At 43.5% G+C, this 72,089-nt stretch overlaps 1 protein-coding gene across 1 annotated transcript; it reads left to right on the top strand.

The window, feature by feature from the left end:
• The first annotated feature begins 12,152 nt into the window (after window positions 1–12,152).
• Window positions 12,153–52,516, top strand: LOC138359667 (mucin-12-like). The gene is made up of 5 exons (XM_069319086.1): window positions 12,153–13,685; window positions 13,960–14,763; window positions 39,876–40,754; window positions 47,431–47,636; window positions 47,989–52,516. Exons 1-5 carry the CDS (start codon window positions 12,153–12,155, stop codon window positions 51,554–51,556), a joined length of 6,990 nt encoding a protein of 2,329 aa, XP_069175187.1. The 3' UTR covers window positions 51,557–52,516.
• The last annotated feature ends 19,573 nt before the right edge of the window (window positions 52,517–72,089 follow it).

Below are 72,089 nucleotides of genomic sequence, written 5' to 3'. Positions count from 1 at the left end.
AGTGGAGCGTGCCGCCTCCTGCGAGGTGGCTGCTTTCATGGTCACCTCCATCACTGCAGTCATTACTTCAGAGTTATTTTTTTTTAGTATTTCCACAAATGTTGCTTTTATTGTGGCATTCTCATCCAGAAAACTATTACCACCTTCTCCCTGGGTGGTTTTCTGATTCTCAGCCTCGATACCATTCTCTTTGAGGGCTCTAATCTCCTCCTTTGCTGCTGTCAGCTCTTTTTTCAGGTTGCTTATTTCGTTCTTCATTTCCTGCATCATTTCTTGCATCTCACTCTTGATGTCCTCCAGAAACTGGGCGAACATTTCCTTCATCTCGTCACCTTGGCTCTTTCCTGTTCCCCTGGGACCTCTGGCTGCCATGTTTGACCCTGTTGGGATGGGGGAGGGAGAGAGAGTGAGAGAGGAAGAGAGAGAGAAAGAGAGAGAGAGAAAGGGAGTGATAAAGGGAGAGATAAATGGGTGGGTGGGGGGGGGATCCGACCCTTCCACTGAAGTGAGAAGAAAGTAGAAGGGGAGGGGGGGGAGGAGATGGAGAGAGAGGCGGGAGGGAGAGGAGAGGGAGAGAGTGGGTGAGGGAGAGAGCGGGTGAGGGAGAGAGGGGGGGAGGTGTGTGTGTGTGTGTGGGCAGAGAGGGAGGGGGAAGGAAAGAGAGGGAGGGAGAGGGGGAGGGAGGGGGAAGGAAAGAGAGGGAGGGAGAGGGGGAGGGAGGGAGGGAGAGAGAGAGAGAGAGAGAGAGAGAGAGAGAGAGAGAGAGAGAGAGAGAGAGAGAGAGAGAGAGAGAGAGAGAGAGAGAGAGAGAGAGAGAGAGAGAGAGAGCAGGAGAGAGAGAGAGCAGGAGAGAGAGAGAGCAGGAGAGAGATAGTGGGAGAGAGGGAGTGGGAGAGAGGGAGAGTGGGGAGGGGAAGAGTGTGTGTATGGGCGATGCGGGGGACTGGGGGTGGGGGGTTGGTTGATTGGTTGATTGGCTGGGGGGGGCGGAGATGGCGACTAAGTCAGGTCAGGTCAGATGGTGGGGTCAAGAGGGGGGGGGAGGGATAGTAAGGTCCTATCCCAGATGTTAATGCCTTTTCCCCTGACTGAACAATTGTGTGTGTGTGTGTGTGCACGTGTGTGTGTGTCTGTTTTAGCGTGTGCACACTTGTGTGCGTGGATACGTACGTGGGCGGGCGTGCTTGTATGTGTCAAGATATCCCTTATGTGTGTGTGTGTGTGTGTGTGTGTGTGTGTGTGTGTGTGTGTGTGTGTGTGTGTGTGTGTGTGTGTGTGTGTATGTGTGTGTGTGTGTGTGTGTGTGTGTGTGTGTGTGTGTGTGTGTGTGTGTGTGTGTGTGTGTGTGTGTGTGTGTGTGTTTCTGATTAGTTGTAGGGGGGAGTGGGAGTGGGGGGGGAGAATTTTGTCAGAGTGAGTTGGGCGTGCATGCGGAGTATGTGTATGGGGAGGTTAGGGGAAGAGATATTGGGGGAATGAGGGAGAGGCACAGAAGAGAACTATTTGTGTATGCTTAGGGGGAAGGAGGGGTTAGGAGGAGGAGTTTTTTTTTTTTCTACCACAGACGTGGCCACACATTTACAATGCTAACCAGCATATATACATTTTCTTCTGTCCTCCATGGACAGGGTTAGAGAAGTGTTAAACATATAGTTCAAGGGTTTATTGAACACTCAACCACAGAAGGTGACTCGGTGCTTTTAAAATGCTAAGCTAACCTACATACGTAAATACATAGATACACAGATTTACGTATGCCCTACATAAAGTGTTAGATGTGTCTTTTACATAGTGTCATTAATGTACATTCCCAAAGGTGAAATGTAATTCTGATCAGCTTCCATATATACTTTATACCCATACATATACATACACACACACACACATATACATACATATATACACACACACACATGCATTCACATACATGTCTCATTTACTCTGATAGGGTGAGGTAGCTGATAAAGAAGCTAGTGTGCAATTAAGCACTTAATCACTGAAGGTGATGAAGGTGCTTTTACAAGCTCAAGGAGGAGGGTGATAGATAGGAGGTCTGGTCAGTCGTCCAACAGTTGTCAACTAAGTGTCAAAGGCCACTATCTAGCCGGTTCCCATGCATGGGGGAGGGGGGGGGGTGTATCGGGAAAGATGGGGTGGGAAAGAGGGGGTGGGAAAGATGGGGTGGGAAAGAGGGGGTGGGAAAGATGGGGTGATGGGGGGTTATCCCGTGACTGGAGTGATGTTTCACATAAGTAAGAACGTCCGTATTTTTATTTACTCCATCCCTTTACTGTGTGTATGTGTTTGTTTGTGTGTGTCTGCTTGTGTATGTGTTTGTTAGTGAGTGTGCGTGTCACGAGGGTCTCCAATGTGTTACACTTCTACCCGGAATGAGCTACTTTGAGAGTCTAAATATATATGATAAACTGAACAAGATTTCTCTTATAATTGACCTCACTGTACATGAGTTAACTGACCGAAGCAGACAGTACTCACCGACCAAAACCGTCCAGCTCACACTACCAGGTGAGTTTATAATGATGTCCTTATGTCGAGGTCCTCGGTGGAGTCGTCGTCTCTCCACGTGGTTGTGTTACCATTCACTAATTTACTGTATCACTGTTCACTATAGCCCAAGTACACTTTGATACCAATATGTAAACATCGGCCTCGTGGCCCTGTGATCCCCACGTGGCTTGGAGCTGTGATTATTCAGTTTAACACAAAAGTTCTAGTGATATCACTGTGTTTTTTTTCTATGTGCGGTTATACACTTTGTGATATCCCAGATCCGTGATCATTAACCGTAAACCTAAGATGCCCGATTTTATGGACGATTATTGCGGGGCCTCAAGCCCTTGACCCTCCTACGCGGACTGCCTCGGCTTGTGTGTTCCTCATGTGTTCTCGTGTGTGTTCTCGCGTGTTCTCACGTGTTGTCACGTGTTCTCTTGTGTGTTCTCACGTGTTCTCATGTGTTCTCTTGTGTTCTCATGTGTTCTCTTGAGTTCTCACGTGTTCTCGTGTGTGTTCTCACGTGGTCTTGTGTGTGTTCTCACGTGTTCTCTTGTGTGTTCTCACGTATTCTCGTGTGTGTTCTCACGAGTTCTCGTGTGTGTTCTCACGTGGTCTTGTGTGTGTTCTCATGTGTCCTCATGTGTTCTCATGTGTTCTTGTGTGTGTTCTCGTGTGTGTTCTCACGTGTTCTCGTGTGTGTTCTTACGTGTTCTCGTGTGTATTCTCATGCGTGTTCTCATGTATGTTTATCATCCGGTTGTGTTCTGGTCGTGAACTCACTCCTATCTTGATCGGTCTTGTCTCCTAAGTATCGTGTATGTGTTTAACATGTCCTCACTGCCCTTACCTCTCTTTAACATTGTAAGAGTCTCCGTGTTTGTAGTCTCCGTGGTGTAGTGGTAAGACACTCGCCTGGCGTTCCGCGAGCGCTATGTCATGGGTTCGTATCCTGGCCGGGGAGGATTTACTGGGCGCAATTCCTTAACTGTAGCCTCTGTTTAACGCAACAGTAAAATGTGTACTTGGATGAAAAAACGATTCTTCGCGGCAGGGGATCGTATTCCAGGGACCATAGGATTAAGGACTTGTCCGAAACGCTACGCGTACTAGTGGCTGTACAAGAATGTAACAACTCTTGTATATATCTCAAAAAAAAAAAAAGTTGGTTATTTCACCCTAAACTAGTCTTGTTGTTGTTTGGTATGGAAGGCGTGCGGCCGGCGCTGCTCGGGTCGCTCTACGCCCCCCCCCTCCCTCCCCGTAACTATCTCCGTCCACCACACTGTGTTAAGGGCCATAAGCAACTACGCTTTAACAAGCGTTCTGAAGTAAAGGTAACAAGGACGTCCAATCCAATCTTACGCAGTTAATACTCAGACAAGTCACTTGAGAGGCCGGACCCAAGAACTAGACCTCACTCCAACCATTCACAAACACAGTTAATTAGGCACAAAGACATCCGCTAGGATATCTGTATTAACTATATGTAAGAACAGGTGTACTGACAAGACTATATGTAAGAACACATGTACTGACAAGACTATATGTAAGAACACGTGTACTGACAAGACTATATGTAAGAACACGTGTACTGACAAGACTATATGTAAGAACACGTGTACTGACAAGACTATATGTAAGAACACATGTACTGACAAGACTATATGTAAGAACACGTGTACTGACAAGACTATATGTAAGAACACATGTACTGACAAGACTATATGTAAGAACACATGTACTGACCAGACTATATGTAAGAACACATGTACTGAGAAGACTATATGTAAGAACACGTGTACTGACAAGACTATATGTAAGAACACGTGTACTGACAAGACTATATGTAAGAACACGTGTACTGACAAGAGGCGGCGCCACGCTCAGGTGTTAATAACTTTACCAAGCTTACCAGAGGGAACTACGGCCACACACACCAAGCTTACCAGAGGGAACTACGGCCACACACACCAAGCTTACCAGAGGGAACTACACCCACACACACCAAGCTTACCAGAGGGAACTACAGCCACACACACCAAGCTTACCAGAGGGAACTACGGCCACACACACCAAGCTTACCAGAGGGAACTACGGCCACACACACCAAGCTTACCAGAGGAAACTACGGCCACACACACCAAGCTTACCAGAGGAAACTACGGCCACACACACCAAGCTTACCAGAGGAAACTACGGCCACACACACCAAGCTTACCAGAGGAAACTACGGCCACACACACCAAGCTTACCAGAGGAAACTACGGCCACACACACCAAGCTTACCAGAGGAAACTACGGCCACACACACTAAGCTTACCAGAGGGAACTACGGCCACACACACCAAGCTTACCAGAGGAAACTACGGCCACACACACCAAGCTTACCAGAGGGAACTACACCCACACACACCAAGCTTACCAGAGGGAACTACACCCACACACACCAAGCTTACTATAGAGAACTACGGCCACACAACATCAGACTACTACCGTCACGTCAGGTATAAGTGTTGTCAGAGCGCAGTGTTAAGGTGGGTCTCACCGCGGTCACTGGCCACGCCGCACATTATCTACGGAGAGTGTATAGAAAATGGGATGATAACGTCTGCCAACTTGGGGAAAAAAGGTTACAAAACCTGCCTGTGTGTCCGTGACAGACTGTCACGGACACACATGTACCATGTGGTGGCGTAGTCGACCAGAGCGAGCATCTGGGAACACCAGCGCATTGGTTCGAGCCCCCATCAAGGCGTCTGTGGATATGTTCCTCTCCTAGTATTGTGACGCAGAAGAAGGTGGTGAGAGTGTTAGGCAACCCGTCCCCGCGCCAGACCTCAGTGTCCCCATGGTCTTGGCAGGATTTAATTTTGTGTTCACCAAGTGGTGCTGCGGGGGATGAGCTCTGGCTCTGTGGACCCGCCTCTCAACTCTCAATTAACTTATTTTTTTACTTACACACACACACACACACACACACACACACACACACACACACACACACACACACACACACACACACACGCACACACGCACACACACACACACATACACACACACACACACACAACACACATACACACACACACACACACACAACACACACACAACACACACACCCAGAAAGCAGCCCGTAGCAGCTGTCTAACTCCTAGGTACCCATTTACTGCTAAGTGAACAGGGCCATCAGGGTGAAAGAAACTCTGCCCATTTGTTTGGGCAGAGTTGGTAGAACCCGGGACCTTAGGACTACGAATCCCGAGCGCTGTCGACTCAGCCGTCAGGCCCACCATTTGAAGTTGGTTGTGAGGGAGTGTGTGTGTGATTTAGGGTAGGAGGGGGGCCTTAAACACTTCATGTTAGTTATATATATTATATACTTATATAGGTACTTGGTCATTCATCTTCCTGCAGTACATGTACAGAGCCATGAAATGTTTACCTGAATTTTGCTGAGGGTCATTCACACTCTGGTGTGAGAGTTGCAGGGCAACTCAGCAGGGCAAGATGCTGCCCTGCTGCCACAGGGCAGCATCTTAGGACCTCTTCTATTTCTTATGTATATCAATGATCTGCCTAATGTCTTTAATATTCTTAAACCTATATTGTTTGCTGATGATACTACCCTCATCTATTCAGATCCCCAACCCACATACACTAAATAATGTTGTGAATAATGAATTTAAAAAAGTTCACTTATGGATGTCTACTAACAAACTAACACTAAACATAAAAAACCTACTACATCTTATTTGGAAGCAAATCATCGAATGCAAATCAGCTACAGATAGACAACATTAACATCAGTAATAAAAATGATGGCAAGTTTCTTGGCCTATTCCTTGACAAGAGACTCAACTTCAGCACCCACATTCAACACATAACTAAGAAAGTCTCTAAGACAGTTGGTATACTCTCCAAATTAAGATATTATGTTTCTAACTCTGTTCTCCTCTCACTATATTATGCACTAATCTATCCCTATCTTACTTATGGTATCTGTGCATGGGGGTCTACCACTGCAAACCACCTTAAGCCCATCATCACCCAGCAAAAATCTGCTATCAGAATAATAACTAAATCTGCTTTCAGACAACACTCAGCTCCCTTTTTTAAATCCCTTAACATGCTAAATATTAACTCCCTCCACACATTCTCTTGTGTCAACTACATTTACAAAGCCCTGTTCTTAAATGCAAACCATGCTCTGAAACTCTCCCTGGACAGATGTAATAGGACCCATTATCACCACACCAGAAATAAATATCTCTTTGATATCCCCAGGGTCAAACTTAATCTGTGTAAACACTCTATGCAAATTAAGGAACCTAGTCTATGGAACTCACTCCCTAGTGAATTGAAAAACTGTAAAACTTTTGCTTCATTCAAAAACAAAAACAAAAATACCTAATTTCATCTTCATAGTTTCCTTCACTGAGCTTTAAATTTGCTCTGTATCTAGTGTTACCCAATCTCCCAACCTTTATGTACTTAACCCAAACAACTTTATCATTGTGTTCATTGCTGTCTTCTTTTATGTGCTAGCTATATGCTGTATTGTGCCTGCTAAGTTTTGTCAACTACCATTCAAGCTGTCATTGCAATAATTCTGAGCTACCTATGTGCTTTAATATACCTACAATTTTCTCTCATCTTTTATTTTTTTCTTGCTATGTAACTGTTATCATTTTTATAAATTTTACAAGTATTTACCTACTTAAAATTTTCTTAGATTAAGGACCTGCCCGAAACGCTGCGCGTACTAGTGGCTTTACAAGAATGTAATTACTGTGCTATGTATCCTCACAATCCCAATGTACCTTCTTGTATATATATCAATAAATAAATAAATAAATAATAAATAGTGGCCTCGACGAGGACAGGAAGCAGGCGGTTTGTCAAAGGTCCCCCATTTTGTCCTGATGATCTTCTAGCTACATTTTAATATTCAAGAGTGTTTTGATCTATACGGCTTGGACGGGTAGGCGGTTCCATAGGTTAACCCTGTAACAAGAGAGCAGTACATAGTAGTACACCATGAACATCATAACAGCATGAACAAGCCACAGGCGCGGCGCCAGTCAGGCGGCGGCAGACAATGGAAAAAGTTACACCTCTGTACAAGTTAACCAGGAGGACAGGTCAACGGTCACCGGGTCACGAGGAGGTCAGAGTTGATGCCGTCATGATAATCTTCAGGGATTAACTCCTCCACATCAAATGCAAACCCTCATGTTTAGCTAGGGAGCAGGAGATCATGGAAGAGAAACAGTAGAGTGGGTGAAGTAGGAGAGACGGTGTGAGTGGATTCAGGGAGAGAACATCATCTCCAGAACAGTGGAATATCATACGAGTAAGTACGGTTCTCTTGAACTAAAGCACCTCATTTTGCCTCAGCACTCTTTGCCTCTGGTAGGAAATAGTTAGGGAAGTGTCTAGTTAATTATTTTCAATAAAGTCATATATTGTCAAGTGTTATTAAACATGTATATAAACATTATACATGTATTATATTATACATGTATTAAACATATAGCAGTCTCCGTGGCGCAGTGGTAAGATACTCGCCTGGCGTTTCGTAAGCGCCTTGCCTTGGGTTCGAATCCTTGCCGGGGAAGATTGACCAGGTGCCAATCCTTAACTGTAGCCTCTGTTCACCCAGCAGTGAATGGGTACCTGGTTGTTAAACGATTCGCCGGGGTCGTATTCCGGGGGAATTAGGGTTAAGGACCTGCCCGAAACGCTACGCGTACTAGTGGCTTTACAAGAATGTAAACTCTTGTATGTATAAATGGTTCCTTGTCTTAGTGATATTGGGCCTATCGTCCTTTTTGCCTTAGTGACCTAGTGTCCGTAATTATCCAGAACTCCTCCCCCCGTCCGTCCCTTGTTGAGGTGTTAGTATTGGGTGTGTCCCGCCTTATTCTTGTGTACTCTATAGTTCCCAAGTGGTCAGGATTATTCGAGTGACGAGCCAGGATCCTTCAGTTGTCCCCTACACCTGTCCTGGTAGGTTTATACCATCTGCAAGCCCTACGAATCTCTCTCCGGTCACCTGTCCGGTAACTCAGGGTGGTGGCAGCGTTACTCGGTAACTCATACGAAGGCTGTGACTACGAATGTTTCTATCTTTCTATCTCACTCTCCCTCGTCCTCACTAGTTTCCCACTCTCCCTCGTCCTCACTAGTTTCCCACTCTCCCTCGTCCTCACTAGTTTCCCACTCTTCCTCGTCCTCACTAGTTTCCCACTCTCCCTCGTCCTCACTAGTTTCCCACTCTCCCTCGTCCTCACTAGTTTCCCACTCTTCCTCGTCCTCACTAGTTTCCCACTCTCCCTCGTCCTCACTAGTTTCCCACTCTTCCTCGTCCTCACTAGTTTCCCACTCTCCCTCCTCCTCACTAGTTTCCCACTCTCCCTCGTCCTCACTCGCTCTTGTTCTCCCTCCCTTGCTCTCGTTCTCGCTCTGCCTCACTCTTCCTCACTCTCTCTCTCTCTCTCTCTCTCTCTCTCTCTCTCTCTCTCTCTCTCTCTCTCTCTCTCTCTCTCTCTCTCTCTCTGTCTCTCTCTCTCTCTCTCTGTCTCTCTCTCTGTCTCTGTCTCTGTCTCTCTCTCTGTCTCTCTCTCTCTCTCTCTCTCTGTCTCTGTCTCTGTCTCTGTCTCTGTCTCTGTCTCTGTCTCTCTCTCGCTCTGTCTCTGTCTCTCTCTATGTCTCTCTCTCTGTCTCTCTCTCTCTCTCTCTCTCTCTCTCTCTCTCTCTCTCTCTCTCTCTCTCTCTCTCTCTCTCTCTATCTATCTATCTCTGTCTCTGTCTCTGTCTCTGTCTCTCTCTCTCTCTCTCTCTCTCTCTCTCTCTCTCTCTCTCTCTCTCTCTCTCTCTCTCTCTCTCTCTCTCTCTCTCTCTCTCTCTCTCGCTCTGTCTCTGTCTCTCTCTATGTCTCTCTCTCTGTCTGTCTGTCTGTCTCTCTCTCTCTCTCTCTCTCTCTCTCTCTCTCTCTCTCTCTCTCTCTCTCTCTCTCTCTCTCTCTCTCTCTCTCTCTCTCTCTCTCTCTCTGTTCTCTGTTCTCTGTTCTCTGTTCTCTGTTTACTGGTTTACGTCCTCGTATAACGGCCAGAGTGTTAACATCTTACATGATCGGTAGAGCATCCGTTATTACCATAGAAAGAGCAGAGATTGGACGGTTATTTCAGTGGCAGTAGCGGGGTGCGAGGTCGAGATATTACAACCCTGTGGGTGAAAAATCATCTGCTGTTCTCAGTCCAACATTGTGGCTTGTTGAGTCTGAACCCGTTGCTCCTTGTTTGTGTTACATCTGACCTTTTGAAGAACTTGTCTGGGTCAACAAGTGTTGAACTTTCTCCAAAGCAATTATGTCTTTCTGAAGATGAGGTCTCCATGCTGGGAGAGGAGCCACCAGAGGACCCACAACAGAAAACGAGACAGAAGGTCAAATACGCGGTACGCTACCATTTTTCTAGTACGACAATTTTAAACCTTAAGTAAAGTATACGTCAAAATGCGGTGTTCTATAAAGAGGTCAGGTTGGATATATACAGTTGAATAACTAGCTGTTAGTCTTTACTATCAGAGGTACGCTTGATTATTGCTAAGGCTTAGCTAGCGTTACTTACTGCTGCTCCCATCTCTTGTGCAACTTGCAGTTAGTGATGGACCGTGACTACAAGCTCCTTTTCTTTATCAGTATGTTGCAAGGTTAATGCCAATATTTGGCCAGTTGTGGCGTGGGTGGTAATGCCCCACAGGTAGGGTCTTGCCTTCGTCAACATTGAGAAGCATTTACCAGTCTTCTGACCGCTTGCGGAGTTCCTGCAGATCTCTTTGTAAAGCTTCAGTATACACAAACTGGCTACCTGTCCCAATGCTCTATGAATTATAAACAAATATTGGCACTCAGGTAAATTCAAGTAAAATTGCTTTAAGGATGGTCAATAAGCTTTAGTAAACACGTTAAGGTTGTGGATTATACGGTCATGATTGTGGGACACCTTGTGATGAGTTGAGCTTAGTGTCACACCAGCACCCGTCTCCCACAGGTCACTAACCTCCCATATTAACACAGGTCACTAACCTCCTACATTAACACAGGTCCTTAACCTCCCACATTAACACAGGTCCTTAACCTCCCACATTGTGGGAACCGACCTGTGAGATTTATATTTATTTAATTTATATGAATTTATATTTACGTTAATTTACATACTTCGATAGCAATTTGTATAATGATAAGTGGACTGTATTTCTGCAATAATCTCACAAATCGATCCTCTACACATTAGGGGGGTTTATATTAATTGAATTTATAGATATGCAGCCAATCAAACTACAGTATTAGACTACATACATTGAAGAGGTTCCTTATCTTATAGTACAGCAGGCCTTAGTCCACCAGGTATAACTAGGGTGTAGACACCACATTTTCCCTCTTTGAGGTAGCTTCCATCACCCTGGTAACTGATGCACAAAGCATGCTTCCTCGTCTTGACCTGTCAAAAGGGCGCTAGTTGTAAAGCCAGAATCCTATATATGACAGGTATATCAGAGAAACACTGTACATGGAACAATGAAGACCTGGCTAATTACCTTTAGTTTGAGGCTACCACGTGCTCTAACCGAGTCACCCTATATAATGACATTAATGGCCATAAATGAAAGATACATGGGTTTCGGAAGAACACTTAACTTGATTTGTTGACAGCGTATTGATAATGGTACACCTTTGGTTTCCATAACACTTCGTCCAAGTAAAATTAACAGGAGCCGTATTTGCTCCCGTGAGCCTCTGTGGTCTTGTATCAACAATGGCTGCCCCTCCTTCCTCACTCACGCCTGGCTTACATTGTCCAGATGACAGAAAGTGATAGAAGGGTCACATTTACTCTACTTTAATTCTGATAATTAAGTTAATTTATATGAGATGTTTTATGATGGTAAGTCCAAAGACTAATGTATTTAAGAATAATTCCCACCATAATAGGTGGTGAATATAATAGTATGTGGTGATGATATCCCGTTTTCTATAGACGGTAATTCCACTACAAGTCACGTTTTCTATGGGTAACTTGTTTATACAATACAGCTATTATCTGTCTGTATGATATTAAATGGTGTCGGATTTTCCGACACACATTAACACAGGTCCTTAACCTCCCACATTAACACAGGTCCTTAACCTCCCACATTAACACAGGTCCTTAACCTCCCACATTAACACAGGTCCTTAACCTCCCACATTAACACAGGTCCTTAACCTCCCACATTAACACAGGTCCTTAACCTCCCACATTAACACAGGTCCTTAACCTCCCACATTAACACAGGTCCTTAACCTCCCACATTAACACAGGTCCTTAACCTCCCACATTAACACAGGTCCTTAACCTCCCACATTAACACAGGTCCTTAACCTCCCACATTAACACAGGTCCTTAACCTCCCACATTAACACAGGTCCTTAACCTCCCACATTAACACAGGTCCTTAACCTCCCACATTAACACAGGTCCTTAACCTCCCACATTAACACAGGTCACTAACCTCCCACATTAACACAGGTCCTTAACCTCCCACATTAACACAAGGTTAATAGGACATGGTACTGTGTGAGTAGATAACACATGACACAGATAGTGCCACAGTATGACACACTGGCACAGATAGTGCCACAATATGACACACTGGCACAGATAGTGTCACAGTATGACACACTGGCACAGATAGTGCCACAATATGACACACTGGCACAGATAGTGCCGCAGTATGACACACTGGCACAGATAGTGCCACAATATGACACACTGGCACAGATAGTGCCACAATATGACACACTGGCACAGATAGTGCCACAATATGACACACTGGCACAGATAGTGCCACAGTATGACACACTGGCACAGATAGTGCCACAATATGACACACTGGCACAGATAGTGCCACAATATGACACACTGGCACAGATAGTGCCACAGTATGACACACTGGCACAGATAGTGCCACAGTATGACACACTGGCACAGATAGTGCCACAATATGACACACTGGCACAGATAGTGCCACAGTATGACACACTGGCACAGATAGTGCCACAGTATGACACACTGGCACAGATAGTGCCACAATATGACACACTGGCACAGATAGTGCCGCAGTATGACACACTGGCACAGATAGTGCCACAATATGACACACTGGCACAGATAGTGCCGCAGTATGACACACTGGCACAGATAGTGCCGCAGTATGACACACTGGCACAGATAGTGCCACAATATGACACACTGGCACAGATAGTGCCACAATATGACACACTGGCACAGATAGTGCCACAGTATGACACACTGGCACAGATAGTGCCACAGTATGACACACTGGCACAGATAGTGCCACAATATGACACACTGGCACAGATAGTGCCACAATATGACACACTGGCACAGATAGTGCCACAGTATGACACACTGGCACAGATAGTGCCACATTATGACACACTGGCACAGATAGTGCCACAATATGACACACTGGCACAGATAGTGCCACAATATGACACACTGGCACAGATAGTGCCACAGTATGACACACTGGCACAGATAGTGCCACAATATGACACACTGGCACAGATAGTGCCACAATATGACACACTGGCACAGATAGTGCCACAATATGACACACTGGCACAGATAGTGCCACAATATGACACACTGGCACAGATAGTGCCACAATATGACACACTGGTACAGATAGTGCCACAATATGACACACTGGCACAGATAGTGCCACAATATGACACACTGGCACAGATATTGCCACAGTATGACACACTGGCACATATAGTGCCACAATATGACACACTGGCACAGATAGTGCCACAATATGACACACTGGCACAGATAGTGCCACAGTATGACACACTGGCACAGATAGTGCCACAATATGACACACTGGCACAGATATTGCCACAATATGACACACTGGCACAGATAGTGCCGCAGAATGACACACTGGCACAGATAGTGCTACAGTATGACACACTGGCACAGATAGTGCCACAATATGACACACTGGCACAGATAGTGCCGCAGTATGACACACTGGCACAGATAGTGCTACAGTATGACACACTGGCACAGATAGTGCCGCAGTATGACACACTGGTACAGATAGTGCCGCAGTATGACACACTGGCACAGATAGTGTCACAATATGACACACTGGCACATATGGTGCTACAGTATGACACACCGGCACATATAGTGCCACTGTATGACACACCGGCACATATAGGGCCACAATATGACACACTGGCACAGATAGGGCCACAATATGACACACTGGCACGGATAGTGCTACAGTATGACACTAACACACATAGTGCCACATTATGACACACTGGCACATATAGTGCCACAATATGACACACTGGCACAGATAGTGCCACAATATGACACACTGGCACAGATAGTGCCACAGTATGACACACTGGCACAGATAGTGCCACAATATGACACACTGGCACAGATATTGCCACAATATGACACACTGGCACAGATAGTGCCACAGTATGACACACTGGTACAGATAGTGCCGCAGTATGACACACTGGTACAGATAGTGCCACAGTATGACACACTGGTACAGATAGTGCCGCAGTATGACACACTGGCACAGATAGTGCCGCAGTATGACACACTGGTACAGATAGTGCCGCAGTATGACACACTGGCACAGATAGCGCCGCAGTATGACACACTGGTACAGATAGCGCCGCAGTATGACACACTGGTACAGATAGCGCCGCATTATGACACACTGGTACAGATAGTGCCGCAGTATGACACACTGGCACAGATAGCGCCGCAGTATAACACACTGGTACAGATAGCGCCGCAGTATGACACACTGGTACAGATAGCGCCGCAGTATGACACACTGGTACAGATAGTGCCGCAGTATGACACACTAGCACAGATAGCGCCGCAGTATGACACACTGGTACAGATAGCGCCGCAGTATGACACACTGGTACAGATAGTGCCGCAGTATGACACACTGGTACAGATAGTGCCGCAGTATGACACACTGGTACAGATAGCGCCGCAGTATGACACACTGGTACAGATAGTGCCGCAGTATGACACACTGGTACAGATAGTGCCGCAGTATGACACACTGGTACAGATAGCGCCGCAGTATGACACACTGGTACAGATAGCGCCGCAGTATGACACACTGGTACAGATAGTGCCACAGTATGACACACATTTCTCATATTGTCCCTAAGTCTTCACTCAAGTGTTAGCTTAGGAATATTTGATTGCACATACGACAACAGATCACTCATGTTGTAATTGTGTTCACGACGCAATTCTACATCGAACGAAGTAGCAGTAGATCGATTCGGTAATGGCATTTCCAATTGATTTAGAACTTTGTTCGCGATTTCTAAGCACAAATCCTCAATCATTATCATCGCTTTGTTGTAGATTTTTGCTGTGTAATCCATGTTCATATTTGATTTTTCCCTCGTATTCGACGGATAATATCTTCAGCCATGTGCGATTTATATTTCTCCCATAACTCTGTTGGAGATGAAGGAGAGCAGGCGGTCAATATGACTGCAAACAATGCACGAATTTAATTTGGATGTGACGTGTTGGACGCGTAATTAATGCATACATTCCAGTGTTGGTCGTTCTTCAACAAATTCCGAGCTTGACATGCACTACGGAAAGTGGCATTTGTGCCACAGTATGACACACTAGCACAGATAGTGCCACAGTATGACACACTAGCACAGATAGTGCCACAGTATGACACACTAGCACAGATAGTGCCACAGTATGACACACTAGCACAGATAGTGCCACAGTATGACACACTGGCACATATGGTGCTACAGTATGACACACTGGCACATATGGTGCTACAGTATGAAACACTGGCACATATAGTGCCAGTGTTTCATACACCGTTGACAAATCTCAATGGCTGGAAAGACGTTGGACCGAGCACATTTACCAACAGCGTGCGAAGAAAGAAGCATTCATCTTGATTGGGATGCACGATGTACAGTCTGCCTATCGTAGTTAATTTGAATATGCCAAGTTGTCCGTCGGCTCCGTCTCCTCGTTTGCGTTGTTCAAATTATATTCTACTGGTATCCCTTGTGTAATACATAGACACTCCCGGATACAGCAGTGTTTTAGCAAACACGTCATTCTGACAAATCGTTAAGAAAGCAGTTAACGTCGTAGCCGGTGGATTCATGGTTGTTGTACAGTTGCAGCTGTGAAATAAACGTATTGTTCATTTTCTTGTTTTCAAAACAAAAACATAAAATACTTATGATATATTTAAATTCAAACGCAGATCAATCGACACAGCTCAGTTTCACCACCAATTGCACTAAAAAATAAGAACAGTTTAAAAAACGAAAAGAAAAGCAATGAAAAAAGAAACAAATAAGCAATACTCACGAAATGAACGGTATGGTAAACAACACAGCTCACTTCCAACGCAACGTCACACTATATAATTAAATCAAAATGAAAGTAAATAAAAATCTATGAAAATTCAATTTATCAATGCGATCAGAAACATTGAAATGGAATCGTAACATATTTTGTATATTATGTGTTGCTCTTACGTGCAACAGATGGCGCAGTTTAAAAAAAAAAACGCATCTGTTACAGGTGTGGCATCTAAATAGAACGTATATAAAAACACGCAGGTATTCGAATGGAACGTTGTGTCAAAATTTCAAAGCAATCGGTAAAGAGGTTTCGAAGATTTCCCTCACATGAAAAACACCCGAAAAACACAAGAGTTTCAAAAAAAGAGAAGTATGTTGACCAGACCACACACTAGAAATTGAAGGGACGACGACGTTTCGGTCCGTCCTGGACCATTCTCAAGTCGATTGAGAGTCAAGTTTAGTATGTATATAAAAACCCGTTCGGATGCGAAAGGAACTTTGTGTGAAAATTTCAAGGCAATCGGTGAAGAACTTTCGGAGATTAGCGATTTTCAACAAATAAACATTTCCATTTTTATTTATATATATATATATATATATATATATATATATATGTTGTACCTAGTAGCCAGAACGTCGTACTCGGCCTACTATGCAAGGCCCGATTTGCCTAATAAGCCAAGTTTTCCCGAATTAATATATTTTCTCTAATTTTTTTCTCATGAAATGATAAAACTACCCATTTCATTATGAATGAGGTCAATTTTTTTTATTGGAGTTAAAATTAACGTAGATATATGACCGAACCTAACCAACCCAACCTAACCTATCTTTATAGGTTAGGTTAGGTTAGGTAACCGAAAAAGTTAGGTTAGGTTAGGTAGTCGAAAAACAATTAATTCATGAAAACTTGGCTTATTAGGCAAATCGGGCCTTGCATAGTAGGCTGACAAGTGCGTTCTGGCTACTAGGTACGACATGTATATATATATATATATATATATATATATATATATATATATATATATATATATATATATATATATATATATATATATATATATATATATATATATATATATATACACATTAGTGGAGGCCGTACCCATGAGCAGCACGACATGGCCTGCACACCGACGCTCCCTGCTCTGCCAAGGCCGACACTCTGTGGTCTCAACTGACTGTCTCCACCGGCAGGAGGAAATGCAAAAGATGACAACTACTGCTTCCTCCACCACCATACCTCGACCCGCAAACCCACTCCCGTCGGAATTACCGGTCTTACCCGGGGACACACATGTGATTCCGCCAGACACCGGAATTTCGTAAGAATTCGGAATTCCGCCGGGGACGAGGCCACTAGAGACAGTGACCCTGGGGCACTCCTGACCCCGACGAGGCCACTAGAGACAGTCACCCTGGGGCACTCCTGACCCCGACGAGGCCACTAGAGACAGTGACCCTGGAGCACTCCTGTCCCCGACGAGGCCACTAGAGACAGTGGCCCTAGGGCACTCCTGACCCCGACGAGGCCACTAGAGACAGTCACCCTGGGGCACTCCTGACCCCGACGAGGCCACTAGAGACAGTCACCCTGGGGCACTCCTGACCCCGACGAGGCCACTAGAGACAGTGACCCTGGGGCACTCCTGTCCCCGACGAGGCCACTAGAGACAGTGACCCTGGGGCACTCCTGTCCCCGACGAGGCCACTAGAGACAGTGGCCCTGGGGCACTCCTGACCCCGACGAGGCCACTAGAGACAGTCACCCTGGGGCACTCCTGACCCCGACGAGGCCACTAGAGACAGTCACCCTAGGGCACTCCTGACCCCGACGAGGCCACTAGAGACAGTGGCCCTGGGGCACTCCTGTCCCCGACGAGGCCACTAGAGACAGTGACCCTGGGGCACTCCTGTCCCCGACGAGGCCACTAGAGACAGTGACCCTGGGGCACTCCTGTCCCCGACGAGGCTACTAGAGACAGTCACCCTGGGGCACTCCTGTCCCCGACGAGGCCACTAGAGACAGTGACCCTGGGGCACTCCTGTCCCCGACGAGGCCACTAGAGACAGTGACCCTGGGGCACTCCTGTCCCCGACGAGGCTACTAGAGACAGTGACCCTGGGGCACTCCTGTCCCCGACGAGGCCACTAGAGACAGTGACCCTGGGGCACTCCTGTCCCCGACGAGGCTACTAGAGACAGTGACCCTGGGGGCACTCCTGTCCCCGACGAGGCTACTAGAGACAGTGACCCTGGGGCACTCCTGTCCCCGACGAGGCCACTAGAGACAGTGGTCGATATGCATGTACATATAAATGATCATATTTCAATAACAACATTGCAGACAGCTGGCTACTCATGGTACTACAACCCATCGTATGTAAGGACCACTCTGAGGACCTACTCACCGGGGTCGTCGACCCTGGGGTCCGCATCAGTTGACATTGTCGTGCTCTCGGGTGGGAAGTAATCCCCCTCCACCCCCCTAACCTTCCGGAAGATGAGGGAAGGGAAATTTTCCTTCTTTTGTAAGGGAACTTCACGGGAGAGTTGGTATTTGTTTTGCTAATACGCGCACTGATAACCCTCGAACGTCACGTGTTTATAGCTGGCAGTGTTGAGCACTGATAACCCTGGACGCCCCGTGTTTATAGCTGGCAGTGTTGAGCACTGATAACCCTGGACGCCCCGTGTTTATAGCTGGCAGTGTTGAGCACTGATAACCCTGGACGCCCTGTGTTTATAGCTGGCAGTGTTGAGCACTGATAACCCTGGACGCCACGTGTTTATAGCTGGCAGTGTTGAGCACTGATATCCCTGGACGCCACGTGTTTATAGCTGGCAGTGTTGAGCACTGATAACCCTGGACGCCACGTGTTTATAGCTGGCAGTGTTGAGCACTGATAACCCTGGACGCCACGTGTTTATAGCTGGCAGTGTTGAGCACTGATAACCCTGGACGCCCCGTGTTTATAGCTGGCAGTGTTGAGCACTGATAACCCTGGACGCCCCGTGTTTATAGCTGGCAGTGTTGAGCACTGATAACCCTGGACGCCCCGTGTTTATAGCTGGCAGTGTTGAGCACTGATAACCCTGGACGCCACGTGTTTATAGCTGGCAGTGTTGAGCACTGATAACCCTGGACGCCCCGTGTTTATAGCTGGCAGTGTTGAGCACTGATAACCCCGTGACGGCAGAGTTATGACGGAAGAGTTATAACGGCAGAGTTATAACAGCAGAGTTATAACGGCAGAGTTATAACGGAAGAGTTATAACGGCAGAATTATAACGGGAGAGTTAAAACAGCAGAGTTATAACGGCAGAGTTATAACGGAAGAGTTATAACGGCAGAGTTATAACGGCAGAGTTATAACAGCAGAGTTATAACGGCAGAGTTATAACAGCAGAGTTATAACGGCAGAGTTATAACGGGAGAGTTATAACGGCAGAATTATAACGGGAGAGTTAAAACAGCAGAGTTATAACGGCAGAGTTATAACGGAAGAGTTATAACGGCAGAGTTATAACGGCAGAGTTATAACAGCAGAGTTATAACGGCAGAGTTATAACAGCAGAGTTATAACGGCAGAGTTATAACGGGAGAGTTATAACGGCAGAATTATAACGGGAGAGTTAAAACAGCAGAGTTATAACGGCAGAGTTATAACGGAAGAGTTATAACGGCAGAGTTATAACGGCAGAGTTATAACAACAGAGTCATAACGGCAGAGTTATAACGGAAGAGTTATAACGGCAGAGTTATAACGGAAGAGTTATAACGGAAGAGTTATAACGGCAGAGTTATAACGGCAGAGTTATAACAGCAGAGTTATTACGGCAGAGTTATAACAACAGAGTCATAACGGTAGAGTTATAACGGAAGAGTTATAACGGCACAGTTATAACGGCAGAGTTATAACGGCAGAGTTATAACAGCAGAGTTATAACGGCAGAGTTATGACGGCAGAGTTATAACGGCAGAATTATAACGGGAGAGTTAAAACAGCAGAGTTATAACGGCAGAGTTATAACAACAGAGTCATAACGGCAGAGTTATAACGGGAGAGTTAAAACAGCAGAGTTATAACGGCAGAGTTATAACAGCAGAGTTATAACGGCAGAGTTATAACGGCAGAATTATAACGGCAGAATTATAACGGGAGAGTTAAAACAGCAGAGTTATAACGGCAGAGTTCTAACAACAGAGTCATAACGGCAGAGTTATAACAGCAGAGTTTTAACGGCAGAGGAGTTATAATGGCAGAGTTATAACAGCAGAGTTATAATGGCAGAGTTATAACGACAGTTATAACTCTGTCTATAAAATACTCGTGTTTTTTATGCTAACTCAGCTCTTGACAAAAATGAGTTTCCAATTGGACTCTTCATTGACCTGAGAAAGGCCTTTGATACTGTTAATCATGACTACCTCTTAAGTAAACTCCATCATTATGGAATCCGAGGCCATGCACTGGACTATATCCAATCCTATCTTAGTGATAGACACCAATGTGTAGCCATCAATAATATAATCTCTCCCATTCTACCAATAACCGTTGGAGTGCCACAGGGCAGCATCTTGGGACCTCTTCTTTTTCTTATATACATTAATGATCTGCCTAATGTCTCTAACATTCTGAAACCTATTTTGTTTGCTGATGATACTACCCTCATCTTCTCCCACCCCAACCCACATACACTAAATGGTGTTGTTAATAATGAACTAAAAAAAGTCCACTTATGGATGTCAACCAACAAACTAACACTTAACATAGAAAAGACCTACTACATCCTATTCGGAAGCAAATCTACAAATGCAATTCAGCTTCAGATTGACAATGTAAACATTAGCAATAAAAATGATGGAAAGTTTCTTGGCATATTCCTAGACAAGAGACTCAACTTCAGTACCCACATACAACACATAACTAAGAAAGTCTCTAAAACAGTTGGTATACTCTCCAAAATCAGATATTATGTTCCTAACTCTGCTCTCATCTCTCTATATTATGCACTAATCTATCCCTATCTCAACTATGGTATCTGTGCATGGGGTTCAACCACTGCAAACCACCTCAAGTCCATCATCACCCAGCAAAAATCTGCTATCAGAATAATATCAAATTCTGCTTTCAGACAACACACAGCCCCCTTGTTTAACTCCCTAAACATGCTAAACATAATCTCACTCCACAAATTCTCTTGTGTCAACTACATTTACAAAACCCTGTTCTTAAATGCAAATCCTTGTCTGAAACTCTTCTTGGACAGATGTAATAGGACCCATTATCACCACACCAGAAATAAATATCTCTTTGATATCCCCAGAGTTAAACTTAATCTGTGTAAACACTCTATGCAAATAAAGGGACCCAGTTTATGGAACTCACTCCCTACTGAATTGAAAAGCTGTCCAACTTTTACATCATTCAAAATTAATACTAAAAAGTACCTAATTTCATCTTCATAGTTTTTTACCTTTTGATTTAAAACTGCACTGTATCTATTGCTACCCAATCTCCCAATCTTTATGTTCCCAATTTGTACATCTTTACCATTGTGATCATTGCTGTTTTCTTATATGTGCTGCCAATCTGCTGTATGGTGTTTATAAATCTTGTTTATCTGTATCTTTTGCTACCCAGTCTCCCAATCTTTATGTACCCAATCTGAACATCTTTACCATTGTGATCATTGCTGTCTTATATGTGCTGTCAATCTGCTGTATGGTGTCTATTAACCTTGTTTAAATTACTAATCAAGCTGTCAATGTAATCAATCAGAGCTTTAATATAACAATGAGCTTTAATATACTTACTTATCTCTCTCATCTCATTTTTCTCTTGTAATGCATCTTTATCATTTATCAATTCTAATTGAAATTACCTACTTAAAATTATCTGCTAGATTAAGGACCTGCCTGAAACGCTGCGCGTACTAGTGGCTTTACAAGAATGTAAATACTGTACTATCCAATGTATTCTCTCAAACCCAATGTACCTTCTTGTATATATATATATATATATATATATATAAATAACTTCCATGAATTCAAACTTGTGATCGCCCAGTTTTCCCCCGCTTGTGTTTGTCTCCATGAGCCGATGCTTGGTGCTTGTTCTGGTCGCCTCCATGTTTATTCCTTCCTATCTTCCCCTCCAGATCTTGCTGAGGCCCATGCCTCTACTGCTCTCTTGATCCGTCTTGATATTCTCTTCGTCTACGTACTTTTTCAGTCGCTCATTTAGTGTTCTGCAGCCCATATCTTTGTGAGTAAATGATATACAGTCTGTTCCATAAGAATGTCCCACTTAATCTTCCTGATCTTCAACACCTGTTGGACTCCTTACCAGAGCTTGTGCTCTTTTGTGTGACTTTAACTGTCAGCATACTCTCTGGGGTGATGTTCTGACACACTCCCAGGGCCGCCTTCTTGAGCCTTTTGTCTTCTCTTCTTCTGTTTCTTATGAATTCTGGAGCCCACTCACGTTGACTCCCGCACTCGCCCCCTCTCCTGTCTTGACCTTTCTCTCTCGGCTCGGCTACAAGTACCTCTGGGAGTTTGTAACATCTGCTGATGTACACTTGACTAAATGTAAACTCTGTCAGCAGAACTATTCGCATACTTTGCGTCATTATATAATGGAATGTGAAAAAATCGTGGAATTTAGAGATAAAACCATCAATGGTGTCCAAGAAATGTGTAAGTACTTCATTCATAATGATGTGCTCCCCGAAATCTTAGCGAAGTATCCAAAATTCGCTTACTGTAGGTAATGCATGCACATGACTGTAAAGCTGCCGTCCAGTTGGGTAGGTGTGTAGCACATGACTGTAAAGCTGCCGCCCAGTTGGGTGGGTGTGTAGCACATGACTGTAAAGCTGCCGCCCAGTTGGGTGGGTGTGGAGCACATGACTGTAAAGCTGCCGCCCAGTTGGGTGGGTGTGTAGCACATGACTGTAAAGCTGCCCCCCAGTTGGGTGGGTATGGAGCACATGACTGTAAAGCTGCCGCCCAGTTGGGTGGGTATGGAGCACATGACTGTAAAACTGCCGCCCAGTTGGGTGGGTGTGGAGCACATGACTGTAAAGCTGCCGCCCAGTTGGGTGGGTATGGAGCACATGACTGTAAAGCTGCCGCCCAGTTGGGTGGGAGTGGAGCACATGACTAAAGCTGCCGCCCAGTTGGGTGGGTATGGAGCACATGACTGTAAAGCTGCCGCCCAGTTGGGTGGGAGTGGAGCACATGACTAAAGCTGCCGCCCAGTTGGGTGGGTGTGGAGCACATGACTGTAAAGCTGCCGTCCAGTTGGGTGGATGTGGAGCAAGACTAGTAACTGTGTGACTCACCATAGATGTAAATCTATGTAAATCATAGATCTATATATCAATCCATTAATGTAACATCACTTGTATGTATGTACCTTACCTGAATAAACATATTTATATTTATTTATTTATTTATAAAGTGCCTTGTATAGTGACTGTTGTGACCCTCTTGTTGATCACTTGTAACACAAAAGATTATTGATGTGTGTACTTGTGTGGGTGATTAAATATGTATGTGTATGTATATATGTATACGTATGTATATGTACATGTATGCATGAGTATGAGTACATGTATATATATCATTAATAATTTTGCAACTAGCATCAAAAGATTGTTATTTGCTTAGCTGAACGAACTAGAGGGTTCAGTTCCTGAACCGATTATGTGCCTCTGTAATCCTTTACACCACCGCCCACGGGATGGGTATGAGGTGCATTGACAAAACTTTCTATATTCTGTGCTCGGGCTGTCCGCTGTAAGCGTGCAGCCTGGAAGAGACACCGTCGCTCTAAGATGCCAGTTTCTTTTGTTTCGGAGGGTAGGTGCAGTGGCCCGAGGACCATCCCTATAGCTAAACGTCAGGGTTGGAGATCTTTCGTCTCTTCTGCTGTTATAACTCTCCTCTGCAGTTATAACTCTGCTGTTATAACTCTGCTGTTATAACTCTGCAGTTATAACTCTGCAGTTATAACTCTCCTCTGCAGTTATAACTCTGCTGTTATAACTCTGCTGTTATAACTCTGCTGTTATAACTCTGCAGTTATAACTCTGCTGTTATAACTCTGCAGTTATAACTCTCCTCTGCAGTTATAACTCTGCTGTTATAACTCTGCAGTTATAACTCTGCTGTTATAACTCTGCAGTTATAACTCTGCTGTTATAACTCTGCAGTTATAGCTCTGCTGTTATAACTCTTCAGTTATAACACTCCTCTGCCATTATAACTCTGCTGTTATAACTCTGCCATTATAACTCTGCTGTTATAACTCTGCCATTATAACTCTGCAGTTATAACTCTGCTGTTATAACTATGCCGTTATAACTCTGCTCTTATAATTCTGCTGTTATAACTCTGTTCTTATATATCTGCCTTTATAACTCTGCTGTTATAACTCTGCCATTATAACTGTTCTGTTATAATTATGCCGTTATAACTGTTGTTATAACTCTAATGTTGTAACTGCTGTTATAACTCTGCTGTTATAACTCTGCATTTATTACTCTCCTATGCCATTAAAACTCTGCAGTTGTAACTCGGCAGCTATAACTGCTGTTATAACTCGGTTGTTATAACTGCAGTTATAACTCTGCCATTATAACTCTGCTGTAATAACAATACCATTATATCTCTGCCATTATAACTCTGTTGTTATAACTCTGCCGTTATAACTTTGCCGTTATAACTTTGCTGATATAACTCTCTCCCTGCTGTTATAACTCTGCAGTTATAAATCTGCTGTTAGAATTTTCCTCTGCTGTTTTAACTGCTGATATTACGCCGTTATGACTATATAGTTATAACTCTGCCGTTATGACTATATAGTTATAACTCTGCCATAATAACTCTGCTGTTATAACTCTACTGTTATAATTCCGCAGTTATAACTCTGCAATGTAACTATATAGTTATAACTCTGCCGTAATAACTCTGCCATTATAAATCTGGTGTTATAACTCTGCTGTTATAACTGCAGTTAAAATTCTGCTGTAATAACTCTGCTGTTATAACTCTGGGGTTATGACTCTTCTCATATAACTCTCCTCTGCTGTTATAACTCTTCAGTTATACTGCTGTTTTAACTCTACTGTTATAACTCTGCCGATATAATTCTCCTGTGCCGTTATAACTCTGCAGTTACAAGTCTGCTGATATAACTCTGTCAATTATAACTCTGCTTTTTTAACAATGCCGTTATATCTCTGCCGTTATAACTACTGTTATGACTGCTGTTATAACTTTTTTCTGCTGTTATAACTCTACTGGTATAACTCTGCAGTTATATCTCTGCCAATATAACACTGCTGTTATATCAATGCTGTTATATATCTGCTATTATAACTATTCCGTTATAACTCTGCCATTATAACTGCTGATATAACTCTCTCCCTGCTGTTTAACTCTGCAGAAATAGTCTGCTGTTATAACTCTGCCGTCATAACTCTGGCGTTATAACTCTGCCGATATATTTCTATCGTTATAATTTTGCCATCATAACTATCTCGTTATAACCCTGCTGTTATAACCCTGCCGTTATAACTCTGCAGTTATAACTATGCTGTTATAACTTTGACGTTATTATTATGCTGTTATAACTATGCTGTTATTATTATGCTGTTATAACTATGCTGTTATAACTCTGCCGTTTAACAGTTCTCTGCCATTATAACTCTGCCGTTATAACTCTCCTCTGCTGTTATAATTCTGCAGTTATAACTGCCATTATAACTCTGCTGTTATAACTTTGTCGTTATATTTCTGCCATTATAACTCTGCTGTTATAGCTCTGCTGTTATAACTCTGCGGCTATAACTTTGCCATTATAATGCAGCTGTTATACCTTATAACTAATAACCATTATAACTTATAACTCTACCATTATAACTCCCCTCTGCCATTACAACTCTCCCATCTAAGTTATAACTGTAGAGTTATAACTCTGCTGTTATAACTGCCGTTATAACTCTGGTGTTATGACTCTGCTGTTATAACTCTGTCGAACAGACAGAGAAAAATTCCCGTTTTGAATGAACAGCATGTAAAAGTTTATGAATGCGTCTGTGGGGTCGACCGCTGGATGTAATGGACTTGGGCCGAGGACGGGTTGGCGAAGGTGTTTATGAGCTCTGAAGCACTGCCAGGGTGTCCATGAGCTCTGAAGCACTGCCAGGGTGTCCATGAGCTCTGAAGCACTGCCAGGGTGTCCATGAGCTCTGAAGCACTGCCAGGGTGTTTATGAGCTCTGAAGCACTGCCAGGGGGGTGTATATGAGTAGTAGGGATGACACGCCAGCGGCTCCTTTTTTTTTTTCAGGCCGGAGGACCCCTGTGAGGATGACACGCCAGCGGCTCCTTTTTTTTCAGGCCGGAGGACCCCTGTGAGGATGACACGCCAGCGGCCTTTTTTTTTTCAGGCCGGAGGACCCCTGTGGACTGTAAGCGCCACAGGCAATTTTTTTTTTTTCTGGAAATTCGTGTGTAGCGCTTTAGGGTTTTCAGGTGAATTTGGGGAGTCACAGATTTGGAATTAGGGAATTCTTATAATGAAAAATAATGTCATATGAGTTTGTTAAAGTTCTTATGAGAAAAATAATTTCCAAGACATAGAAGTTTGTTAAGGCCTTATGGGACAAATTCAAGTAATGTATGTAGCTCTTTAGGGCTTCCAGGAGAACTCTACGGACATGTTTTACATGTTTTCAACTTACAAAATCCGTCTGTGTAAGCCATAGTTTTCATGTAAATTTAGAAATTCGTGTTTGTGAGCCAGGGTTTTCAGGGTTTCGTACATCACACCCCCCTCCCTCCCCCCTTACCTCGCAATCTCTCGCGTCACCTTTATTTACTTTACGCCCGGCCAGCCAGCCGGCTCGTATCTTATCTTATCTTCTCCATAATATCTGGACCGTCCCTCCTCTCTCTCTCTCTCTCTCCTTTCATTCAGTTCAGTTCAACTATTTTCCAACATCGTATGTTTGCTCCTTTTCATTAAGCAAGTCAGTTTTACACAAATAAATCATGTTAGTAAGCATGTTCTAGCTCACGTTCCCCCACCTTAGTCCCCTGTCGTATAATGAATACTATCATTCCAATCCCTCTAAAATTTAAAAATAATCATATTTCAAATGTAGTTCAATACAGTAATTTAGTTACCAAGCTCCAGCGCTTGTCCTCCGCCTTAGCTCTCTCTCGTATCTTCGTTAGTAACAGTCCAATTTCCCTGAAATTTTTACCCTCTGTATTTCAGGCTCCGTAAATAAGATCAAAACAGTTATCGAGCTCCAGCGCTTGTCCCCCACCTTAGTTCGTTTATACAAGATCGTTAGTAACAGTCCAATTTCCCTGAAATTTTTACCCTCTGTATTTCAGACACCGTAAATAAAATCAAGTCAGTTATCGAGCTCCAGCTCTCGTCCCCACCTTAGTTCTCCTTCGTATCTTTGTAAATAACCCATCAATTTCCCTGAAATTTTTACCCTCTGTATTTCAGACATAGTAAATATGAAGTAAACAATTATAAAACTCTAGCTCTTGTCCTCTGTCCAAGTTCACTCCGGTAAATTCAGTACTCTCAGTCCAAATCCCCCTGAGATTTAAACACCCAACTACATTTTCAGACATAGTAAATAAAACCCAGTTCAGTTATCAAGTTTCAACTCTTGTGCCCCAGCTTAGTTCATTTTGTACAAGTTCTTTATTTCCAACTAAATCATCCTAAGATTTAAGATCACCTTATTTTCTAACGTAGTAAAATTAATCAGGGCATTAACCAAGCTCCATTCCCTCAGCCTTAGATCATCAGACATAAATATTTTCGATCAAGTCCGTCTCCAGCTTAACTCTTACCCTTTCCCTCCCTTACCTTCTCATCCCCAACGTACCCAAACCTTCAATAATCGTACTGTATTTGCATATTTTCTCTATATTCAGCTGTGTTCTTCGTATTCTCATCCGTGTTCACTCCATGTTCTTCAAATGTTCACAGTCCCATTCAGTTCATATTTTCACAAGTATCTCCATTTTTTCTGTAATCTTTCTCTTAGTCTCATTATGTTCTCTACAAATTCTAGTCATATTTTCTATGTTTTCATATGTTCTCTGTATAACTTTTATACTCAATATTCATGCTAACTTCCATATTTTGTGTTCTTTGTCAATATTCATGTTCCTCTACAAGTTCATGTTCCTCACAAGATCACTTCGTTTTTCACCTTCACTTACATGTTTTCTACATTCTTTTGTCATATTCTCCATGTTCTTCACAAGTCCATTGTTCATTCTTTGTAATCCCTATTCTCCTTATCATGTTTTCATGTTCTCTGTAAGTTCATATTCCCAGCATGTTCACTGTATTCATCAACTTTTCTTACATGTGTTCTTTGCCATGTTCCCCATATGTTCTCTGGGTTTTTCCCCTTACATGTTATTTAACGTTCCTTAACTAAAAAAATCTTTCGCCAATCAACTAAAAACATAGTCACTTTCGTCATTTCTCAACTAAACCTATTATCCAGTCAACTAAAAATAGTCAGAAATAGCCTCGTTCAACACTGTTCTTAACTAAAACAACCTTTCTCTTAGCTGAAAATTGTCAAAGGAAACTTCTTTCAGCACTTTCTTAACAGCCGCTATGTTTCATCAGGAAAAAATTGTCAAAGGAAACTTTCCAAAACTGTTCGTAACTAGCTTTTATCCATCGTCAATCAACTAAATAATAACTTTCATCATTTCTTAACTAAACTTATTCCCCAGTCATCAGAAAATAGCCGTGTTCTTCATGTTTCATTGTCATTTCATAACTAAAATTATCCATCAATCAACAGAAAAAGTCATATTCATCATTTCGTAACAGCCATTATGTTTTCGTCAAGAAAGAAAATATAGTCAAACATATCTATCATCGTCGTTCTTAACTGACATTTATACTTTGTGGAGCACTAAAAAGTAGTCAAATGTAACTTTTTCAACACTTTCGTAACTAAAATTATATGTCGCTAAGTAAGAAAAATTGTCAAAGGAATCTTTCCAGCACTGTTCTTAACTAAACTTATTCCCCAGTCATCAGAAAATAACCGTGTTCTTCATGTTTCATTGTCATTTCATAACTAAAATTATCCATCAATCAACAGAAAAAGCCATGTTCATCATGTTTTGTCTTTTTGCTTAACTAAAATTATGTTTTGTCAAGTAAGAAAAAATAACCAAAGATATCTTTCATCGCTGTTCTTAACTGACATTATACTTTGGGGATCACAAAAAATAGTCTCCCTCGTCATGTTTTGTCTTTTTCCTTAACTAAAGTATTCATCAGTCAACTAAAAAAATAGTTGCTTCATCATGTTTCCTTGTCATTTCTTAACTGAAATATCACTTCTCTCATTTAAAATAGTCATGTGTAGCCTCTTTCCAACACTGTTCTTAACTAAAGTAACCTTTCACTTCGCTAAAATAGTCATATTCGTCATTGTTCCTAACTAAAATTATATGTCGTTAAGTAAGAAATATAGTCAAAGACTCTCTTCGAGACATCAAGGACTTACTCAAAGACATCAAAGTTGCACTCAAAGACATCCTTTGAGACATCAAAGACATCCTTTAAGACTTCAATGGGACTCTTCGAGATATCAAAAGACACTCTCAAACACTCAAAAATTTACTTGCATCCTCAAAGTTATTCTCAGAGGCATAAAAGTCATTCTCAGAGCTATCAAATTATTCTCGATGTCATCAAAAAGTATTTTCTCGTTCATCAAAGTTAATCTCAGAGTTAACAAAGGTAATCTCTAACTCACTCTCGTACATCAAAGTTGTTTCAAAGACATCAAAGTTAATCTCAGAGTTATCCAAAGATATTCTCATGTCCACAAAAGTTATTCTGAGTTATAAGTCTATCAAAGTTAATCTCAAACATCTCCGTTCATAAAAGTTATTCTCTAAGAGCTATCAAAAGTTATTCTCAGTCATCAAAGTTATTCCAAGAGACGTCAAAGTTAATCCAAGACATCATCTTTCATCAAAGATATTCTCTCTAAGCCATCAATGTTCTTCTCTAAGACATAAAAGTTATTCTCTATGTCATCAAAAAGTTATTCTCTGAGCTAACAAAATACTACTCATGTTCTCAAAGACATTCTCCAATTCATCAAAGTTGTTTCAAAGACATCAAAGTTAATCTCAGAGTTATCAAAAGTTATTCTCAGTCATGATATGTTATTCTCTAACTCACTTCCATTCATCAAAGACATTCTCTAAGCCCTCAAAGTTATTCTCTAAGACAACAAAGTCATTCCCAGAGTCATCAAAAAGTTATTCTTCGAAACATAAAATTTGCTCTGTAAGATATCTTCGTTCATCAAACTTATTCTCAGAGATATCTAAAGTTATTCTCAGAACAATCAAAAGTTATTCTAAGACAACAAAGTTATTCTCAGAGCTACCCAAAGCTATTCTCAGAGTCACCTTCGTTCGTCAGAGAAACTTTCAAAACATCTTTGTTCATCAAACTTGTTTTCAAAGTCATCAAAAGTTAATCTAAGACATCTTCTTTCATCAAAGTTATTTTCAGAGACATCTAAAGTTATTCTCAGAGCTATCAAACTTGTTCTCAGAGTCATCAAATGTTATTCTCGAAGTCATCAAAGATATTTTCAGAGACATCTAAAGTTAATTTCTATGTTATAAAAGTTATTCTCAGAGACATCTAAAGTTAATCTTGCTCATCAAAGTTGTTCTCTAAGACATAAAAGTTATTCTCAGAGTCATCAAAGTGATCTCTAATTCACCTTCGTTCACCCAAAGTTGTTCTCTAAGACACCTTCGTTCATCAAAGAAACTCTCCTTCTTCCATCATGTTATTCTTTAAGACATCTTCAGTCATAAAATTTCTCTCCAAAATGTAACTAGTTCAGCTTTTCATACCAAACCTGCATTTCTGTTAAAACATATTTTCTTAGTTGCTTTACCCTAAAACTGTTCTCTGAACTACACTGTTCAAACCTACGTAACCTATCCTCTCCACCCAATGTTACTTAGTTAACGTAACGTTCCTAAACCTAACTTTACCTATCCTAACATAACTTACCTTACCTTACCTATCTTACCTAACTTTACCTATCTTACCTAACTTAACCTGCGTAACCTAACTTTACCTATGTTACCTTACCTTACCTATCTTACCTAACTTTACCTATGTTACCTTACCTTACCTTACCTATCTTACCTAACTTAACCTGCATAACCTAACTTTACCTATGTTACCTTACCTTACCTATCTTACCTAACTTAACCTGCATAACCTAACTTTACCTATGTTACCTTACCTTACCTATCTTACCTAACTTAACCTGCATAACCTAACTTTACCTATGTTACCTTACCTTACCTATCTTACCTAACCTAACCTAACTTTACCTATGTTACCTTACCTTACCTTACCTTACCTATCTTACCTAACCTAACCTAACTTTACCTATGTTACCTAACTTAACCTTCATAACCTAACTTTACCTATCCTAACATAACTTACCTTACCTTCCCTATCTTACCTAACTTTACCTATCCTAACATAACTTACCTTACCTACCTTACCTAACTTAACCTGCTTAACCTAATTTACCTTACTTTACCTAACTTATATAACTTATCTTACCTATCCTAACGTAACCTAACTTGCTGTACCTAACTTAATCTTACATTCCCAAACTGATGTATCCTAACTTATCTAGTCAAACCAGACATGATCTAACTTACATAAGTATTCCTTCTTGTCTTTTGTGTTTCGTCAATCATTGTCTCATATTCATTTACTCATTTCATTAGTTAATTTCTCAAATGGTCACTTATGCATTTCAAGTGCTATTTGTTAGAGATTGGATATTTAAGCATTTCAAAGAATTTTTGTTATATATGGGCATTTACTCATTTCAAGGGATAATTTCTCAAATGGACGTTTTTGCATTTCAAGTGTTATTTGTTTAAGATTTGGTGTTTAACCATTTCAAAGGTTTTTGTTATATATGGGAACTTACTCATTTCAAGGGATAATTTCTCAAATGGACGTTTTTGCATTTCAAGTGTTATTTGTTTAAGATTTGGTGTTTAACCATTTCAAAGGTTTTTGTTATATATGGGAACTTACTCGTTTCAAGGGCCAATTTCTCAAATGGTCATTTTTGCAGATCAAGGGTTATTTGTTAAAGTTCATCAAGTTGCTCATAAGTTGTATTTATTATGTTTGTTATCATTTATTCTTATTCCCCAACCCCTTAACCTAACCTCTTGTAATCGTAGTGTATTTGGTAGGTTCTATCTTATGTTCTTATTCCCCAACCCTTTAACCTAACCTTTCAGATGTAGTTTTGTTTCTCCTTTTGTATATTTTTACCCAAACCTTCTTTCCTTCTTTTACTTTGATTCTCCTACTCCTTCTAACCCTCCTTTTCTATCTCCCTTATTCTCTCTCTTCCTCCCCCTCTCACTCATTTGCTCAAATGCTCTCTTCTCTCTCAAATTCAAGTCTTAATGCTCCCATTCTCACACCCTCACTCTCATTCACTTAGTTTTTCTTTTTCTCAAATTCAAGTCTTAGTGCTCCCATGCCCACACTCTCTCACATTCTCTCTTCTTTGGTCCCATTTTCTTCCGCCCCCTCTCTCTTACTCCTTGCTCTTCTTTCATGCTCTCACTCCCTTGAGCTCTTGTTTCTCAATTTGAAGTCTTAGTAGATCTGATTCTTTACTATTGTAATTTTTATTATTACTAAGATAAAGAATGAACTTATATGTGAAAACAAAGTAAAAGAAGGAAAGAAGGTTTGGGTAAAAATATACAAAAGGAGAAACAAAACTACATCTGAAAGGTTAGGTTAAAGGGTTGGGGAATAAGAACATAAGATAGAACCTACCAAATACACTACGATTACAAGAGGTTAGGTTAAGGGGTTGGGGAATAAGAATAAATGATAACAAACATAATAAATACAACTTATGAGCAACTTGATGAACTTTAACAAATAACCCTTGATCTGCAAAAATGACCATTTGAGAAATTATAATTCTTTGAAATGCTTAAATATCCAATCTCTAACAAATAGGACTTGAAATGCATAAGTGACCATTTGAGAAATTAACTAATGAAATGAGTAAATGAATATGAGACAATGATTGACGAAACACAAAAGACAAGAAGGAATACTTATGTAAGTTAGATCATGTCTGGTTTGACTAGATAAGTTAGGATACATCAGTTTGGGAATGTAAGATTAAGTTAGGTACAGCAAGTTAGGTTACGTTAGGATAGGTAAGATAAGTTATATAAGTTAGGTAAAGTAAGGTAAATTAGGTTAAGCAGGTTAAGTTAGGTAAGGTAGGTAAGGTAAGTTATGTTAGGATAGGTAAAGTTAGGTAAGATAGGGAAGGTAAGGTAAGTTATGTTAGGATAGGTAAAGTTAGGTTATGAAGGTTAAGTTAGGTAACATAGGTAAAGTTAGGTTAGGTTAGGTAAGATAGGTAAGGTAAGGTAAGGTAAGGTAACATAGGTAAAGTTAGGTTAGGTTAGGTAAGATAGGTAAGGTAAGGTAACATAGGTAAAGTTAGGTTATGCAGGTTAAGTTAGGTAAGATAGGTAAGGTAAGGTAACATAGGTAAAGTTAGGTTATGCAGGTTAAGTTAGGTAAGATAGGTAAGGTAAGGTAACATAGGTAAAGTTAGGTTATGCAGGTTAAGTTAGGTAAGATAGGTAAGGTAAGGTAAGGTAACATAGGTAAAGTTAGGTAAGATAGGTAAGGTAAGGTAACATAGGTAAAGTTAGGTTACGCAGGTTAAGTTAGGTAAGATAGGTAAAGTTAGGTAAGATAGGTAAGGTAAGGTAAGTTATGTTAGGATAGGTAAAGTTAGGTTTAGGAACGTTACGTTAACTAAGTAACATTGGGTGGAGAGGATAGGTTACGTAGGTTTGAACAGTGTAGTTCAGAGAACAGTTTTAGGGTAAAGCAACTAAGAAAATATGTTTTAACAGAAATGCAGGTTTGGTATGAAAAGCTGAACTAGTTACATTTTGGAGAGAAATTTTATGACTGAAGATGTCTTAAAGAATAACATGATGGAAGAAGGAGAGTTTCTTTGATGAACGAAGGTGTCTTAGAGAACAACTTTGGGTGAACGAAGGTGAATTAGAGATCACTTTGATGACTCTGAGAATAACTTTTATGTCTTAGAGAACAACTTTGATGAGCAAGATTAACTTTAGATGTCTCTGAGAATAACTTTTATAACATAGAAATTAACTTTAGATGTCTCTGAAAATATCTTTGATGACTTCGAGAATAACATTTGATGACTCTGAGAACAAGTTTGATAGCTCTGAGAATAACTTTAGATGTCTCTGAAAATAACTTTGATGAAAGAAGATGTCTTAGATTAACTTTTGATGACTTTGAAAACAAGTTTGATGAACAAAGATGTTTTGAAAGTTTCTCTGACGAACGAAGGTGACTCTGAGAATAGCTTTGGGTAGCTCTGAGAATAACTTTGTTGTCTTAGAATAACTTTTGATTGTTCTGAGAATAACTTTAGATATCTCTGAGAATAAGTTTGATGAACGAAGATATCTTACAGAGCAAATTTTATGTTTCGAAGAATAACTTTTTGATGACTCTGGGAATGACTTTGTTGTCTTAGAGAATAACTTTGAGGGCTTAGAGAATGTCTTTGATGAATGGAAGTGAGTTAGAGAATAACATATCATGACTGAGAATAACTTTTGATAACTCTGAGATTAACTTTGATGTCTTTGAAACAACTTTGATGAATTGGAGAATGTCTTTGAGAACATGAGTAGTATTTTGTTAGCTCAGAGAATAACTTTTTGATGACATAGAGAATAACTTTTATGTCTTAGAGAAGAACATTGATGGCTTAGAGAGAATATCTTTGATGAAAGATGATGTCTTGGATTAACTTTGACGTCTCTTGGAATAACTTTGATGACTGAGAATAACTTTTGATAGCTCTTAGAGAATAACTTTTATGAACGGAGATGTTTGAGATTAACTTTGATAGACTTATAACTCAGAATAACTTTTGTGGACATGAGAATATCTTTGGATAACTCTGAGATTAACTTTGATGTCTTTGAAACAACTTTGATGTACGAGAGTGAGTTAGAGATTACCTTTGTTAACTCTGAGATTAACTTTGATGAACGAGAAAATACTTTTTGATGACATCGAGAATAATTTGATAGCTCTGAGAATGACTTTTATGCCTCTGAGAATAACTTTGAGGATGCAAGTAAATTTTTGAGTGTTTGAGAGTGTCTTTTGATATCTCGAAGAGTCCCATTGAAGTCTTAAAGGATGTCTTTGATGTCTCAAAGGATGTCTTTGAGTGCAACTTTGATGTCTTTGAGTAAGTCCTTGATGTCTCGAAGAGAGTCTTTGACTATATTTCTTACTTAACGACATATAATTTTAGTTAGGAACAATGACGAATATGACTATTTTAGCGAAGTGAAAGGTTACTTTAGTTAAGAACAGTGTTGGAAAGAGGCTACACATGACTATTTTAAATGAGAGAAGTGATATTTCAGTTAAGAAATGACAAGGAAACATGATGAAGCAACTATTTTTTTAGTTGACTGATGAATACTTTAGTTAAGGAAAAAGACAAAACATGACGAGGGAGACTATTTTTTGTGATCCCCAAAGTATAATGTCAGTTAAGAACAGCGATGAAAGATATCTTTGGTTATTTTTTCTTACTTGACAAAACATAATTTTAGTTAAGCAAAAAGACAAAACATGATGAACATGGCTTTTTCTGTTGATTGATGGATAATTTTAGTTATGAAATGACAATGAAACATGAAGAACACGGTTATTTTCTGATGACTGGGGAATAAGTTTAGTTAAGAACAGTGCTGGAAAGATTCCTTTGACAATTTTTCTTACTTAGCGACATATAATTTTAGTTACGAAAGTGTTGAAAAAGTTACATTTGACTATTTTTTAGTGCTCCACAAAGTATAAATGTCAGTTAAGAACGACGATGATAGATATGTTTGACTATATTTTCTTTCTTGACGAAAACATAATGGCTGTTACGAAATGATGAATATGACTTTTTCTGTTGATTGATGGATAATTTTAGTTATGAAATGACAATGAAACATGAAGAACACGGCTATTTTCTGATGACTGGGGAATAAGTTTAGTTAAGAAATGATGAAAGTTATTATTTAGTTGATTGACGATGGATAAAAGCTAGTTACGAACAGTTTTGGAAAGTTTCCTTTGACAATTTTTTCCTGATGAAACATAGCGGCTGTTAAGAAAGTGCTGAAAGAAGTTTCCTTTGACAATTTTCAGCTAAGAGAAAGGTTGTTTTAGTTAAGAACAGTGTTGAACGAGGCTATTTCTGACTATTTTTAGTTGACTGGATAATAGGTTTAGTTGAGAAATGACGAAAGTGACTATGTTTTTAGTTGATTGGCGAAAGATTTTTTTAGTTAAGGAACGTTAAATAACATGTAAGGGGAAAAACCCAGAGAACATATGGGGAACATGGCAAAGAACACATGTAAGAAAAGTTGATGAATACAGTGAACATGCTGGGAATATGAACTTACAGAGAACATGAAAACATGATAAGGAGAATAGGGATTACAAAGAATGAACAATGGACTTGTGAAGAACATGGAGAATATGACAAAAGAATGTAGAAAACATGTAAGTGAAGGTGAAAAACGAAGTGATCTTGTGAGGAACATGAACTTGTAGAGGAACATGAATATTGACAAAGAACACAAAATATGGAAGTTAGCATGAATATTGAGTATAAAAGTTATACAGAGAACATATGAAAACATAGAAAATATGACTAGAATTTGTAGAGAACATAATGAGACTAAGAGAAAGATTACAGAAAAAATGGAGATACTTGTGAAAATATGAACTGAATGGGACTGTGAACATTTGAAGAACATGGAGTGAACACGGATGAGAATACGAAGAACACAGCTGAATATAGAGAAAATATGCAAATACAGTACGATTATTGAAGGTTTGGGTACGTTGGGGATGAGAAGGTAAGGGAGGGAAAGGGTAAGAGTTAAGCTGGAGACGGACTTGATCGAAAATATTTATGTCTGATGATCTAAGGCTGAGGGAATGGAGCTTGGTTAATGCCCTGATTAATTTTACTATGTTAGAAAATAAGGTGATCTTAAATCTTAGGATGATTTAGTTGGAAATAAAGAACTTGTACAAAATGAACTAAGCTGGGGCACAAGAGTTGAAACTTGATAACTGAACTGGGTTTTATTTACTATGTCTGAAAATGTAGTTGGGTGTTTAAATCTCAGGGGGATTTGGACTGAGAGTACTGAATTTACCGGAGTGAACTTGGACAGAGGACAAGAGCTAGAGTTTTATAATTGTTTACTTCATATTTACTATGTCTGAAATACAGAGGGTAAAAATTTCAGGGAAATTGATGGGTTATTTACAAAGATACGAAGGAGAACTAAGGTGGGGACGAGAGCTGGAGCTCGATAACTGACTTGATTTTATTTACGGTGTCTGAAATACAGAGGGTAAAAATTTCAGGGAAATTGGACTGTTACTAACGATCTTGTATAAACGAACTAAGGTGGGGGACAAGCGCTGGAGCTCGATAACTGTTTTGATCTTATTTACGGAGCCTGAAATACAGAGGGTAAAAATTTCAGGGAAATTGGACTGTTACTAACGAAGATACGAGAGAGAGCTAAGGCGGAGGACAAGCGCTGGAGCTTGGTAACTAAATTACTGTATTGAACTACATTTGAAATATGATTATTTTTAAATTTTAGAGGGATTGGAATGATAGTATTCATTATACGACAGGGGACTAAGGTGGGGGAACGTGAGCTAGAACATGCTTACTAACATGATTTATTTGTGTAAAACTGACTTGCTTAATGAAAAGGAGCAAACATACGATGTTGGAAAATAGTTGAACTGAACTGAATGAAAGGAGAGAGAGAGAGAGAGAGGAGGGACGGTCCAAATATTATGGAGAAGATAAGATAAGATACGAGCCGACTGGCTGGCCGGGCGTAAAGTAAATAAAGGTGACGCGAGAGATTGCGAGGTAAGGGGGGAGGGAGGGGGGTGTGATGTACGAAACCCTGAAAACCCTGGCTCACAAACACGAATTTCTAAATTTACATGAAAACTATGGCTTACACAGACGGATTTTGTAAGTTGAAAACATGTAAAACATGTCCGTAGAGTTCTCCTGGAAGCCCTAAAGAGCTACATACATTACTTGAATTTGTCCCATAAGGCCTTAACAAACTTCTATGTCTTGGAAATTATTTTTCTCATAAGAACTTTAACAAACTCATATGACATTATTTTTCATTATAAGAATTCCCTAATTCCAAATCTGTGACTCCCCAAATTCACCTGAAAACCCTAAAGCGCTACACACGAATTTCCAGAAAAAAAAAAAAATTGCCTGTGGCGCTTACAGTCCACAGGGGTCCTCCGGCCTGAAAAAAAAAGGAGCCGCTGGCGTGTCATCCTCACAGGGGTCCTCCGGCCTGAAAAAAAAGGAGCCGCTGGCGTGTCATCCTCACAGGGGTCCTCCGGCCTGAAAAAAAAAAGGAGCCGCTGGCGTGTCATCCCTACTACTCATATGAGCTCTGAAGCACTGCCAGGGTGTTTATGAGCTCTGAAGCACTGTCAGGGTGTTTATGAGCTCTGAAGCACTGCCAGGGTGTTTATGAGCTCTGAAGCACTGCCAGGGTGTTTATGAGCTCTGAAGCACTGCCAGGGTGTTTATGAGCTCTGAAGCACTGCCAGGGTGTTTATGAGCTCTGAAGCACTGCCAGGGTGTTTATGAGCTCTGAAGCACTGCCAGGATGTTTATGAGCTCTGAAGCACTGTCAGGGTGTATATGAGCTCTGAAGCACTGCCAGGGTGTATATGAGCTCTGAAGCACTGTCAGGGTGTTTATTCTGAAGCACTGCCAGGGTGTTTATGAGCTCTGAAGCACTGTCAGGGTGTCCATGAGCTCTGAAGCACTACCAGGGTGTTTATGAGCTCTGAAGCACTGCCAGGGTGTTTATGAGCTCTGAAGCACTGTCATGGTGTCCATGAGCTCTGAAGTACTACCAGGGTGTTTATGAGCTCTGAAGCACTGCCAGGGTGTTTATGAGCTCTGAAGCACTGCCAGGGTGTCCATGAGCTCTGAAGCACTGTCAGGGTGTTTATGAGCTCTGAAGCACTGCCAGGGTGTTTATGAGCTCTGAAGCACTGTCAGGGTGTTTATTCTGAAGCACTGTCAGGGTGTTTATTCTGAAGCACTGCCAGGGTGTTTATGAGCTCTGAAGCACTGCCAGGGTGTTTATGAGCTCTGAAGCACTGTCAGGATGTTTATGAGCTCTGAAGCACTGCCAGGGTGTCCATGAGCTCTGAAGCACTGCCAGGGTGTTTATATTAACCTTGAATTGTGAAGTTTGCAAGCTCGTTAACTGTTAAATAGATATAAAGAAAGCCGTCATATTTAAGAAAGGTGTAATGGTTTGGTAAGTGGTTGGATTTAGTTGATGGCTTCGGTCCAGAGTACTCGCCCAGAGGGATAGAGTACTGTCCCTCCCGTGATTCGAACCCGCACTTCTCGATTGTGAGTGGAGAACGACCCCGATAATACACATCACAGCAAGTTTCACTTCGTAAACATTGCTCATGCAAGCAGCTGTTTTGTGAAAAGTACCATAGATATAACATTATTTGTAATCTGTTGGAGATCTCAAATGTTGCTTATATTTTCAGATCATACCACTGTGGGGATGTGTGAGCAGCACTCCATACCTTGGCCACATCCCTGAACATCCTGGCGAACTGCAGCCGGACACTGCAGCTCCTGGCTTACCACAGAGCTTGACGCCGGACACTGCGCCTCCTGGCTTACCACAGAGCTTGACGCCGGACACTGCGCCTCCTGGCTTACCACAGAGCTTGACGCTGGACTCTGCACCTCCTGGCTTACCACAGAGCTTGACGCTGGACTCTGCAGCTCCTGGCTTACCACAGAGCTTGACGCTAGACACTGCACCTCCTGGCTTACCACAAAGCTTGACGCTGGACTCTGCACCTCCTGGCTTACCACAGAGCTTGACGCTGGACACTGCACCTCCTGGCTTACCACAGAGCTTGACGCTGGACACTGCACCTCCTGGCTTACCACAGAGCTTGACGCTGGACACTGCACCTCCTGGCTTACCACAGAGCTTGACGCTAGACACTGCACCTCCTGGCTTACCTCAGAGCTTGACGCTAGACAATGTACCAAAGAAAGAAAGCACCAAATCTCTAAATGAGCTCAAACACTCACGGAAGGAAAGTGAGAGCACGTTCATCCATCAGGAGGAAGATGAAAGGCTGGTCAAGAGCCAGGAGGAAGATGAGAGCAGCAACCAAGAAGAGAAAGAAGAGAGTGTGATGAACCAAGAAAAAGAGCGCGCCACACTGGCAGAGCCAACAAGTGCAGGAGAGAGAGCAGCGGTCCCCACCAACCTCGGGCCTCGTCCTCTCCTCGGAAGAAAACTGCTGGGGTTCTGGAGACAAGGCGACACCCGCCATCAACTCCACACACCTGGCATAGTTAGCGTGCACAAGCTCAGGGCTCCTCAGCAACAACCAAAATATTCAGTAAGTATGTTTTGTGTAACTATTTACAGAATCTTTCAAACACAAACCTGTTTAAGTAACTTTAGACGAGTTTATCCACCACCACCATTATCTGGATACCGTATTGCACGCCCTACCCCCAATATCCACTGCTCGATATTGTAGTTTATACAGCACTACCACTCACAGGATGGGTATGGGATGCACTACCACTCACTTTATGGGTTTTGGGTACACTACCACTCACAAGATGGGTATGGAGTGATATACTACTCACGGGATGGGTATGGAGTGATATACCACTCACAGGATGGGTATATATAGGGTGCACTACCACTCACGGGATGGGTATGGAGTGTGGGAAATTTTACCCACCATATCTATATTATTATCTAAGAAATGTATTATTTCTATATCATATCTATATCATATCAAAATCATATGAAACTCATAGCAGAATCACTATAGATTCATTATACAACTTGATCCTAGATGACAATGCCACTATGATCACGTACTCCATAGGGCCCTATAGATACCTACGTGACTTTGTGCATGATCTCTCAAGGATCCAGAAGCTTCTAGAAGGATTCTTAATTGAAAAATTATTGGAACATTAATCAGTATCCGGTAGGGATTATAAATCGAATCCTTAATAAGAATCGGTGGTACTATCAAGTACTACTTATAATCTTTAAATCCTGTATCTAATTATATTACAATCACATCTTATCTCAATCATACGTCTAAACAGTAAAAATAATCAATCAATATTCATTAAAAGGCTTCCGTGCTCTGGGAGCATGGGGGGGGGGGGGGCGATGGCTGGGAGAGAAGCACCCACCACACCCTGCGGCAGAACGTGTTTGTTGACAAAAGAGTGAACAAGTGTTATAGTGTCTTGCGAACATTACTTAGCTCAGGACACCTTATCGAATTATCTTTATCACCAGTGATTACTCTCTAGAACTGGGGGAATACCTGGACAATATCTACAAGGAAAATTCCTAGAACATTTATATCAAATAAGAGTGTATAGTGGAGCTCACAGTGATACTGTCTCCACCTCCACCCTCATCCTTCTGCAACTGCAATTAAGGGCATTCACGTAGCAACGCTACTAGATCATCATACAGCAAAGCTATGACATAAAGTATCGTGCCTAACTCGACAATAGAGAGTTATTCAGTCTGGCACACTGTCAGACAGCCACATCGGCAGTCAGAGAAGTATATTGATGTTATTTAGTATATTAATTGGCCAATTCTATGCTTGTGTAACTTTAATACATTAAACAAGTCTGTCTGTCGGTTATAGAGCAAGGCAATGCCTCATATTTCAGTAAGTTTATTAATATTGTAGTGCAGCAGTTGAATCTTCTCTTAAGCACAAAACTTCATGAGTGTCCCTTTTGTGGTAAAAGATTCACATTAGTCACATTAACCAAGACCTCACGAGTGTCCATTGTGTAGGAAAAGATTCAATCAAGCTGATTGAACCTCTTCATATAAATAAATATATCTGTAGATATACTTAAATATATAAATTAAGTTAACAATTGCTTGCTTAGTTATCTTTAATTTATTATATAAGTTCATTTAATTGAATATAATTTCTAATACTTAGTTAACAGTACCTAGTTAACAGTACTTAGAATACATTTAAGGTCATTTATCATATTTCTACAATTTAAATTGTTGTTTATAGTATAAGAATATATTGGCTGTTGATAGTTATGGTGCTAGGCTAGACTATGTACTTGTTTCAATCTCTGATTTAAACAGAACCAGTCTTCAGTCATAGAACTGAATTTATTAAATCTTATCCTTGTATGAAATTATACAAGTTAATGTGAGATAGCTGTCTGCAGGTGGACTGTGGATCTTCAACCAACCTAACAACTAATTCATTCACCTCACCTGCCTCTTACAGCCCACAATCTGTCATTAGGAAAAGAGGAGCTAGGATTTTCGACCCTAGCTAGAGATTTTAGTTGAATTACTTTGCAGAGAGTAATTTTTAATTTAGTTCAGTACAAGTCCCTGGTAGTTCTCCTCTCATATCAATCCCAGCAGGTTTTTCCCACATGGGGTGCACTATCACTCAGAAGATAGGTATGGGGTGCATTACCTCTCACAGGATGGGTATGGGGTACACTATCACTTAGGTACAAGAATTCAACCAACTATGAACCACTTAGTTTGATGAAAGGGAACAGTAGAGCAACAGAAGTACACTTACATCGCATCAGGCTTGGATACCCATGTGCATGGGAAATAGGCTTACAGGTTCCGGAAGATGTGAGGAAATGTCAACACTGTGGAGAAATGCCTGACAGACCACTGGAACATTATCTAACACAGTGCACAGTTACAAACCCATTAAGATTTCAACTTAGATTCAACAGAGCAGAAGAAGTTGTTAAACACATATGGCAAAATCTTACTGAAGCGACCATACGAGTCATAAATACTCATACTCCGCCCAAGTAAAACAGAAACAAGCCACACTTAGTGGGCCAGCCAGAGGCTTAGGGCCAGTGCAGGAATATTCCTGCAAAAAAAAAAAAAAACCAGATTGCGTAGAATCCAGCCTTATTTTGCTCTTTTATTAAAGATAATCGTTTATTAATAGATTCACCTTTAGTTAGTAAATATATCACCGTTTACTGGAATTCATTTATACAGCTATGATCAAGTGTTCTAATGAATGAAATGAAAAGCCGAATTTCCACTCTGAATCGTTCTCGTTCATTTAATATCGTCTAAATTAATTGACATGCACTACGAGAAAATATTTGTTGCCGCATAATACATTAATCTATGATGTAAATATTCGTCATACCCCATCTCCTTCCTTACTGAACATTAAGTGAATATTATGATTTATGCTCGGGATCCCGGCCTTGGGAGCTATTGCGCATGCACCACCAGGGACGAAGAGGGAGAGACACATGAGAACCGCCATTGTTGAGGTATTCTGAAGTTTTCTTATTGACATCGGTCCCAATTCGGATCATCTGGCTATCTACAGGCTCCAGACTGATTCTGCAACTTCAGTTATTTACGAAAACCATGTTCGGCATGGATGAAGTATCTTTACTAAATTGTACAGGTCTTTATCATTTATTTAGGTTGTTTCTCTGTCGTTACGCTATGCCACAACATTAAATCTCACGTAAGTGTACCTTTGATCCCCAAATCCATTTAGAATTAACGATTAAATGAATGATTCTAGGGTTTGGAGTGGAATTTACATAATATTTGCATTTCAGTGTGAGATTAACGGCAAAAAAAAGACTAATTTCTGCCTACGAGTTCACGTGTTTCTCGAGAGCTGCTGACTCGAACAAGATTAAACGGGTTGACTTCGTTGGACATGCTCTACGTTCATCTTAGACAGCTAAGCTGTTTACTTGTTTAATTTGTAGATAACCAAATTATTAATTTTTCAGTTTACCAGATAATTTGAATGATTTATCTCATTAATGGATGTGCATTAACATCTCAATATTTCATTAATGGAAGTGTATTTACTTCTTATTATTATTTGAAGTGCATTAATTTCATATTGTAGAATAACCCCCCAAGTTGTAGGGTATCATTTATTTTATTTATTATTTTATTTATTTATTTATGCATATACAAGAATGTACATAAGGAATGTGAGGATACAATTATGGTAATTACAGTCTTGTAAAGCCACTAGCACGCGCAGCGTTTCGGGCAGGTCCTTAATCTAAGAAAATTTTAAGGAGGTAAATACTTGCAAAATTTATAGACAAAAAAAATGATAACAGATTACATGGAATGAAAAAAAAAAAAGATGAGAGAAAATTATAGGTACAGTATATTAAAGCACATAGGTAGCTATGATTGATTGCAATGACAGCTTAAAATGGTAGTTGACAACAATTTGGTAGGCACAATACAGCAGAAACAATATAAGATTGATTGCAATGACAGCTTGAATGGTAGTTGACAAAAATTGGTAGTCACAATACAGCATATGGCTAGCACATAAAAGAAGACAGCAATGAACACAATGATAAGGTTGTTTGATATTACATAAAAATTAGGAGATTGGGTACCACTAGGTACAGAGCAAATTTAAAGCTCAGTGTAGGAAACTAAATAGATGAAGTTTGATCTGATCAGTTTGAAACTGATCAGTTTTTGTCAGATTTTGTCAGAAACTGTCAGATCAGAAGTTTGAAACTGATCAGTTTTTAGTTCTGAATTATTACTAATATTCCAGTTCAATCCTCTAGATATATTTAATCACATTAAAGTATTCATTATGGGAGATCCATAAGCCACTAGTTCTCTTGATTATTAATAGAATTCTGGTCCTTCGAAGCATGTAGCATTATTCGTTATAGAACTAGATTCTTCCCCACACACTTGTGGTTATGTGTTCTTGAAGGATGTAGTTGATGTTTGATACAGAAGATAAATCTGATGTGATTTTGATATGATTATGATGTAAAATATAGATATGATATAGAAATAATACATTTCTTACATGTACAAGAAACAATACAGTAAAGAAAAGAATAATAATAAACAATAATAAATAAACAATAAAGAAACAATACATTTCTTAGATTATAATATTGATATAGTGAGTGGAATTTTCCACAATCTTCCCTATCCACTGGGACTTTGACACTGTTGCTATCCACTGGGACTTTGACACTGTTGCTAACAACCTCTAACATATCGCATGGCCCAGGTCAACCAAGGACACCAGAATGGTTCACAATAGGGTGGAAGAAAACACACAAACATTTGCCAGCCTTCACTGGGAATATGTAAATGAACAATCCTAATCCTACTCTTGTATAAAATGGCACCACGAGTATCATTAAGTACTAGCACTAGTTACCACATGAGCGATCCTGCAACTTGACGTAACAAGTGAGGGGATGAACCTCCAACTGCCGCCGTCACTCAAGAGAGAAGTGAACGAGCATATCCACTGTTTACACACACCATCTATCCGGGGGTTCCAATGTTTTTTCTGGCTCTCAATATATTTATTTTTAATTTATTTATTTTAAAATTGGTTTACAACATTTAACACATATTTTTCAACATGCTTTTCTGTCAATGAATGTACTTGAAATATTTTTTTTAACAGTATTTAGTGCTTGTTTACATCTTTTTAGAGAACGTCGTTTTCTCACTGTGATTATAGAATAACTCTGCACATGTGCTACTGGGTGGACTGGTGGGAAATTTGAAAGTTAGCTTTCCTCTAAGGTCCCTTCCTTATCCTGAGCCTCTTTTTATACTGACGACATAGTCTGATTACAGTAGGAGCATGCAGTGGTCCTACTGTATGGCCAAGACCAAGGTGTTTGAATTTGTTTACGTAGTCAAGCTGGGAGCTCTCATGAAGGCGTGTCAAAAACTTTTGTTATAGCTGTGTCTCAGAGGCCTATTAAGAATTTAGTGGTGGTGGACCTTTATATGTTGTCTAGGGGAATAGATGATTGTACTTGAGCCTTGGGCAATTTGAGCCTAGGGCAATTTGAGCCTAGGGCAATTTGAGCCTAGGGCAATTTGAGCCTAGGGCAATTTGAGCCTAGGGCAAATCAAGGAGTAAGGAAAACAGCTTATTACATAGACACGAATTTATATGCAAAGACACTCAAAAATATTCAATAAGGTGATATCCTTACAATACATGGTCATTTAGTATTATTGAAAAGTCACTGGCGGGCTCTAGATACCTTAAGGCTCAAAGTCCCAAACCTGGAACCGTACACACAGCTTATCAAGCCACAGTTATCAAGCCAGTGACGCATATATATACACCTCTAGGAAACTTGGGGCCAGATTCACGAAAGCACTTACGCAAGCACTTAAGAACCTGTTTATCTTTTCTCAATTTTTGGCGGCTTTGTTTCTAATTATTAAACAGTTAATGAGCTCCAAAGTACCAGGAGGCTGTTTATAACAATAACAACAGTTGAATGGGAAGTTTTCATGCTTGTAAACTGTTTAATAAATGTAACCAAAGCCGTCAAAGATTGAGGAAAGATGTACACGTTCGTAAGTGCTTTCGTAAGTGCTTTCGTGAATCTGGCCCCTGGACTCTCTCTTAAAGAACACCTCCAAAGTCTGCATAACTACTCCTCTACAATATCTTCCATCCCTGTTTAAATACATAGGTAGACTTATCTGACTGTACGGCCGGAGAAACCCCTCAAATAGCAGGACCGGGTCGGCTGCGATTCACCTCCCCTCAAGTCAAAATGGCGTCCACCTCTCTTGCGTCATCGCCCCTTAATACTCTATGCTTTTCATTTGCAATCAAACCCTTTATTGACTTTATTTACCATATTCCCCATGCATGCTTTTAGATTGAGTCCATTTTTCCCTCACATAGTTAGGCTATTCCAGTTCACATTATTCCTGACAATCTCCAGCTGAGAAGGTACTACTTTGCTGGGCGGAGTAACTCGCGGAGTAACTGGTAACTCGTCTCCCTGAAATCAGCTGTAGATATTTTCCTATCAAAATTCTCCACTGTGTCCACCAACATTTTATACTTGAAACTAACCTCCACAGGAGGTAAGGTTCATAACAGGAGCCATCATACATCATACACGAAGAACAAGCCAGCAGACCGACCAACGCCAGTTAAGTATGCTATATAAATAACATATTGCCATTGTTGTTGACGGCAGGTGTGGGATAGTTGGCGTGGTGTGAGGCCAGGAGAGAAAGAGTGGCACTACAGTGTTGTGGACCAGCAGGCCCGGAGGGTCCATGGCCACCATGCCTACTACAGTCCGACCTCACAGCGGGGCACCTACTTCGTCCACTTCGCCGACGGCAAAGTTCTGCTCGTCACATACACTGCCGACCACCGCGGTTACACACCCAAACTCAGGTTTTATTCCCCTTCTAGTATTTATTGAAGCTATGTAAAGGTGTATAAAATGTGCTAATTATATGAACATAATGATAAAATCAGAAGGAACCATGAGGAGGATTTGAACTAATGCTCTGGGTGCTTCCAAGCACACGCTTCAGACCACTAACCAGAACATAGGTTTGAATCCACCTCGTGGCTCTTGCTGAATTCTCATTGATGCATCACGTTAATGTAATTTCTTTGTGCATTAACATAATGTCACTAAAATATATTCAAAGAAAATTGCAGCACTTGCCTTTAACTTACTTTTAAGACAATATTAACACAAGGACTATTAAACTATCTTAATATTAAATCAAATTTGCAGATACTTCGTGAATCAGGATGAGTTAAACTCCATCCTTACCAGTCACGGCGGCTCCCTTATACCCGTGGGTCGTCCCTCACCCCCAGTCTACAAGCCCTTCTCCACCAGTCACGGCGGCTCCCTTATACCCGTGGGTCGTCCCTCACCCCCAGTCTACAAGCCCTTCTCTACCAGTCACGGCGGCTCCCTTCTCCCCGTGGGTCGTCCCTCACCCCCAGTCTACAAGCCCTTCTCCACCAGTCACGGTGGCTCCCTTCTCCCAGGAGGTCGTCCCTCACCCCCAGTCTACAAGCCCTTCTCTACCAGTCACGGCGGCTCCCTTCTCCCCGTGGGTCGTCCCTCACCCCCAGTCTACAAGCCCTTCTCCACCAGTCACGGCGGCTCCCTTCTCCCCGTGGGTCGTCCCTCACCCCCAGTCTACAAGCCCTTCTCTACCAGTCACGGCGGCTCCCTTCTCCCCGTGGGTCGTCCCTCACCCCCAGTCTACAAGCCCTTCTCCACCAGTCACGGCGGCTCCCTTCTCCCCGTGGGTCGTCCCTCACCCCCAGTCTACAAGCCCTTCTCTACCAGTCACGGCGGCTCCCTTATACCCGTGGGTCGTCCCTCACCCCCAGTCTACAAGCCCTTCTCCACCAGTCACGGCGGCTCCCTTCTCCCCGTGGGTCGTCCCTCACCCCCAGTCTACAAGCCCTTCTCTACCAGTCACGGCGGCTCCCTTCTCCCCGTGGGTCGTCCCTCACCCCCAGTCTACAAGCCCTTCTCTACCAGTCACGGCGGCTCCCTTCTCCCCGTGGGTCGTCCCTCACCCCCAGTCTACAAGCCCTTCTCCACCAGTCACGGCGGCTCCCTTATACCCGTGGGTCGTCCCTCACCCCCAGTCTACAAGCCCTTCTCCACTTGCCTCCCCTTCACCACACCTGCTAATGATGTGTCTTCTAGTACACCTGCTGACAATGTCTTTTCAACAACACCTGTTGATGAAAGCACCGACACCATCACTCCTCCTGAAACCTTGTCATCAAGACCTGTTGATGGTTCCTCAACCCCCACACTTGTAAACGGTTTCCTAATCACAGTATCTACTAATATTGCTACACATACCATACCTGTTGATGATATTTCTACTAATACACCCATTGGTGACTTCATCACCATTCATATTGATGACATCCTTACCACACCATCTGTTGTTGATGACTCTAGCACACCTGTTGATGACACCACCACCAACACACCTGTTGATGACACCACCACCAACACACCTGTTGATGACACCACCACCGACACACCTGTTGATGACGCCACCACCAACACACCTGTTGATGACGCCACCACCAACACACCTGTTGATGACACCACCACCAACACACCTGTTGATGACACCACCACCAACACACCTGTTGATGACGCCACCACCAACACACCTGTTGATGACGCCACCACCAACACACCTGTTGATGACACCACCACCAACACACCTGTTGATGACACCACCACCAACACACCTGTTGATGACACCACCACCAACACACCTGTTGATGACACCACCACCAACACACCTGTTGATGACGCCACCAACACACCTGTTGATGACACCACCACCAACACACCTGTTGATGACACTACCACCAACACACCTGTTGATGACACCACCACCAACACACCTGTTGATGACACCACCACCAACACACCTGTTGATGACACTACCACCAACACACCTGTTGATGACACCACCACCAACACACCTGTTGATGACACCACCACCAACACACCTGTTGATGACACCACCACCGACACACCTGTTAAAGAGAAGCAGGCAACTACACAAACTCCCGATAATGAGGCAGTCAACATGTCTAAACGTGAGGCGGAAACTACTCTGAATCTTGAGATGGTAGGTGACAACTCAGACGAGGATTATAAAGATGGAGTTAAGGAGGACGTAAATTTAAGAGACTCTCCAGAAAGTCTTCAGGTAGATTCAGATTATAAATACACAGATTATTCCAATGAAGACGTAGAGGAATTTAATACTGAGGACGGGAATACAGATGAATTAGCATTGCCTAAGTTAGCATCACTGATATCAAACCAACATTCTTCAAAGTACATGTTGAACGCCACTACGCACACATATGCAGGCGAATTTCATGAAAATGAAAAGATAAATGGCTATTTTATCAATGTTGACAGTAGTGTTACCAGTGGAAATGTAGGTGAAGAATGGATGAATGATTCTGAGATTACTGTGACCCCAGACACAGAGACTCTTACATACACTGATAACCAAGACCTGATAGTAATGGCAGTTAGGGGAAAAGAAACCATGATAGATTCATTTGTGGGTGTTGACGCTGAGCCACTGAAACACAGTGGTGTCTCAGAGCCAGACACAACCGGTGGCTCAAGGCTAGACACAACTGGTGGCTCAAGGCTAGACACAACCGGTGGCTCAAGGCTAGACACAACCAGTGGCTCAAGGCTAGACACAACTGGTGGCTCAAGGCTAGACACAACCGGAGACTCAGGGCCAGACACAACCTTCAGAGTAAAGTCTACGAGACAGCCGCACATTTCTCAAGTGCCCACACTGTGGTCCAATAACAGAAGCATCACAAAGAAAGGTAATGTTGTCCACATCTCACCTCCACCTTCATCTTCTGATCAGGCAGTGTTCAAGGCACTTTTATCTAAGCAGCTCAGTCAACAGATGCATAGGTTCAGTGGCCTGGACGAGTCAAAAGTGGCAGAAGGTAAGACTTACACTTTGGTATCAGTTACCATGCAACCTTCTGTTGTTGCGTCCATTGTACCGTCCGGTGACACCAAGCCTCAGTACACAGCCATATCTGTTTTCCCGGGTAGTAAAGCTGGGTCTCTTCCTACCTCACCTGCCACACGCAAAACTTCATCCATACAACACAACAAGAGCATTCCTGTTGGCAATTCTTCATCCAGTAATTTTGAGGATGTATCTCGCCCACAAGTTGAAAGCACTGTATTGAACCTCAAGGGCGCCTCTTCCACACAAGCTAACAATTTCATTTCCACTAAGTCACACCATTTTCCACCCATAAAAGGTAAATTATATGAAGTGAAGGTGACTAATGTAGTGTCTTCAGAGGTGGGTGGTAGAAATGGTACGCAAGCCACTTCTGACTCATCTACTGGTTCAAGAATCCCAAGTATTGCTTTGATGCAACATTTACGGGGTAGGAAAGTCCTGGAACACTCCAGCGCTCACCCTCACACACAGCTGTCACCTCAACCCTCACTTCTATTTTCAAGACCTCAGCGTTTCCATCTCACTCCACATCGTCATCTATTTCAATCTCATCAACTCTTCCCAGAGGGCTCTAAAGTAGACACGGTCCATTCACTACTAACACACGGACCACCTCCTGTGTTCCTCTCAGACGAAACACCTGTCTTTACCCAGGACGAACAACGGCCCACGTTGTCCGTCCTGGCTCGCAATGCTCGCCTCTACTCTCTCTGGCTCACAAGGCATCACAAGTCACCACATCTGAGAGAAGAAAAGGCCAATGTACTAGATATAAAGAGATGAAGCAGATAAAAAAATTAATTGTGTATAACATTTTGTGATATAATGTTTATAAGATGATCAATGGGTTTCATTATACCTTTAAAAGTTAATCAACAAATAAATAAGAGCAGAACTTAGGTACTAAATATATTGTTACCAAATAATGTGATAGTATGTGCATCATTGTAATTGACTTGCAACTGCATTTATAAATACTTACAGCAATATTGAATTAATACATGAATTTACCCGAATTTACCTGAGGGCCACTAATACTCTAGTGGCCTTGACGAGGGCAGGAAGCTGGTGGCTTGCCAAAAGTCCCATTTGCCTTGATGATTTTTTCCGCTTGAATTTAAAAATTTAAGACTCTTGGCATTTGCGGGTAAGCGGTTCCATGGGTTAATAACCCTGTGGGTTAAAAAGCATCTGCTGTTCTCAGTCCAACATTGTGGCTTGTTGAGCATGAAATCGTTGCTCCTTGTTTGTGTTACATCTGACCTTTTGAAGAACTTGTCCGGATAAACATCCTCCAAATTATTCAATATTTTAAAAGTTTCAATGAGATCTGCCCTGCCATGCCTAGTTTGCATTGTTGTTAGCCCTGTGGCCCTCAACCATTCCTAAGAGGTGAGTTGACTTAGCTCTGGAATTATTTTTGATGCCTGGTGTTGCACTTTCTCCAGAGCAGCTATGTCCTTCTAAAGATGTAGTCTCCATGCTTGGATACAATAATCCAGGAGGAGGCGAGTAGGGAAAAAGGAGACTACCACCGTGCGTGGGCTACCCTGCAACATTGCATAGTAAGTTGTTGGGTGTTGCACAGCCATAGTCTAGCAAGATGATCAATGTTGCAAGTGTTAGGTTTAATTATAACAGATGTTAAGCATAGCATGTTTTGAACAGATGCTTTTTTATTTATAACCTTGTAAATAGTAAGTTAAGTACCATATACCTGTTGTTGTTATTGTTGTTGGTTGTTAACAATAAACCATGTTGACGAAGATTGTTTCTCTTCCGCCTTAAACGTAACAGTGGCGACGAGGATTTTTAAACATCTAAGGCAGAGAACCCGGGTACGAGACAAAGTGTGAGGATCAGGAGAGAGCAGGGTACATCGTGTGGACGAATGGTATACAACAGTGAGTTGTGCAACCCATCGTGTGGCAATGGCTACCCCACTCATCTCAGTGGAGCTGTTTAATGCCACCAAGATCTCGTTGGACCTGTGGCTCAGCCTGCTGGAAGCAAACTTTCAGTATCGTGAGATTAAGGAGGATGCCAACAAGAAAGCGATACTCTTAGTTTCACTGAGTACAGAAGTATATAGTGTTCTGGGTAACTTGTGTACGCCACAGCTACCCCACACGATGACCTATGTAGACCTGATTACCCTGCTTAAACGTCATTATGTGGAGAAACCTTCATATCACAAGAGTTTGATGGATTTCCAGAAGAGGACGAAAACGCAGCAGGAATCCGTACAGGATTTATATGCGGAATTGAAGGCGTTGGCTAACCACTACAACTTCGGAGCACAGTTTGACGGCCGGGTGCGGAACCAGTTGTTCATGGCAGTAGAAAATGAGATATTTTTCCCTAACTTGGTGGGAGAAAACGTGGATCTACAATCGATGACTTCATGGACAGTGCTAGAGAAGATTTTGAACCTGGAAAGGGCTTTTGAAAGTAAGAAAGCTACTCAAAAAATTATGGTAGTACAGGGCCAGTTCAGATGTAAACACTGAGGGTACAATCACAGTAGTAGCAATTAAGAGAGGAGTGTTGGAAATAACCAACAGTTTCATACATCTCTTGTATTTTTATACAACATTTGTATTAACCACAAGTAGTTACTAAAATTACTAACTTGTAGAATTAATCATCATCATGATTTATAATAGCCATATTGCCAGATTGTTCCTAGTCAGAGTGACGACGTGAGGAACGACAGGCTAAAACATGAATTCTTTCTACATTTAGTTGGATTTGTAACAGAGTCCAGTTTATTATTTCCTTTACTAAGGATAATTACTTACTTATAAGTTTATTTTCATAGCACATTACTGCTTACTGGAACTCCCTTATTTAGTTGATATTAAACATTCCAGTGGAAATTATTTAAATGTAAAATAATTCCACTTTATATTCCTTATTTATTTACGTAGCTTTAATAAGTTGACTTACGCTACGAGGAGTTATATTATAATATGAAAGATTTAAACGTGACATAAATACTTGTCACAATTTCTTCCTTCCTTAGTTAATTCCGATATATATAAATCCATTTACGCTCGAGATATGCCTATCGAGAGTTGCGCCTGCGCAATTGAGAGGAGGAAGACGCCGCTCGGTGTAGACGATGCTATAACTTACCTATGTACTTGCAGAGAGAGACGCCATAGCAAGAATTTGCTCAGTTTCTATTCGTTCTTACATCTATAAGAACGTTGCTACATTAAATTGTCAATCAACAGCCGTGTCCCAGAACTAGTATAACTGCAATTCCATTGTCAACACCTTTCAAGCAGCAGCTGTAGGACGAAGGATTGCACAGTTCTCTCCATTAACGGACACGTGGCTCAGCAACTATTATTTCCTTTCTGTTTTCATGTGGCGACAGTTAATGTTACGACCCTGGGTTCCTCAGATGGAAACCAGAGGTCAATTTAAGCTCTAAATAATTACCTTACATTAATTCATAGAATTGGATCATGTGAGAAGGATATTTAATTACAATAATATTTATATCTTGGCTCCTTAAGACCGTATGCCTTATTCCCGTCGCCCTTGCCAAACGTAAGACGAATCTTGTTTCTTACAGAGCATTCAGACTCTTGAGCTTGTTGTTGTTGATTAATTATAAGTGAACTAATTATCAGCTATTCTTAGAATGTTTAAGGGAAATAGTAAGGTAGGTCTGAGTAAACTTGGATTGATGACTGCTGTACGATCAGCCGAATTCCGTCCGACAGCAAGCGAGTGGGAGGCAGGAGGACACTGTCCGTCTCTGGTCTGGTTGTGTGGTGACAACATCTTCCTGTGGGCCTCTGCCTCCATTCTCCTCCTCCTTTCCCCTTTCTCTTTCCTTAAGCGTCCATAACAACAAAGATAAGTATCCTCCTATATAACCGTGCTACTAGCTAGGCTTATGTGTGTAGTATAGATATTGTGTGTGTAGTATAAGCCAGTGTTTTGGGCATTCTTAAGTGATTGTGTTGTGATAGGGTGCCACGTGGGGCTCACTACCCCAAGCTGCTTCAAGCTTTAGAGTTCTTTACAAGTAGACTTTACCCTAGCTTGTCCTAATTGTAAAACCTTGCATCCTGCCTATGTGGACCAAGGCTTTTAAAGTAAGATAGTGTAAGTTATTGTTATTGTTGTTAATGTATATGGGGGTTGTTAAGAGGGTTTAATAAATAAGTTAGTTTTAAAGGAGTATCCATTCTTCCTGTGTAGGGGATCAGTGATCAAACCTCTAGGCTGACACATTGATCTTAAGCCAAATATTTAATATTATTTATGTTCTATTGGGGGCCGGACCTATCTGATCTCCACTACTTTTGATGCATCCTGATTCTAGCTGTTGGTCCATCTCTTTAATACTTCATACTCCCCATAACAGCAACCAAATTCATAATGAGAAGCAGTAAATTTATAACAGTTAACATTTAGGCTAGTTGTCGTTAGGCCGAATGCAAAATATTAAAATCTCCTAAGTTTTCTCTCTAGCCGTTTTTTTTATAACTTAGGAGATTATATTCATTATTTCTGTAGAAGAATTTTACAGTGCTGGATAAATAATAAATATAAATAAATAAATAAATATATGTTTATTTAGGTAAGGTACATACATACAAGAGATTTTACAAAGAATGATGGATTTATAGATAGGGCTAGTACATACAATGCCTAAAACCAATATTACGCAAAGCGTTTCGGGCAGGAAAAACTTAAATGACTAAAGCTTAATACTAATTGAGCATAAAGAATAAAATGTGTTGAGAACAAATAAAAATAGAGATAAAAAGGGGGGAACATTGATGAAATAGCAGCACAAATACAATTAGGTCGACAAAGAGCGTCGTTTAAAAAAAAACAGACATGGGACTGGGAAAAGACAACATTGGATAACGACCAAAACTCAGGAACAGATAGTTTAGAGAACCGCAGCAGTAGTGTGGAGGAGGAGACTACTGTGGTACAAAATAACAGCAATATTGCAGAGCCAGATAATGTAAACGATGAGAGCAACAGTGAGACAGAGGACATAGATGAAGGAATTGGGACGAAAAACGGAGATGGACCAATAAAGAGGTAGACAAGACAGACACAGATATAAATACCTTGAAAAACGCAAAACCGGAACACATTTGCAAATTCTACGCTAAAGGAATATGCAAATATGGAAAATTAGGAGCAAAATGCCATTTTCTGCATCCTCGAAAATGCAGGAACATGTTGGAGAGGGGTACATGCCGTTTTGGAACAGGGTGTAGATACTTCCACCCTAAATTATGTCAATTTTCAATTAGGGACAAAAAATGCTACAATCTTCAGTGTCCGGAATTCCAGGTGAGAGGTACACAGCGTTATAGACGGGAAGATCAATATGACACTACTGGAAATTTTTTAGAGGAAGGCAGAAACAGAGTAGTAAATATAAGAGAGAGGAACAGTCAGATGGAACCACTACAGGATTACAGAGGGGAACGGAGATACCCACAAGACTGGAATTCAAATTATCAACAAGCACACAGGTACTACACCAGACAACACCCGTCCTACTACCAAAACTGGACGAATCACTTCCAAAACGACACACCCTGGACGCAAACACAGTGGTCTCCTTACCAGAGCCTCAGATATTAACACCAAGTATAGCATCCAGCACTTCCACTAACACGATAACATCATTTATATTTGCCAACATCCAGGGTATAAAAACACGCAAATCCAACAAAGTTCACTTTATAGATGGTCTCCTTCATGAGGCAAATGCAGTGTTTGCAGCCCTAACAGAAATCCACACAAAGGACTACCTTGATGGTGAAATATGGATCTCAGAGTACAAACTTTTCAGATGTGATAGGAAACACCGGCTTCAGGGTGGGTCAGCCTCTACATCAAAGACACACTCATCTGTACTGAGCTGCTAAACACCTCAAATGATATGGTGGAAGTGCTGATAATCAAAATAGAGATTTTAAATGTAGTTATTGTCCTTGTATATAAGTCACCGGAGGCAAACCCTCAGCAGTTTAAAGACCAACTAATGAAAATAGAACACTGCTTGGAAAACCTCACAAATCCAGCTCCGAACATCATCCTGCTTGGGGACTTCAACCTACGGCACCTGAAATGGAAGCACCTGGCTAATACAGTAATATCAGAAAGAATACCAGGAAGTAGCCTAAATGAACAGGCACATGCAAATGACCTGCTACGGATGTGCGACAGGTTTGCCTTAAACCAGCAAATAGTAGAACCAACTAGGAAGGAGAACACGCTGGACCTCATTTTCACTAATAATGATGAATTGATCAGGAACATAATGATTACAAATATCTATTACTCAGATCACAACTTAATTGAAGTTATGACAACCATGGGGAGTAGACCTTCAAAACCAGTCCAGATTCCCGGTGGAGGAGATTTCAGCAAATTCAACTTCAATAATAAACAGATAAACTGGGAGCAAATAAACCAGGACTTCACAGAAATAAACTGGGAAGAACAGCTAGAAAATGCAAACCTGAACCAGTGCCTGGAAAAAATAAGCTCAGTAGCACTAGAAATATGTTCAAACCGCATACCTTTAAGAAAAAAGAGGAAGAGATGCAGATTGGAACGGGAACGTCGTTCCCTATATAGGCGAAGAAAACGAATCGCGGAACAACTTGAGAGTCGCACCCTATCTCAAGAACGGCGAAGAAGGTTAGGTAGAGAAATAGAAACAATTGAACGGAAGCTACAAGAATCATACAAAACCCAGGAGAGGCAAAGAGAGCAAGAGGCCATCAGTGAAATAGAGAAAAATCCGAAATATTTTTTCTCCTATGCAAAATCAAGATAAAAAACCACATCTAGTATCGGGCCCCTGCGAAAGGGACATGGAACTTTCACCAATGACAACAAAGAAATGAGCGAGCTACTGAGGAAGCAGTACGACTGTTTTCAGCGAGCCATTAAACACACTAAAGATTGATAACCCAAATGAATTTTTCATGGATATGATACCAACATCAAATTCATATATCAGACGTCACCCTATCCCCACTGGATTTTGAAGAAGCCATAAACAGTATGTCTATGCACTCTGCACCAGGCCCGGATTCTTGGAACTCCATATTCATAAAGAACTGTAAAAAACCACTATCACAGGCCCTCCACAGTCTGTAGAGACAAAGCCTAGATACTGGCGTTATTTCTGATATACTAAAAACAACAGAGATAGCACCACTTCATAAAGGAGGAAATAAAGCAGTGGCAAAAAATTACAGACCGATAGCACGAACATCGCACATCATAGAAATTTTTGAGAGAGTACTAAGAAGTAAGATCACAAAATACATGGAATCACAGCATCTCCATAACCCCGAACAACATGGTTTCAGAACAGGGCGCTCTTGCCTGTCGCAGTTGCTGAACCACTATGATATGGCATTAGATGCTATGGAAGACAAACAAAACGCTGATGTAATTTACACAGATTTCGCAAAAGCTTTTGATAAATGTGACCATGGTGTTATTGCACATAAAATGCGTTCAAAAGGAATTACCGGAAAAATAGGCAGATGGTTCAACAATTTCCTGACCAACAGAACCCAATGTGTAATAGTCAACAAAATAAAATCCAGCCCATCAACCGTGAAGAGCTCAGTCCCCCAGGGTACTGTGCTTGCTCCAGTACTTTTTCTCATCCTCATATCGGACATAGACAAGAACACAACCTATAGCACTGTATCATCCTTTGCAGATGACACTAGGATCTTCATGAGAGTAGGCAACATAGAGGACACGGCAAACCTCCAGTCAGATGTAGATCAGGTCTTTCTATGGGCTACAGAAAATAATATGGTGTTTAACGAAGATAAGTTCCAGCTCATGCGCTATGGAAAAAATGAAAATATAAAAACGGAAACCACGTACAAAACTCAGGCAAATCATAACATAGAACGAAAAGGCAATGTAAAGGATCTGGGTGTACTCATGTCGGAAGACCTTACCTTTAAAGAACACAATAAAGTAGCCGTCACAACTGCAAGAAAAATGACAGGTTGGATAACAAGAACTTTTCACACTAGAGATGCTATACCGATGATTGTTTGTCATCTGAATGTTTGAATGTAACTGTTTGGAACTGTTTGAATGTAATTTTCATTAATAATTTGTAATTGTATTTGTGCTGCTTTTTCAACAATGTTCCCCCCTCTTTTACCTCTATTTTTATTTGTACTCAACGCATTTTTTTCTTTTTACCCATTAGTTTTAAGCTTTAGTCATTAGTGTTTTTTCCTGCCCGAAACGCTTTGCGTAATAGTGGCTTTAGGCATTGTATGTACTAGCTCTATCTATAAAGCCAACAAACTTTGTAAAATCTCTTTATGTATGTACCTTTACCTAAATAAAAATTATTATTATTATTATTATTATTATTATTATTATTATGATGATACTTTTCAAAACGCTTGTGCTCTCTAGAGTGGAGTACTGCTGCACAATGACAGCCCCTTTCAAAGCTGGAGAAATTGCTGACTTGGAGAGCGTGCAGAGATCCTTTACTGCTAGAATCCACGCAGTAAAACATCTAAACTATTGGGACCGACTAAAGAGCTGTAAAAATCGCATGGTTTTTGGCCGCTAGCGGCGAAAATCGCGCAATTTTTGGCCGCTAGCGGCGAAAATCGCACGGTTTTTGGCCGCTAGTGGCGAAAATCGCGCTATTTTTGGCCGGTAGCGGCGAAAATCGCGATTTTTGCCCGCCAGCTGCGAAAATCGAATGGTTTTTGGCCGCTAGCGGCAAAAGTCGCGCGGTTTTTGGCCGGTAGCGGCAAAAATCGCGCTATTTTTGCCCGCCAGCTGCGAAAATCGCATGGTTTTTGGCCGCTAGCGGCGAAAATCGTGCGTTTTCGGCAGTTAGCGGCTAAAATCGCCCGATTTTTGGCCGCTTGCGGCGAAAATCGCACGGTTTTTGGCCGCTAGCGGCGAAAATCGCGCTGTTTTTGGCCGGTAGTGGCGAAAATCGCGGTTTTTGCCCGCCAGCTGCGAAAATCGCATGGTTTTTGGCCGCTAGCGGCGAAAATCGCGCGGTTTTTGGCCGGTGCGGCGAAAATCGCGCTATTTTTGGCCGGTAGCGGCGAAAAAAGCGATTTTTGCCCGCCAGCGGCGAAAATCGCATGGGTTTTGCGCAAAATAGCGCGGTTTTCGGCCGTTAGCGGCAAAAATCGCCCGATTTTTTGCCGCTAGCGGCGAAAATCGCGCTATTTTTGGCCGCTAGCAGCGAAAATCACGATTTTTGCCCGCCAGCTGCGAAAATCGTATGGTTTTTGGCCGCTAGCGGCGAAAATCGCGCGGTTTTTGGCCGGTAGCGGCGAAAATCGCGCTATTTTTGGCCGGTAGCGGCGAAAATCGCGATTTTTGCCCGCCAGCTGCGAAAATCGCATGGTTTTTGGCCGCTAGCGGCGAAAATCGCGCGTTTTCGGCAGTTAGCGGCTAAAATCGCCCGATTTTTGGCCGCTTGCGGCGAAAATCGCACGGTTTTTGGCCGCTAGCGGCGAAAATCGCGCTGTTTTTGGCCGGTAGTGGCGAAAATCGCGGTTTTTGCCCGCCAGCTGCGAAAATCGCATGGTTTTTGGCCGCCAGCGGCGAAAATCGCGCGGTTTTTGGCCGGTAGCGGCGAAAATCGCGCTATTTTTGGCCGGTAGCGGCGAAAAAAGCGATTTTTGCCCGCCAGCGGCGAAAATCGCATGGGTTTTGCGCAAAATAGCGCGGTTTTCGGCCGTTAGCGGCAAAAATCGCCCGATTTTTTGCCACTAGCGGCGAAAATCGCGCTATTTTTGGCCGGTAGCAGCGAAAATCACGATTTTTGCCCGCCAGCTGCGAAAATCGTATGGTTTTTGGCCGCTAGCGGCGAAAATCGCGCGGTTTTTGGCCGGTAGCGGCGAAAATCGCGCTATTTTTGGCCGGTAGCGGCGAAAATCGCGATTTTTGCCCGCCAGTTGCGAAAATCGTATGGTTTTTGCGCAAAATAGCGCGGTTTTCGGCCGTTAGCGGCAAAAATCGCCCGATTTTTGGCCGCTAGCGGCGAAAATCGCGCAATTTTTGGCCGCTAGCGGCGAAATTCGCACGATTTTTGGCCGCTAGAGGCGAAATTTGCACGATTTTTGGCCGCTAGCGGCGAAATTTGCACGATTTTTAGCCGCTAGCGGCGAAAATCGCCCCATTTTTGGCCGCTAGCGGCGAAAATAGCCCCTTTTTTAGCCGCTAGCGGCGAAAATCGGTCGATTTTTGGCAGGTAGCGGCGAAATTCGCGCGATTTTTTCCCGCCAGCTGCAAAAATCGCATGGTTTCTGGCCGCTAGCGTCGAAAATAGCGCGGTTTTCGGCAGTTAGCGGCAAAAATCGCCCGATTTTTGCCCGCCAGCTGCGAAAATCGCATGGTTTTTGCGCAAAATAGCGCGGTTTTCGGCCGTTAGCGGAAAAAATCGCCCGATTTTTTGTCGCTAGCGGCGAAAATTGCGCTATTTTTGGCCGGTAGCAGCGAAAATCACGATTTTTGCCCGCCAGCTGCGAAAATCATATGGTTTTTGCGCAAAATAGCGCGGTTTTCGGCCGTTAGTGGCAAAAATCGCCAAATTTTTGGCCGTTAGCGGCGAAAATCGCGCAATTTTTGGCCGCTAGCGGCGAAATTCGCACGATTTTTGGCCGCTAGAGGCGAAATTTGCACGATTTTTGGCCGCTAGCGGCGAAATTTGCACGATTTTTAGCCGCTAGCGGCGAAAATCGCCCCATTTTTGGCCGCTAGCGGCGAAAATAGCCCCTTTTTTAGCCGCTAGCGGCGAAAATCGGTCGATTTTTGGCAGGTAGCGGCGAAATTCGCGCGATTTTTTCCCGCCAGCTGCAAAAATCGCATGGTTTCTGGCCGCTAGCGTCGAAAATAGCGCGGTTTTCGGCAGTTAGCGGCAAAAATCGCCCGATTTTTGGCCGCTAGCGGCGAAAATCACACGGTTTTTGGCCGCTAGCGGCGAAAATCGCGCTATTTTTGGCCTGTAGTGGCGAAAATCGCGATTTTTGCCCGCCAGCTGCGAAAATCGCATGGTTTTTGGCCGCTAGCGTCGAAAATAGCGCGGTTTTCGGCAGTTAGCGGCAAAAATCGCCCAATTTTTGGCCGCTAGCGGCGAAAATTGCACGGTTTTTTGGCCGCTAGCTGCGAAAATCGCATGGTTTTTGCGCAAAATAGCGCGGTTTTCGGCCGTTAGCGGCAAAAATCGCCCGATTTTTGGCCGCTAGCGGAGGAAAATCGCTCGGTTTTGGCCGCTAGCGGCGAAAATCGCGCTATTTTTGGCCAGTAGCGGCGAAAATCGCAATTTTTACCCGCCAGCTGCGAAAATCGCATATTTTTTGGCCGCTAGCGGCGAAAATCGCGCGGTTTTTGGCCGGTAGCGGCGAAAATCATGCTATTTTTGGCCGGTAGCGGCGAAAATAGCGATTTTTGCCCGCCAGCTGCGAAAATCGCATAGTTTTTGGCCGCTAGCGGCGAAAATCGCGCGGTTTTTGGCCAGTAGCGGCGAAAATAGCGCTATTTTTGCCCGCCAGCTGCAAAAATCGCATGGTTTTTGGCCGCTAGCGGCGAAAATCGCGCAATTTTTGGCCGCTAGCGGCGAAAATCGCACGGTTTTTGGCCGCTAGTGCCGAAAATCGCGCTATTTTTGGCCGGTAGCGGCGAAAATCGCGATTTTTGCCCGCCAGCTGCGAAAATCGCATGGTTTTTGGCCGCTAGCGGCGAAAATCGCGCGTTTTCGGCAGTTAGCGGCTAAAATCGCCCGATTTTTGGCCGCTTGCGGCGAAAATTGCACGGTTTTTGGCCGCTAGCGGCGAAAATCGCGCTGTTTTTGGCCGGTAGTGGCGAAAATCGCGGTTTTTGCCCGCCAGCTGCGAAAATCGCATGGTTTTTGGCCGCTAGCGGCGAAAATCGCGCGGTTTTTGGCCGGTAGCGGCGAAAAAAAGCGATTTTTGCCCGCCAGCGGCGAAAATCGCATGGGTTTTGCGCAAAATAGCGCGGTTTTCGGCCGTTAGCGGCAAAAATCGCCCGATTTTTTGCCACTAGCGGCGAAAATCGCGCTATTTTTGGCCGGTAGCAGCGAAAATCACGATTTTTGCCCGCCAGCTGCGAAAATCGTATGGTTTTTTGGCCGCTAGCGGCGAAAATCGCGCGGTTTTTGGCCGGTAGCGGCGAAAATCGCGCTATTTTTTGCCGGTAGCGGCGAAAATCGCGATTTTTGCCCGCCAGCTGCGAAAATCGTATGGTTTTTGCGCAAAATAGCGCGGTTTTCGGCCGTTAGTGGCAAAAATCGCCCGATTTTTGGCCGCTAGCGGCGAAAATCGCGCAATTTTTGGCCGCTAGCGGCGAAATTCGCACGATTTTTGGCCGCTAGAGGCGAAATTTGCACGATTTTTGGCCGCTAGCGGCGAAATTTGCACGATTTTTAGCCGCTAGCGGCGAAAATCGCCCCATTTTTGGCCGCTAGCGGCGAAAATAGCCCCTTTTTTAGCCGCTAGCGGCGAAAATCGGTCGATTTTTGGCAGGTAGCGGCGAAATTCGCGCGATTTTTTCCCGCCAGCTGCAAAAATCTCATGGTTTCTGGCCGCTAGCGTCGAAAATAGCGCGGTTTTCGGCAGTTAGCGGCAAAAATCGCCCGATTTTTGGCCGCTAGCGGCGAAAATCACACGGTTTTTGGCCGCTAGCGGCGAAAATCGCGCTATTTTTGGCCTGTAGTGGCGAAAATCGCGATTTTTGCCCGCCAGCTGCGAAAATCGCATGGTTTTTGGCCGCTAGCGTCGAAAATAGCGCGGTTTTCGGCAGTTAGCGGCAAAAATCGCCCAATTTTTGGCCGCTAGCGGCGAAAATTGCACGGTTTTTGGCCGCTAGCTGCGAAAATCGCATGGTTTTTGCGCAAAATAGCGCGGTTTTCGGCCGTTAGCGGCAAAAATCGCCCGATTTTTGGCCGCTAGCGGAGAAAATCGCTCGGTTTTGGCCGCTAGCGGCGAAAATCGCGCTATTTTTGGCCAGTAGCGGCGAAAATCGCAATTTTTACCCGCCAGCTGCGAAAATCGCATATTTTTTGGCCGCTAGCGGCGAAAATCGCGCGGTTTTTGGCCGGTAGCGGCGAAAATCATGCTATTTTTGGCCGGTAGCGGCGAAAATAGCGATTTTTGCCCGCCAGCTGCGAAAATCGCATAGTTTTTGGCCGCTAGCGGCGAAAATCGCGCGGTTTTTGGCCAGTAGCGGCGAAAATAGCGCTATTTTTGCCCGCCAGCTGCAAAAATCGCATGGTTTTTGGCCGCTAGCGGCGAAAATCGCGCAATTTTTGGCCGCTAGCGGCGAAAATCGCACGGTTTTTGGCCGCTAGTGCCGAAAATCGCGCTATTTTTGGCCGGTAGCGGCGAAAATCGCGATTTTTGCCCGCCAGCTGCGAAAATCGCATGGTTTTTGGCCGCTAGCGGCGAAAATCGCGCGTTTTCGGCAGTTAGCGGCTAAAATCGCCCGATTTTTGGCCGCTTGCGGCGAAAATTGCACGGTTTTTGGCCGCTAGCGGCGAAAATCGCGCTGTTTTTGGCCGGTAGTGGCGAAAATCGCGGTTTTTGCCCGCCAGCTGCGAAAATCGCATGGTTTTTGGCCGCTAGCGGCGAAAATCGCGCGGTTTTTGGCCGGTAGCGGCGAAAAAAACGATTTTTGCCCGCCAGCGGCGAAAATCGCATGGGTTTTGCGCAAAATAGCGCGGTTTTCGGCCGTTAGCGGCAAAAATCGCCCGATTTTTTGCCACTAGCGGCGAAAATCGCGCTATTTTTGGCCGGTAGCAGCGAAAATCACGATTTTTGCCCGCCAGCTGCGAAAATCGTATGGTTTTTGGCCGCTAGCGGCGAAAATCGCGCGGTTTTTGGCCGGTAGCGGCGAAAATCGCGCTATTTTTTGCCGGTAGCGGCGAAAATCGCGATTTTTGCCCGCCAGCTGCGAAAATCGTATGGTTTTTGCGCAAAATAGCGCGGTTTTCGGCCGTTAGCGGCAAAAATCGCCCGATTTTTGGCCGCTAGCGGCGAAAATCGCGCAATTTTTGGCCGCTAGCGGCGAAATTCGCACGATTTTTGGCCGCTAGAGGCGAAATTTGCACGATTTTTGGCCGCTAGCGGCGAAATTTGCACGATTTTTAGCCGCTAGCGGCGAAAATCGCCCCATTTTTGGCCGCTAGCGGCGAAAATAGCCCCTTTTTTAGCCGCTAGCGGCGAAAATCGGTCGATTTTTGGCAGGTAGCGGCGAAATTCGCGCGATTTTTTCCCGCCAGCTGCAAAAATCGCATGGTTTCTGGCCGCTAGCGTCGAAAATAGCGCGGTTTTCGGCAGTTAGCGGCAAAAATCGCCCGATTTTTGCCCGCCAGCTGCGAAAATCGCATGGTTTTTGCGCAAAATAGCGCGGTTTTCGGCCGTTAGCGGCAAAAATCGCCCGATTTTTTGCCGCTAGCGGCGAAAATTGCGCTATTTTTGGCCGGTAGCAGCGTAAATCACGATTTTTGCCCGCCAGCTGCGAAAATCGTATGGTTTTTGCGCAAAATAGCGCGGTTTTCGGCCGTTAGTGGCAAAAATCGCCAAATTTTTGGCCGCTAGCGGCGAAAATCGCGCAATTTTTGGCCGCTAGCGGCGAAATTCGCACGATTTTTGGCCGCTAGAGGCGAAATTTGCACGATTTTTGGCCGCTAGCGGCGAAATTTGCACGATTTTTAGCCGCTAGCGGCGAAAATCGCCCCATTTTTGGCCGCTAGCGGCGAAAATAGCCCCTTTTTTAGCCGCTAGCGGCGAAAATCGGTCGATTTTTGGCAGGTAGCGGCGAAATTCGCGCGATTTTTTCCCGCCAGCTGCAAAAATCGCATGGTTTCTGGCCGCTAGCGTCGAAAATAGCGCGGTTTTCGGCAGTTAGCGGCAAAAATCGCCCGATTTTTGGCCGCTAGCGGCGAAAATCGCACGGTTTTTGGCCGCTAGCGGCGAAAATCGCGCTATTTTTGGCCTGTAGTGGCGAAAATCGCGATTTTTGCCCGCCAGCTGCGAAAATCGCATGGTTTTTGGCCGCTAGCGTCGAAAATAGCGCGGTTTTCGGCAGTTAGCGGCAAAAATCGCCCAATTTTTGGCCGCTAGCGGCGAAAATTGCACGGTTTTTGGCCGCTAGCTACGAAAATCGCATGGTTTTTGCGCAAAATAGCGCGGTTTTCGGCCGTTAGCGGCAAAAATCGCCCGATTTTTGGCCGCTAGCGGAGAAAATCGCTCGGTTTTGGCCGCTAGCGGAGAAAATCGCGCTATTTTTGGCCAGTAGCGGCGAAAATCGCAATTTTTACCCGCCAGCTGCGAAAATCGCATATTTTTTGGCCGCTAGCGGCGAAAATCGCGCGGTTTTTGGCCGGTAGCGGCGAAAATCACGCTATTTTTGGCCGGTAGCGGCGAAAATAGCGATTTTTGCCCGGCAGCTGCGAAAATCGCATTGTTTTTGGCCGCTAGCGGCGAAAATCGCGCGGTTTTTGGCCAGTAGCGGCGAAAATAGCGCTATTTTTGCCCGCCAGCTGCAAAAATCGCATGGTTTTTGGCCGCTAGCGGCGAAAATCGCGCAATTTTTGGCCGCTAGCGGCGAAAATCGCACGGTTTTTGGCCGCTAGTGCCGAAAATCGCGCTATTTTTGGCCGGTAGCGGCGAAAATCGCGATTTTTGCCCGCCAGCTGCGAAAATCGCATGGTTTTTGGCCGCTAGCGGCGAAAATCGCGCGGTTTTTGGCCGGTATAGCGGCGAAAATAGCGAAATTTTTGCCCGCCAGCTGCAAAAATCGCATGGTTTTTGGCCGCTAGCGGCAAAAGTCGCGCGGTTTTTGGCCGGTAGCGGCGAAAATAGCGCTATTTTTGCCCGCCAGCTGCAAAACTCGTATGGTTTTTGGCCGCTAACGGCGAAAATCGCGCATTTTTTGGCCGCTAGCGGCGAAAATCGCACGGTTTTTGGCCTCTAGCGGCGAAAATCGCGCTATTTTTGGCCGGTAGCGGCGAAAATCGCAATTTTTGCCCGCCAGCTGCGAAAATCGCATGGTTTTTGGCCGCTAGCGGCGAAAATCACGCTATTTTTCGCCGGTAGCGGCGAAAATCGCGATTTTTGCCCGCCAGCTGCGAAAATCGCATGGTTTTTGCGCAAAATAGCGCGGTTTTCGGCCGTTAGCGGCAAAAATCGCCCGATTTTTGGCCACTAGCGGCGAAAATCGCACGGTTTTCGGCCGCTAGCGGCGAAAATCGCACTATTTTTGGCCGGTAGCGGCGAAAATCGCATGGTTTTTGGCCGCTAGCGGCGAAAATCGCGCGGTTTTTGGCCGGTAGCGGCGAAAATAGCGCTATTTTTGCCCGCCAGCTGCAAAAATCGCATGGTTTTTGGCCGCTAGCGGCAAAAGTCGCGCGGTTTTTGGCCGGTAGCGGCAAAAATCGCGCTATTTTTGCCCGCCAGCTGCAAAAATCGCATGGTTTCTGGCCGCTAGCGTCGAAAATAGCGCGGTTTTCGGCAGTTAGCGGCTAAAATCGCCCGATTTTTGGCCGCTAGCGGCGAAAATCGCATGGTTTTTGGCCGCTAGCGGCGAAAATCGCGCTATTTTTGGCCGATAGCGGCGAAAATCGCGATTTTTACCCGCCAGCTGCGAAAATCGCATGGTTTTTGCGCAAAATAGCGCGGTTTTCGGCCGTTAGCGGCAAAAATCGTCCGATTTTTGGCCGCTAGCGGCGAAAATCGCGCTATTTTTGGCCAGTAGCGGCGAAAATCGCGATTTTTGCCCGCCAGCTGCGAAAATCGCATGGTTTTTGGCCGCTAGCGGCGAAAATCGCGCAGTTTTTGGCCGGTAGCGGCGAAAATCGGGCTATTTTTGGCTGGTAGCGGCGAAAATCGCGATTTTTGCCCGACAGCTGCGAAAATCGCATGGTTTTTGCGCAAAATAGCGCGGTTTTCGGCCGTTAGCGGCAAAAATCGCCATATTTTAGGCCGCTAGCGGCGAAAATCGCACGGTTTTTGGCCGCTATTGGCGAAAATCGCGCTATTTTTGGCCGGTAGCGGTGAAAATCGCGATTTTTGCTCGCCAGCTGCGAAAATCGCATAGTTTTTGGCCGCTAGCGGCGAAAATCGCGCCGTTTTTGGCCGGTAGCGGCGAAAATCGCGCAATTTTTGGCCGCTAGCGGCGAAATTCGCACGATTTTTGGCCGCTAGCGGCGAAATTTACACGATTTTTGGCCGCTAGCGGCGAAAATCGCCCCATTTTTGGCCGCAAGCGGCAAAAATAGCCCCTTTTTTAGCCGCTAGCGGCGAAATTCGGTCGATTTTTGGCAGGTAGCGGCGAAAATCGCGCTATTTTTGGCCTGTAGTGGCGAAAATCGCGATTTTTGCCCGCCAGCTGCGAAAATCGCATGGTTTTTTGCGCAAAATAGCGCGGTTTTCGGCCGTTAGCGGCAAAAATCGCCCGATTTTTGGCCGCTAGCGGCGAAAATCGCACGGTTTTTAGCCGCTAGCGGCGAAAATAGCGCGGTTTTCGGCAGTTAGCGGCAAAAATCGCCTGATTTTTGGCCGCTCGCGGCGAAAATCGCACGGTTTTTGGCCGCTAGCAGCGAAAATCGCGCTATTTTTGGCCTGTAGTGGCGAAAATCGCGATTTTTGCCCGCCAGCTGCGAAAATCGCATGGTTTCTGGCCGCTAGCGTCGAAAATAGCGCGGTTTTCGGCCGTTAGCGGCAAAAATCGCCCGATTTTTGGCCGCTAGCGGCGAAAATCGCGCGGTTTTTAGCCGCTAGCGGCGAAAATCACGCTATTTTTGACCGGTAGCGGCGAAAATCGCAATTTTGGCCCGCCAGCTGCGAAAACCGCATATTTTTTGGCCGCTAGCGGCGAAAATCGCGCGGTTTTTGGCCGGTAGCGGCGAAAATCACGCAATTTTTGGCCGGTAGCGGCGAAAATCGCGATTTTTGCCCGCCAGCTGCGAAAATCGCATGGTTTTTGGGCGCTAGCGGCGAAAATCGCGCAGTTTTTGGCCGCTATTGGCGAAAATCGCGCTATTTTTGGACGGTAGCGGCGAAAATCGCGAATTTTACCCGCCAGCTGCGAAAATCGCATAGTTTTTGGCCGCTAGCGGCGAAAATCGCGCGGTTTTTGGCCGTTAGCATCGAAAATAGCGCTATTTTTGCCCGCCAGCTGCAAAAATCGCATGGTTTTTGGCCGCTAGCGGCGAAAATCGCGTAATTTTTGGCCGCTAGCGGTGAAAATCGCACGGTTTTTGGCCTCTAGCGGCGAAAATCGCGCTATTTTTCGCCGGTAGCGGCGAAAATCGCAATTTTTGCCCGCCACCTGCGAAAATCGCATGGTTTTTGGCCGCTAGCGGCGAAAATCGCGCGATTTCTGGCCGGTAACGGCGAAAATAGCAGTATTTTTGCCCGCCAGCTGCAAAAATCGCATGGTTTTTGGCCGCTAGCGGCGAAAATCGCGCAATTTTTGGCCGCTAGCGGCGAAAATCGCACGGTTTTTGGCCTCTAGCTGCGAAAATCGCGCTATTTTTGGCCGGTAGCGGTTAAAGTCGCAATTTTTGCCCGCCAGCTGCGAAAATCTCATGGTTTTTGGCCGCTAGCGGCGAAAATCGTGCGGTTTTTGGCCGGTAGCGGCGAAAATCGCGCTATTTTGGGCCGGTAGCGGCGAAAATTGCGATTTTTGCCCGCCAGCTGCGAAAATCGCATGGTTTTTGCGCAAAATAGCGCGGTTTTCGGCCGTTAGCGGCAAAAATCGCCCGATTTTTGGCCGCTAGCGGCGAAAATCGCACTATTTTTGGCCGGTAGCGGCGAAAATCGCGATTTTTGCCCGCCAGCTGCGAAAATCGCATGGTTTTTGCGCAAAATAGCGCGGTTTTCGGCCGTTAGCGGCAAAAATCGCCCGATTTTTGGCCACTAGCGGCGAAAATCGCACGGTTTTCGGCCGCTAGCGGCGAAAATCGCGCTATTTTTGACCGGTAGCGGCAAAAATCGCGTTTTTTGCCCGCCAGCTGCGAAAATCGCATGGTTTTTGGCCGCTAGCGGCGAAAATCGCGCGGTTTTTGGCCGCTAGCGGCGAAAATCGCGCGGTTTTTGGCCGGTAGCGACGAAAATAGCGCTATTTTTTCCCGCCAGCTGCAAAAATCGCATGGTTTTTGGCCGGTAGCGGCAAAAATCGCGCTATTTTTGCCCGCCAGCTGCAAAAATCGCATGGTTTCTGGCTGCTAGCGTCGAAAATAGCGCGGTTTTCGGCAGTTAGCGGCTAAAATCGCCCGATTTTTGGCCGCTTGCGGCGAAAATCGCACGGTTTTTGGCCGCTAACGGCGAAAATCGCGCTGTTTTTGGCCGGTAGTGGCGAAAATCGCGGTTTTTGCCCGCCAGCTGCGAAAATCGCATGGTTTTTGGCCGCTAGCGGCGAAAATCGCGCGGTTTTTGGCCGGTAGCGGCGAAAATCGCGCTATTTTTGGCCGGTAGCAGCGAAAATCACGATTTTTGCCCGCCAGCGGCGAAAATCGCATGGTTTTTGGCCGCTAGCGGCGAAAATCGCGCGGTTTTTGGCCGGTAGCGGCGAAAATCGCGCTATTTTTGGCCGGTAGCGGCGAAAATCGCGATTTTTGCCAGCCAGCTGCGAAAATCGTATGGTTTTTACGGAAAATAGCGCGGTTTTCGGCCGTTAGCGGCAAAAATCGCCTAATTTTTGGCCGCTAGCAGCGAAAATCGCGCAATTTTTGGCCGCTAGCGGCGAAAATCGCGCAATTTTTGGCCGCTAGCGGCGAAATTCGCACGATTTTTGGCCGCTAGAGGCGAAATTTGCACGATTTTTGGCCGCTAGCGGCGAAATTTGCACGATTTTTAGCCGCTAGCGGCGAAAATCGCCCCATTTTTGGCCGCTAGCGACGAAAATAGCCCCTTTTTTAGCCGCTAGCGGCGAAAATCGGTCGATTTTTGGCAGGTAGCGGCGAAATTCGCGCGATTTTTTCCCGCCAGCTGCAAAAATCGCATGGTTTCTGGCCGCTAGCTGCGAAAATCGCATGGTTTTTGCGCAAAATAGCGCGGTTTTCGGCCGTTAGCGGCAAAAATCGCCCGATTTTTGGCCGCTAGCGGAGAAAATCGCTCGGTTTTGGCCGCTAGCGGCGAAAATCGCGCTATTTTTGGCCAGTAGCGGCGAAAATCGCAATTTTTACTGGCCAGCTGCGAAAATCGCATATTTTTTGGCCGCTAGCGGCGAAAATCGCGCGGTTTTTGGCCGGTAGAGGCGAAAATCACGCTATTTTTGGCCGGTAGCGGCGAAAATAGCGATTTTTGCCCGCCAGCTGCGAAAATCGCATAGTTTTTGGCCGCTACCGGCGAAAATCGCGCGGTTTTTGGCCAGTAGCGGCGAAAATAGCGTTATTTTTGCCCGCCAGCTGTAAAAATCGCATGGTTTTTGGCCGCTAGCGGCGAAAATCGCGCAATTTTTGGCCGCTAGCGGCGAAAATCGCACGGTTTTTGGCCGCTAGTGGCGAAAATCGCGCTATTTTTGGCCGGTAGCGGCGAAAATCGCGATTTTTGCCCGCCAGCTGCGAAAATCGCATGGTTTTTGGCCGCTAGCGGCGAAAATCGCGATTTTTGCCCGCCAGCTGCGGAAATCGCATGGTTTTTGGCCGCTAGCGGCGAAAATCGCGCGGTTTTTGGCCGGTAGCGGCGAAAATAGCGAAATTTTTGCCTGCCAGCTGCAAAAATCGCATGGTTTTTGGCCGCTAGCGGCAAAAGTCGCGCGGTTTTTGGCCGGTAGCGGCAAAAATCGCGCTATTTTTGCCCGCCAGCTGCGAAAATCGCATGGTTTTTGGCCGCTAGCGGCGAAAATCGCGCGTTTTCGGCAGTTAGCGGCTAAAATCGCCCGATTTTTGGCCGCTTGCGGCGAAAATCGCACGGTTTTTGGCCGCTAGCGGCGAAAATCGCGCTGTTTTTGGCCGGTAGTGGCGAAAATCGCGGTTTTTGCCCGCCTGCTGCGAAAATCGCATGGTTTTTGGCCGCTAGCGGCGAAAATCGCGCGGTTTTTGGCCGGTAGCGGCGAAAATCGCGCTATTTTTGGCCGGTAGCGGCGAAAAAAAGCGATTTTTGCCCGCCAGCGGCGAAAATCGCATGGTTTTTGCGCAAAATAGCGCGGTTTTCGGCCGTTAGGGGCAAAAATCGCCCGATTTTTTGCCGCTAGCGGCGAAAATCGCGCTATTTTTGGCCGGTAGCAGCGAAAATCACGATTTTTGCCCGCCAGCTGCGAAAATCGT

This window comes from Procambarus clarkii, chromosome 92 (genome assembly GCF_040958095.1).
Source record: "Procambarus clarkii isolate CNS0578487 chromosome 92, FALCON_Pclarkii_2.0, whole genome shotgun sequence".
Classification (NCBI taxonomy): Eukaryota; Metazoa; Arthropoda; class Malacostraca; order Decapoda; family Cambaridae; genus Procambarus; species Procambarus clarkii.
This window is presented reverse-complemented; position numbering and strand designations above follow the sequence as displayed.

What these genes read in the sequence shown, in the direction of transcription:
- LOC138359667 (XM_069319086.1), top strand. Translation starts at nt 12,153, where the DNA reads ATGACACAGATAGTGCCACAGTATGACACACTGGCACAGATAGTGCCA. An exon ending in TGCCGCAGTATGACACACTG is followed by an intron (nt 13,686 to 13,959) that starts GTACAGATAGTG and finishes ACACTGGCACAG; the next exon opens with ATAGTGCCACAATATGACAC. An exon ending in CGCCGCAGTATGACACACTG is followed by an intron (nt 14,764 to 39,875) that starts GTACAGATAGTG and finishes TTATATTTTCAG; the next exon opens with ATCATACCACTGTGGGGATG.